This window comes from Podarcis filfolensis, assembly GCF_964270895.1.
Source record: "Podarcis filfolensis genome assembly, chromosome: 6".
Taxonomy (NCBI): Eukaryota; Metazoa; Chordata; class Lepidosauria; order Squamata; family Lacertidae; genus Podarcis; species Podarcis filfolensis.
Window position 1 is genome coordinate 60726834 of NC_139609.1, and position 67851 is coordinate 60794684.

General features: G+C 41.6%; 2 protein-coding genes and 1 long non-coding RNA gene across 4 annotated transcripts; 2 read left to right on the forward strand and 1 right to left on the reverse strand.

Annotated features, from left to right (window-relative positions):
- Positions 1–13803: 13803 nt before the first annotated feature.
- On the forward strand, positions 13804–17208 carry LOC310765253 (interleukin-20-like; the record flags this gene model as incomplete). The annotated part of the gene is made up of 5 exons (XM_083620028.1): positions 13804–13959; positions 15135–15197; positions 15564–15716; positions 16006–16080; positions 17128–17208. The coding sequence occupies 5 exons, from the start codon at positions 13804–13806 to the stop codon at positions 17206–17208; spliced, it is 528 nt and encodes a 175-aa protein (XP_083476154.1).
- Positions 17209–30475: 13267 nt separating this feature from the next.
- Positions 30476–37495, forward strand: LOC310764067. The gene is made up of 2 exons (XR_014549003.1): positions 30476–31110; positions 34382–37495. It is a non-coding gene; the product is annotated as an uncharacterized lncRNA (long non-coding RNA).
- On the reverse strand, positions 35019–60723 carry PIGR (polymeric immunoglobulin receptor). Of its 2 annotated transcripts, none has more exons than XM_083617120.1 (11): positions 60518–60723; positions 45622–45725; positions 44010–44348; positions 43228–43557; positions 41997–42320; positions 39775–40089; positions 38877–39012; positions 38132–38250; positions 37170–37298; positions 36959–37014; positions 35019–36246 (listed from the first exon to the last, which is right to left on the reverse strand). In XM_083617120.1, exons 2-11 carry the CDS (start codon positions 45677–45679, stop codon positions 36157–36159), a joined length of 1896 nt encoding a protein of 631 aa, XP_083473246.1. In that variant the 5' UTR covers positions 45680–45725; positions 60518–60723; the 3' UTR covers positions 35019–36156. The 2 variants fall into 2 exon arrangements, with proteins under 2 accessions (XP_083473246.1, XP_083473247.1); XM_083617121.1 differs by lacking the exon at positions 60518–60723 and adding an exon at positions 48649–48726.
- Positions 60724–67851: the final 7128 nt, after the last annotated feature.

Sequence of the window (67851 nt, forward strand, 5' to 3'; positions counted from 1 at the left end):
CTTGATTTGTTTACAGGAAACACATGTGATAAGGCTACATAGGAAAGTATTGATTAATAAAAGATTGGGCCAAGAGTTTATCTCATCGGACAAGGTCAAAAAGAGAGTAAATATTTATGCAAAAGAGAGCCTATCACCGAAATTTGTTTTTAAAGATGATCAAGGAAGATTTGTGCCAATCGAAATTCAGACACAAGGAGAAAAAATCTTGATAGTAGGAGTATATGCACCGAATGAGGGGAAATCTGAATTTTTTAAGAAATTGCATGAGACATTGTTAGACTATATGGATTACAACATTATCATGATGGGAGATATGAACGGAGTGGTATCTACAAACATGGACAAGTCGCAGAGACAGGTAGTTACAAAAGATGGCAGACTACCAAAAACCTTTTTTGAATTGACTGACAATATGGATTTGATTGACATTTGGAGAACTAAGAATCCCTTGGCTAGAGAGGGAACCTTCTTTTCTGAAGCCAAAATGACATGGACAAGAATTGACCAAATCTGGATAACTAGAGGACTGGCACCTAAGACTCGAAAAGTGGGAATTTGCCCTAAAACTTGCTCCGACCATAATGCTGTGAAAATGGAGATGAAATTAACACCAACCGGTTCCTTCAGATGGAGGATGAATGACACCCTGTTTAGAGATCAAGAGGTTATCAAGAAGGCCCAAAAAACCTTGAGAGACTATTTTGAGATAAATTTGAACACCACAATTGAAAAAAGAGTAATCTGGGACGCAAGTAAAGCAGTTATGAGGGGGTTTCTGATTCAACAGAATGCAATAAAGAAGAGAGCTCAAAATGAGAAAAAAGATAAAATTTTGGAAAAAATAAAAGAAGGTGAGAAGAAACTGAGAGCGAAACCAAAGTCACAAGAGATTCTGAGAGATATAAAGTTATATCAAGTGCAATATATGAAGATGATGAATCAGGAAATCGAATGGAAAATTAAACAAATGAGACAAAGGACATTTGAATCGGCTAATAAATGTGGAAAATTGTTAGCCTGGCAAATGAAAAAAAGACAAAAGCTCAACACTATTACCAATTTGGAAGTGGAAGGAAAGAACATTCAGAATCCAGTGGAAATTAGAAAATGCTTCCAGAGGTATTTTAAACAGTTATATACACAAGGGCCACAGAAAGAGTTTGATTTAGACCAATTCTTAAAAACAAATGGACTACAAAAAATCTCTCAAGAAAACAAGTTAATGTTGAACCATAAAATTACAGAACAGGAGGTAGAAGGTGCCATTCAGAATATGCAGTTGGGCAAATCTCCAGGGCCGGATGGCCTAACCTCAAAATATTATAGATCTTTGAAGGAGTGGATAATGCAACCACTAAAGGAGGTTTGTAATGAATTTTTTTTTGGGGGGGGGGAGCACCAGAGTCGTGGAAGGAAGCTTATATTACGCTTATACCGAAAACTGAGTCTGAAAAGACACAACTTAAGAACTACTGCCCCATATCCCTGCTCAATGTGGATTATAAAATATTTGCTGATATTTTGGCTAAAAGATTGAAGAAAGTATTAGTGGAAGAGATACACAAGGACCAAGCCGGCTTTCTCCCAGGTAGACATTTGTCTGACAACACGAGGAATATAATTAACATTTTGGAGAAGTTGCAAGTGAACATTAATACTAAAGCAGTTTTAATCTTTGTAGATGCGGAGAAAGCCTTTGACAATATTTCTTGGAGTTTTATGAAGAAAAATCTTCAGGGGATGGGGGTTGGTCAAGGGTTTGAAAATGGTATAAGTGCAATCTATTCAGAACAAAAGGCTAAACTAATTGTTAATAACGTGGTGACAGAGGAATTTAAGATAGAGAAAGGTACACGACAAGGCTGCCCAATTTCCCCATTGCTTTTTATTTCGGTCCTGGAGGTTTTGCTAAATATGATTAGAAGGGACCGTCTGATTAAAGGTATACAGGTCGGAGCCAAACAATACAAACTGAAAGCTTTTGCAGATGACTTTAGTATTGATGTTACAGGAGCCAGAATCTAGTACTAAAAGAGTATTAGAACTGATTCAAGAATTTGGTCATGTGGCAGGATTCAAGTTGAACAAGTTAAAAACCAAAGTTCTTGAGAAAAATTTAACACCGATTGAGAAAGAGAGGTTTCAGAAGGAGACAGGTTTAACACTGGTCAAGAAAGTAAAATACCTGGGGGTTAATATGACTGCTAAGAACTTAAACTTATTTAAAGACAATTATGAGAAATGTTGGTCAGAAGTGAAAAAGAACTTAGAAATATGGTCAAATTTGAAGCTTTCCTTGCTGGGTCGAATTGCTGTTATAAAGATGAATGTATTGCCAAGAATGTTATTTTTGTTTCAATCATTGCAAATTTTGGACAAAATGGACTGTTTCAAGAAGTGGCAGAGAGACATTTCTAGATTTGTCTGGCAGGGCAAGAAGCCCAGAATAAAATTTAAAATATTAACTGATGCAAAGGAAAGAGGTGGATTTGCCCTGCCAGACCTTAAACTTTATTATGAATCAGCAGCATTCTGCTGGTTGAAAGAATGGCTGCTTCTGAAAATGATTTATCGGTGGTACATGACCCCAGTCAAGCTTGCAAACATCTATCATACGCCCAATAATAAATGCTGGAAATGTAAGGAAACTGAAGGTACTTTCTACCACCTTTGGTGGACGTGCCCAAGGATCAAGGCCTTCTGGGAAATGATCTATAATGAAATTAAGAAGGTCCTTAAGTGTACCTTCCATAAGAAACCAGAGGCCTTTCTCCTGGGCATGGTGGGCCAATTGGTGTCAAGGAAAGATAGGACGTTCTTTATGTATGCTACAACAGCAGCAATAATTCTTTTAGCAAAGTATTGGAAGACACAAGAACTACCCACGCTGGAAGAGTGGCAGACGAAGGTGATAGACTATATGGGACTGGCTGAGATGACTGGCAGAATCCGTGACCAAGGAAAAGAGACGGTGGAAGAAGATTGGAAGAAATTTAAAGTTTATCTTAAGAACTGTTGTAAAATTAATGAGTGCTAAAATGTCATGGGTAATGTAAAACAGAATTGCAGTGACAAATAATTGGGTAAGAGAAAAAGGATTAAAGAAAGTGAATTATAAGTAATTGAAATTAGGGGTTGCTGGAAAAGTTTAAAACAGGGATGCAGAAAAGGGAGGTATGGGGAAGTCGTTGAAATAAGGTTTAAGAAAAAGAGGTTATGAAATTATATGTGTTTATATGTTTGTTTGTTTATGTATTGTCTTGTATTGTATTTTAATATATGTTGGAAAATTAATAAAAAAATTATTTAAAAAATAAAAAAATGAAAGAATGGCTGCTTCTTGAGAACACGGACATTTTGGATCTAGAAGGTTTTAATAACGTTTTTGGGTGGCATGCATATTTGTGGTACGACAAGGTTAAAGCACATAAAGCATTTAAAAACCATATTGTCAGGAAAGCATTGTTTAATGTCCGGATAAGATATAAAGATTTACTTGAAAATAAAACCCCAAGGTGGTTGTCACCGATGGAAGCAAAGGCTCAGAAAAAGCTCAATATGGAGGCCAAATGGCCGAAATATTGGGAAATTCTGGAGCAAGAAGGAGACAAATTGAAATTGGGAAATTCTGGAGCAAGAAGGAGACAAATTGAAGATGAAGGTGATGGACTATATGGAACTGGCGGAAATGACTGGCAGAATCCGAGATCAGGGAGAAGAGTTGGTGGAAGAAGATTGGAAGAAATTTAAAGACTATTTGCAGAAATATTGTAAAATTAATGAATGTTAAAATGATGTTGGATTGAAATTAAGTGGCATTAGCAAAAAGGCTATTAAGAATATGTAAAAATGGGTTGATAATGGATGAAAATACATAGTTATAACATGTTAAGATACACAGTTAAGATAAATGAAAGAGGGTAAGGATTTGCTGAACTGACTATGTGAACGGGAATACAAAAAAGGGAGGTGTGAGGAGGTCATGGAAACAAGCAAATGAGCTTAAAGATATGGAGATTGAACTTGATATGGAGAAAAAAGGATTTCTTTTTAATTTTTTCTATTTAATTTTTTCTCTTGTTTTTGTATTTTGTATTTTCTTTTTTTCTATGCATTTTTGTATTTTTTTGTATTTTTCTTCTTCTTTCTTTTTTTTCTCTTGTTTTCTTTTTACTTTGTAAATTCCTGCTTTTTGTAAAACTTTAATAAATATTTTATTTTAAAAAATGAAATAATTAATAAAGGAAGGAAGGAAACCAAGATTTAGACATTGTTCTCGACAGCAGGCTTCTATGCAAATTAACTTCTGAATCAAGACCCATGTCTCCTTTGACAGATGCCACACACTGTTTCAGTTGCTGCATGCATTCATACAGCACGTTATTTTATCTATTTTCAGTTATCCAAGAGTGCCTGGCACTGCCCAGGAATTTTTATTGTGATTTTTAAATGGATAGTGTAATTTGTGTGTTTGGATCTATCATGTAAAAAACAGGTAAAGTCACATTTTGGTCCACTATCTTGATTCAAAATGGTGCCCAGCATCCAAACATCCACAAAGACTCCCACCTCAGGAACCATCATGCCAAATTCAGAAACAATATCTCAAGAGGCAGCCAAACCTATGGCCCAAAATGGGCAAAATCACATCACAGGGACCCTTGTGCTGAGTTTTGTGACACTATCTCAAAAGGTGGCTGAACCTTTGCCAAAAAATGGGAGAAGTGATGTTTTGGTCCACCATCTTGATTCAAAATGGTAGCCAGCCAAGTTTGATGATGATATTTTGAGAGGCAGCCGAACCTACAGCAAGCAAACAAATGGAGAAACCATTTCCCAGTTTATACAGCAATCAATCAAACAGCCTTCCCATCAAATAACACAGTGCTTAAAAGAAACAAAAAATGCTGGTAAAACCAGAAAAGACAGTTTACTTCAAATGCCTCCTGAAATAGAAAGGCCTGCATCAAGTACTTGAAGTTCTACAGGGAGGGCAGGGGCTGTACTGCAACCTTCTCCACCACCTTGCCCAAGAAGGGAGAATTTGTCATTGGGCTGTCATAAATGACAGTGTTCAGGGTGGGCTTCTACAGGAGTGGACACACTATCTCCTATTTCATATCCTCCAACATTACTCTGACAAAAATCAGGACGCACGTATTTTGGTGCCACACTCTTGCGGGAGCTGGCTGACTTATGAACGAATGCAGCACCAATGCAAATGCCAGCACTGGCTGCAAGTGCCAGCTCATCCTCTTCCTGAGTGTGGTGGTGGCAGTGCTAAAGGGGGGAACAGGTCATTCTAGGATCATATCAGAGGCCGAGGTGGCTTCTGTAATTCCGGGATGTCCCAGGAAAATCGGGACAATTGAAGGGTATGCTAATTAAGGGCAGCAGGAGCCTAATACAAATGCATTCACCATCCGATCAACTCTCCCCAACAAGCTTCCACCAGCCTGAAGAACAAGAGGGCAAGAAGCTGGACACATCATTGCAAGGGTTCTTTCCATATCACCAGGCTACACAAACAGAAACTGATCCAATAAAATATACTGGACACCTTGAGTGGATTTGCAAGAACTATAGCATCCAAGGTGCAATGGGGAGCTGATCAATGTTATAAAATCATAGAATTGTAGAGTTGGAAGGGACACTGAGGGTCATCTAGTCCAATCCCCTGCAATGCAGGAATCTTAGCTAGATGATACGTGATGTAAGGCAATCTGGAGCTGTCACCACCCAACTCAGCTGAGGCCTAATTTCCCCAGAGCAGTCTGATTCACTTCAGGATTTAGCTCAATCTACTTAGAGGTTAAAGCTATGTTAAAGCTATGGTTTTCCCAGTGGTGATATATGGAAGTGAGAGCTGGACCATAAAGAAGGCTGATCGCCGAAGAATTGGTGCTTTTGAATTATGGTGCTGGAGGAGACTCTTGAGAGTCCCATGGACTGCAAGAAGATCAAACCTATCCATTCTTAAGGAAATCAGCCCTGAGTGCTCACTGGAAGGACAGATCCTGAAGCTGAGGCTCCAATACTTTGGCCACCTCATGAGAAGAGAAGACTCCCTGGAAAAGACCCTGATGTTGGGAAAGATGGAGGGCACAAGGAGAAGGGGACGGCAGAGGACGAGATGGTTGGATAGTGTTCTCGAAGCTACCACCATGAGTTTGACCAAACTGCGGGAGGCAGTGGAAGACAGTAGTGCCTGGCGTGCTCTGGTCCATGGGTCACGAAGAGTCGGACACGACTAAACGACTAAACAACAGCAACTTAGAGATTTAGCTTCTCCATTAGCTTCCTTTTATTTTCCAAGCACAATTCCAGGTACCAGTTTTAATGTATAAAAGCCTAAACCAGGGGCAGGGAACCTCACACTGGGGGCCAAATGTTGAGCCTCCAGGCCTCTTTGTTTAGCCCTTGGGACTTTTCATCTACAGACAACCCCTCTCACCAGCCCTGTTCCATCCCTACCTTGAGTCTTTTGTCTGGCAAGAACTTGTCCTTGATGTGGAGGATGGAGACACTGGTGAATGTGTAGACAGTTCTGGCTATTGCATGGCTGGGATGCAGCCTTCTGTACCAAAGGTAGGAGTCACATTCATTGCCTCTGGCCCTGCTCAGCACTGGCATGCAGACCCCGGAAACTGGCTTGTGTGGTAATGTGGCCCTGGGTTTAAAAAGATCGCCCATCCATGGTCTAAATAGTTCAGGGTCAAGATGCCCAAGCGACAACTCCTGCCCTAGTGCCATTTTACTGGCATTGCTGATTCATTATATATGGACAACAAAGGTAAACAACTGCAGAGGATGGAGCAGGGCTAGCCTACAACTATGACCAGGTCTTTTTGGATCAAGCAAATATGGGATCCAAATAAATATGGTGGTGAATTTTTTGGGAAGAAGGGGGCATGTTGCCAAATACAGTCGTACCTTGGAAGTCGAATGGAATCTGTTCCGGAAGTCTGTTCGACTTCCAAAACGTTTGCAAACCAAAGGGTGGCTTCTGATTGGCTGCAGGAAGCCCCTGCAGCCAATCAGATGCCATGGAAGCCCCGTCGGACATTGGGCTTCCAAAAATAGTTCACAGACCAGAACACTCACTTCCGGGTTTGCGGCGTTCAGGAGCCAAAACATTTGAGAACTAAGCTGTTGAAAAACCAAGGTACAACTGTAGTCTCAATTTGGGAATCCTAAAAAAAGACAGCAGTATCTAACTAGTTCTACAAGTACAAACACTTTTGACTGTGCAGTGAAACTTCCTCCCATTCTCTTTTCCCAATGAATGCCCCTCAAATATATTCCGGGGTTTCTTCCAACGTTTCAGAGCAGATTTAGTGGGTGCACCATAAGTGCAGGGAGAGGAGAGCAAGTGGAGGTTCTGTTATGCAGAAGAAAGTGATTTGTGCTAGCAGAACTCTTTAGCTAGATACCACTCAGAATTCACTGAAACTTTTCAGAAAAGTCTCTTCTGAGATATGTTGTCCCGATAAATACTAAATGAAAACTAGATTACTAGAGGATGAAATAAGCAATGGGCTAAGAGAACAGAACTGAAACAGAAAGAGTCAAGGCTATTGTTTCATTCCAAAGATCCATGGTTGTGGGTGGAGCAGGAGTTCAACTTACTACTCAATTTGGGCTGACTGCTGACATTCTCCAAAATTTCCGGGGGAGCCCCCCCAAAAGAAAATTATTATAAAAGGTATCAGAAAATTTCTGAAAAATTTCAATCAATGTTTTTTAAAATGTTTTTAACTGTTTAGTTAAATTCAAAGGTGACATGTATCTGTGTTTTCTTTGTTTATCTCAAAGTCCCTCCCTTCCTCCAGTTTTTACCGTGTCTTTAGATAAAGCAAGCTATGAATGACTATACAAAACAGGATTGAAAACAAAAAATCAGACGCAAATGAAATATGCAGGATTAGGGGGAAATAGGCTTCTTTGTATTACTGCTATTATTGAACTGTCATCCTTACTTGCTGAAATATCTCCACTAAATGTTCACCTGCCTCCTACCACCTACACATCCCACTCACCCTGACCGCTGAAATGGAAAAACATGTCTTCATCTGCTTCACTGAAACTGTTTCATCACAACTCTTTCCTAACTTTTAATGGGTCAAAGAAATGTATCTCTTTATCTCTCTCATCAACTCACAGTGAGCTAACAGAGGAAGCAGAACATTTTCCAACTCCTACTACTCAAAAGTTGCAAGGTACTCAGGTTTCCAACAGGTGCCCAGGAGCTAAGAGTTTTACTTAGATTTTTAACACATCTGTACCATCTTTTCCACATAAAATCAGCCCTTAACTCAGATTTCAAATATGACATAGTGAGTGCAAAGTGTAATGTTGGAGGTGCTGAAGTGAATCAAAGCCAAAATTGCTGACTTGTTATGGTCCATTTTGTAAGATAACTGCATAGGGTTAACCAAGGTCATCTATTTCTTTCTATTTCCTGAGATCCTGTATAACTGTATACTTCTGTTTGATTATATTGTTTAGGAGTTGTTTTATTGTTTTTAGGTATTCCCAGCCTTGAAACTTCGGGATTGAGGTGGGTTAAAAAAATATAATTCTCTTGGTCATCTACCTATCTCATTTGTATCCTGCTTTTTAAAATAATTTCTTGCCAAAGCAGCTCACATCAGAAAGAATAATGAATATTTGAAATGATCTGTATCAAAAAGAATAAACAAACAAGCCTAAAAATTCAATGACATTTTTAAAGCCATTTAGAACAGAACAGTCTTCAGAGTCCAACCAAAAATGAGAAAAGAAGGTATTTGGTACATCTGTACACATTTCATTCACCCACCACATAAAAAAAGAAACAGCTTGTATCCCGAAAATTCTGTGACTATAGAACAAATGAAATGCACTGCTTGGGCACACCCCTTTCATAAATACACCCTTCTAACCCTGAACCTCTAGAGCAGGGGTCAGCAAACTTTTTCTGCAGAGGGCCGGTCCCCTGCACTGTCCCTCAGACCTTGCAGGGGGCCGGACTATATCTATCTATCTATCATCTATCTATCTATCTATCTATCTATCTATCTATCCATCCATCCATCCATCTATCATCTATCTATCTGAATTCCTATGCACACTGTGAGAAGGAGGCCAAGCAGCAGCAGCTCTGCCAGTCAAACACCTGATTTATCTCAGTGCGGCGCGGGGACGTCTCTGCCAATCAAACGCCGTTCCTCTTCCTCCTGTCGCCATCGCTGGGAATCTCGGCTGTGCGGCGGGTTCCAGCTTCATGGTGCAGGCCAGATTCAGAACCCAGGTGGGCCTGATCCAGCCCAGGGGGGGGCGTAGTTTGCCGACCCCTGCTCTAGCGACTAGCATCTTTCCATGTATTGTTCAGAGGCATGGTGAGAGAATAGGGCTTTCAGCAACACCCTCAAAAAACCCAGATGAAGTTAGTTGAATTGAGGTTCCACTTAAATCAATGGGACAAGTTATGGTTAACTTACCTCTTTGATTTTTATTATTATAATGAATATTATGTTGTGACAATATGTGGCAAAAACCATTATACAGCAAACATCCTTGTTTCTCATGTAACAACAAGCAAACAAACAAATAAGTGAAATAAAAAGGGGGTTAAAAAAAATCAAGGAAATGACATATGAAGAGGGGAGACGGTCAACATAACAAAAACACTATAATATAATGAATAAATCCTAATGGCAGGATTTAAATAAACATTCACATTATGGTGTATTTACTTTTATTTTTATGTTTTTTGGATTGATGTTATGTTATTAATAACTTTTTCTGTTAGGAGATAGCAAAGTGGGTGAAAAGAGAAACAAACCAGAAGCGGAGGTTGGGGGAAGCCCTGGAGGGGAGGGAGGGAGGAATATATGTAAATGTTAAGAATTTTGAGATGTATGTAATGAATGAAAAAGAAAAATGAATAATTAAAAAAAAATATAATGCAATGAATAAAATAAAAGGGAAAATATCATCATTCCCTTGCCCCACCAATTTCAGTGGAACCCAAAGTCAACCAATTTACAGCACACTCCTAACCATTTCTACTCAGAAATAAGTCCTGTTTAATTCAATAGGGCTTACTCTCAGGTATTCTGGATACAGCCCCATATCTCTTCTGTAAATGGGCATGACATAATGAGGAAATGATGGATCCAAGTATCCTGGAGACAAAAGCACATCCTGCAGCTGAGTTAGATGATGTCAGAATGTCACAACATACTCTCAGGGAGGGAAGCTGTATTCTAATTGTGTCTAATAGATGCAACAAGTTGGAAATTGCCTGGCATCTGAAACACAGGAAATTATGAAGGCTCAGGGGCATTTCTTGAAACCTAGCTTGCTCTAAAGTGGGAATGAGGGACAGAAGCCCAACAGGCACACAAATCAAATGTATTGATCTCATTGGTATCAATCCCAGCATAGTTGAAACAAATGACTGTTCAACAGGTGACTATCTTAAACATGCATAAACAGTTTTAAAAGCTACACTTAAGTTTTCTTCTTCAAATGAACACACAGAGTACAAATGCTTCATTCAAATAAGTACACAATTATAAACAATAGTGAATACCTGTCATATTCGCTGGATTGATTTCTGTTCCAAATAGGGGACAAATAAGTGAACACTGGCAATTTATGCTCCTGTTTTCATCAAAATTCTCCAACATCCTTACTCAGGAACATGTACACCTCTGGTTATTGTGAAATATAAAAAGTAATTGCATTTGGGAAAATTGCAATCGCTTGAGAAGCTTTTCAAAATGCTGTTTTTATTCCAAGATGTGCTTGCACTTTCACCATTTTTAGGCACACAGCTAAAAGAATGTCATGCATATGAGACAACATTTGGTGCCTCCAGCCTGCCAGTATTTTTGTGGGAGAGATTCAGGAATATAGCCAAACTGTCAACCGCCCTGAGATCTGCAGGTAAAGGGTGGTATACAATGGAGAAGGAGGAGGAGGAGGAGGAGGAGGAGGAGGAGGAGGAGGAGGAGGAGGAGGAGGAGGAGGAGGAGAAGAAGAAGAAGAAGAAGAAGAAGAAGAAGAAGAAGAAGAAGAAGAAGAAGAAGAAGAAGAAGAAGAAGAACTACTTTAGGTTTGTACATCTGAAGTGGATTAAAGCTCTCTTCTACTCCAGCACAATGAACCTTTTCTGTCTGAAAAGTAGTGGGGAAATGCATTGAAATGTGTTTGATGAACAAATGATTAATGTGAAGACATGTAAACACCATGCAAGCAAATCAGGGTGATGGCTTATTCTCAGAATCCTCTTCCCCAGAACTGCCCCCTGTGCTAGCCTCCTTGCCTTCTGGAGCTGGCATGCCAGGTGGACCTAACCCCCCCCCCTGCCCGCCCGCAAGTTCTGCTCAGTGCACAAGCTCTGGGATAATGCTGTGACAGCTCAAAGGGCTGTCCAAGTGTCCACGAGACCTCACAAGAGCATCTCAGTGCCTGCGCACTGAGTGGGACTTGTCCGGTAAGCAAAGCAGAGAGCTCAAGAGTTCTTTCCACTCCAGGAAAACCTGGTACAAAACAGCTTTTAAGCTCCCCTTCTTGCATGCGTTTAATTTGCACGACTTCAGCCGGACGGCTTTCAAACACGCAAGGTTGAGATTGAACAAGTTAATTGTGCATAAGATGCTATTACACTGTACAAACCAAACGTTATTCTTTAGCAGCTGCAGCAGTTCATCAATTAGGCTGCCAGTGATGTCAGAAAAGCCACACACACTATCATTTCGAATGATATCATCCATGACACTCTATTTCTTTTCTTTGCCTGGGCATACATATCAGGAAGCTCCTCAAGATTTTCCTTTTCCAATATGTGTACCAACATGAATTTTTCACTGCAGTACACACCTTGGATAATTCGTTTATTGTAAAGCACCCTTTTTTCCAGAGAAGAAATGTCTGAGGATATAAAAGTTTTACAAGTAAAGCTCTATTTGTTGAGATCTTTTTTCACCCAGCTAAATATCAGTGTTTGATATTAATTACTGTGAAATGTCAGAGAAATATATTGGGAAAGTTCTGTTTTGTTTGTTTGTAAATTTGACAGGTATACTCTGAGAACTCCAGGGCATAGAGAGCTATTTTAAGACATCTTCATGACATCACTTGCTACTTACTCATGACTCTTCATTTTTCTTTTGGGAACTTTTTAAAAATATGCAAATGAAGCACCAGAGAGAAATTGAGAGTAAAGACTAGTCCCCACCCACAGGTATGTCAAAGGAAATTTCCTGTAAAGTCCTTCATATATATAAAGGGCCAGAACCAGGTAGTGACAATTATCCATCACTGCAAATCACAGCATCTAGGTAACTAAGGTAAGCACTGTGTACTTATGTGTCAGATGTGGCTTATATTAGCTTGAAATCTGAAGGCTGATATTTTACAAATTAAAAACAATATATTTCACTGTTTACAGGATGAACAAGTCTTACTCTTTTTCTTTTTCTATTAACATGAGTTTTATTAATCTATACCAAATTCTAAGTTAATTTTCAGGTGTTTTTTTTACTATTATCAAAAATTAAATATAGGTTTAGATTTAGATTTAACTAGAAGATAATTCTATTCATGTCAACACAACAACCTTGCAAGTTAATGTTTTAGGAGTGTAATAGTAAGTCATATGAATTGTGCCTCTCTGAGTTGTGCACTAGGATGTTTTGTTGTTTTTTTAAAAGAATCATTTTATTCAAAATATGTGATTGTAGTAGTAACTCTGATGTCTAGACCAACTTTTTCTAATGTACTGATACTGAAGGCTTTATATGGAATTGATATGGGAGATTACATACACATAATATACTCGGTTCAGAAAAGGTCAGACACAACTAGGTCCCATTGAAATCAATGGGATAAAGCACTTCATTAACTGAGCTTACCTGTGAACCAATTTACATTTTATGCCATGTTGATGCAAATTCCTCCCACCGCAACAAAAACCCACTAGGAAGCATACACTTTTAAAAAAACAAACTCTCAAGATGTAAAGGTGCCTAATAAACAGTAAAGGTTAAGTCCAGTCAAAGGCGACAAAGGGGTTGCGGCAGTCATCTCGCTTTCAGGCCAAGGGAACCGGCATTTGTCCACACAGCTTTTTGGGTCATGTGGCCAGCATGACTAAACCGCTTCTGGCACAATGGAACACTGTGACGGAAACCAGAGCGCATGGAAATGCCGTTTACCTTCCTGCCGCAGCGGTACCTATTTATCTATTTGCACTGGTGTGCTTTCAAACTCCTAGGTTGGCAGGAGCTGGGACAGAGCAACGGGAGCTCACCCCATCATGGGGATTCAAACCGCCAACCTTCTGACTGGCAAGCCCAAGAGGCTCAGTGGTTTAGACCGCAATGCCTAAAACCACAACTGCCCTGCATTTATCTCTTTGAAATTTAACAGGCTCCGCTCCTTAGATGGGCATTAATTATGCCTGCAAATGTCACCCAATTCTTCCCCAAAATTAAAATGATCTAGGCATTTGTTTTTTCATCCACTGTAATCAATGGAGAAGACATCTGAAGTAGCAGAAAGTGAGGCATAATGATCTTCTGCCTTAGATCCAAGGTGACATGTAGGGCAGGTTCAATGAATAAAATAAAATAACCTGTACAACCCTAGCAGTTTCAGTTTAACGCATTGTTGGCATCAGTGATGCAAATAATATTTTCCTCTTTAAAACCTGATTTTGAGAAATGTTTAGCAGTTTGACTACACTTCTTCATCAGCAGACCACTAAACCATCTGTGCCTTTTTACAGGAGTGGATTATCAAACAAAGATGGATATACGTTTTTTCTCTTGCCTTGTTCTTTCGTTTCTCTTTGGCAAAACTGTGACCACAGAAGCCCAACGATTCAGCTTTGGCCAATGTGAATTGAGTGGTGTATCTCTGCGGGAACTAAAGGACTATTTTGGTGCCATCAGAGAAACGGTGGTAAGTATCACAGGGCAACCCACATTTGACTTTTGGTCATTGATCTGAAATTTGGTGTGTATAGCAGATTCATTGTCCTGATCAATGAAACCAAGATGAAAATAGCATTGATGTCTGAAACACATCATGTTTTGACATTGATTACTCAGAATTCCTAGTATAATACTTAACCAAATCATTTAAATGAAAATGCCAATGGAAATATATAATTATTTAGATGGTCCCTGGTTAATTCCCTGGGTTAATTCCCCAGCTCCTCCAGTTAACATGGCACCATTGCAATTTCAGGAAACTGAAGATGTGTCCCAGGCAGCTGTCTCACATCCATTTTTTCTTCAACTACATAGCACTTTCTACCAGCCTGATGAGGCAACAAACTGACATGTCCAGTTGAGTGGAGGTTGCTAAGGAACATCACCATCCTGATCTCCTTTCTTGCACTATTTGCAATAATAAGAGAACCGAAAGAGCCAGTTTAAAAGTTAGTATTTTCACTGGAAGGTCAAAAGTCAACTTGCATCTATATGCTGACAATTTTCTGTCTCTGCTTCTCAATAAAATGGTTTTTAAAAGTACTCTAAATAGATGTAGCTCACCAAGTTCAATAATCTCCTCAGACACATACCATATACCTAGATAGCCAAGTAACATTAGTGGTGGTCAGAAGAGAAGAAGGTACTAGGTAAAGTTGAGACCACACAAAGTTGGGTCATAGACCTCCCTCTTGACTATAAATTCTGGAACAATTTAGCCCATGGGCAATCCCTACCTTGAATAACCTAGACGGATCTGGTGGTATTCAATAAACTTTATTCTAAAGCACAGAGGAAGAGATTTTAGTCAGAATTTGAATATGAAGACACTGTGTAAAGGAGTAGTTCCTTTAGGTTAAAGAGTTCATGTTCCTTTAGGTCAGGCTTCCTCAACCTCAGCCCTCCAGATGTTTTGAGACTACAATTCCCAGCATCCCTGACCACTTGTCCTGCTAGCTAGGGATCATGGGAGTTGTAGGCCAAAAACATCTGGAGGGCCGAGGTTGAGGAAGCCTGCTTTAGGTGAACATGACAGCTACTCATTTGTGGCATCTGTAATACCTGCCTTTCACACTACCTCCCCCCCCCACCTTCCAGTTTTGTCTTCTACTCAAATGATTTCTCTTCTTTTTGTAATTGCAGCAAACACAAGATAACAGGACTGATGTGATACTGCTGAAGGAAGGTGTCTTACAAGATGTTCCGGTAAATATTGCTTTTTTAGCATACAAGAGTGCTCTGAGTGGCTAATTTGTGAAGGTCAAGAATGTATATTTAGTTCATGAATATTTAGTTCATATTTAGTTCATATTTAGTCCTATTAAGACAAATTACATCCAGAAATCTAAAATCATTCCAGGTTGTTCTAGATCTGTATTTGCCCTCCTGAATTTTGTCATGTCATGTCTTGAGAGCGCACACATTTGTCTTAGAGGATTCAGTGCTCAGGAATCAAATATTTACACATATATGTGTGAACTAGACCCTTGAGAGCCTTCTTAGTAATTATCAACAACTGAAGGAAATCTGAATTTGACCATGCAAACCACATATTTTTTTCCCATGTTTTAGACATCTGAAAGCTGTTGTTTACTCCGCCACCTGCTGAGGTTTTATGTTGAAAGTGTTTTCAGACACTATGAACCAACAAGCAACTTGCTTAGAAGGAAAACCAGCACTCTGGCCAATGCCTTCCTCAGCATCAAGACAATTCTGAGAAAGTGTGTAAGTATGATTCATGACCCTGACTCTTGTCATTGAAAAGTGGGCCCATTATGCACCCCAATTCCAGAAATCCTAAATGGTCACAAGAATAGAAATGCATTTTTACAAAGTAAGCAATACGGCTGTACTGGTAGTTAAGAGAGGTGGGCACCTGCACCCAGGGTTCTTTCTAAATCCAAATGTTAGTGCAGAGTTCAAAGATGAAAGTAAGATAAGTAGTTTTCAGCCTTGTGATTATACATGTAATTATCCTAATCATTTTTCCTCTTGTGCTTTTTTGGGAAATCAGCATGATCAAAACAAATGTTCCTGTGGAGAAGAGACCCATAGAAGATTTAAACTTTTACTGGAAGAATACAAAACGGTAACTTGTCTTCCTTGTTTTTTCCTCTCTGCTATTTAAGACTGAGTCGTTGCATTAATAAATACACATAGCCAGATCTGTCAGGAAGCTTTTGGACTTTGGCAGGGTCTCAGATATATTGTCTATCTTATACTACTTTGAGCTAGACCGAAAGTCAATTCTGCATCTCCCATTTATCTACATATCGGAGAAACATGCAAGTGAGGCCACCATGGAATGGGGTTGTCGTACCACAGTCACAAGGTACAATGCCGGTTTCCCCCCTAGCATATTGAGACGACTTTTCAGATCACTTACTGTGATCTGAACCACAAAGATATGTATTTTTTTCATGAGGCAGGAGGAAAGGGGGGGGATAATTCCTGTTTAAAATTCCATTATTAGGAAGGCAATCACCCCATTATACTACTCCTTGGTGCTTCGGACAGAATTAACACCTCACTGAACTATAACTGTAGGGTCTATGAATATGAACTGAATAATAAGATGAATAGCATGTTCAGCCATTTGCCCTACATCCACCGATCTCGTCTCACATTTCCTGCTTCCACATATTACCATGACCTGCAACAACAATAAATCTGGGACCAATTTCATGACATGAAGACCACAACTTAATAATGTCTCATGATGAGAGAAATAGCCAACATTCAATATTTAAATGCATGTAGTTAATAATAGTGTGAAAACAGTATTGAGAGTGATCCAGTGAATACTTTATACTGAATATACCGCATTATCAATGATTTTTACCAAAATATGTAAAATGTGTTGTTAACACTGTACTTAAATATTGAACGGTTGTCAATGTCTTTGTTCAGTTGTGCAACCTTTCTAATGGATGATCATATGTTCTTATCAAGGGTATCTCTATTACCTTTTAATATAGATTACAAATTAAAAATTTGGAAATAACAGACTCTATAAACAACGTTAAAGGGAAATCAAGTTGGAAGCCAACAAATAATCCATTTACAGCCATTCCCCTCCTGTTTGCTTATATATTCTTCAGTAATGAACGTATGAAATTGCTTTTCTCTTCTGCAGCTTGATAATAATGTAGCAGCAAACAAAGCTCTGGGAGAGATGGACCTTCTTTTTGCCTGGATGGAAGGATTCAAGAGCTAACCACACGTAACACAAGCTTTAGAACATCAAGAAATGCAGCAGTTGTTTTTCATTTCAATAACGTAAAAATATTGATATTTATGTATATTTATTTGGTACTTCTCAAAATGAAAGATAGTCTATATATATATTAAGATAACAATAATATTTATTTATTTATTTTGGCATCTTTTTTTAAAAAAAACATTCTGTAACAAAGTTGTCCAAATCCTTGGTAAGATGTAGCTTCAAGGCTGCTAGACCAAAATCAATCAAACAAATTTAAGGCAAATGAAGATTTGGACTGCTTACCGTGCAATCCTAGCTCCTGATCTGTGCCACTGGAAAGAGGATTAAGGGGGAGAAGATCCTCCACTAGACTTTGTTTGCCTTCATTAATAGCCTTCACCATATCCTAACCAACTCCAGTATCAAAGATCCAGAAGGGTTAGAATTGCCATCCTTGTAATTTTGAAAATTCATAAAGCATTAATATTTCAGAATGAGGAGGCGCTAATAAGCCTCCATCTGCCTTACCCAAAGAGTTACCATTAACCAATTACTTGACCCTGTAACAAAATTTGTCCTTGTGCATTTCACTGTTATTATAACTACTGGTAATTGTTCATGTGGTTATTTTTCTTACTTTGTTATTTAAAATGTATTTATACAAAAGCATATTTAATTATTTCATTTTTAAAACATGCAAGAGTTATAATGTATTTATTAATTATTAACAAAGTCTGGTACCAACCTATTTTTATCTTATCTAAATTGTTTGGAACTCTGAATTTATTTTTAGATACAGTGTAAATGTTTTTATCTTGCCTAAATAAAGACGTGATATTATTTTTATAATGATCTAGATGTATTGCTTTTTTAGTCTCTGAATAGACACCTGTTTATTCATTTATTAAAATTACACCACACTTTTCCTCCAAGGAGCTCTGAGCGTTGTACATGGTTTACTGTCTCCCCATTTTATCATCACAACAAGCCTGAGAAACTTGAAAAATGCCCGCCCTACAATGAAGCTGGATCAACCGCAGGCCATTGCATTTTATATCAAACACTTGCAAACAGAACTGAACATAAGCAGCTTTTGCCAAATTACAAATTACGTAAATTACACATTTACAAATACTCGCCCTTATTTTAATGGTAGCCACTAGAAATTTTTCAAACTTCACAATTACCTGTAACAGATTATCTCAGTCCACAAAGAGAAAAGTCACTTAGAAATCAAATGACTGCCCTTTATAAGATAATAATAATGGAGCAATTGGCTCTTTATGCAAATTTCTGTGAAAAGAGTAACATAGCAATACATGAGCCAGTGTTTCAATACAGTGGTACCTTGAGTTACAGATGCTTCAGGTTACGGACGCTTCAGGTTACAGACTCCGCTAACCCAGAAATAGTACTTCGGGTTAAGAACTTTGCTTCAAGATGAGAACAGAAATCACGCGGTGGCACCGGGAGGCCTCATTAGCTAAAGTAGTACCTCAGGTTAAGAATAGTTTCAGGTTAAGAACGGACCTCCAGAACGAATTAAGTTCTTAACCTGAGGTACCACTGTATTGCCATCTCCCTATTAACATACATGTTAAGGACTGGACTGAAGGGGAAGACTGAGAATCGTCCCCTCCTTCTCCTTTGCTTCCCTCGGAGGAGGAGGGGGAGTTGAGGGATCGGGGCTCCCTTCTCCAGCAGTTTCAAGAGAAAAGGAAGACAGGATTGAATTGCAGCAGAACTCAGAGTTGCCAAGTTATGAGGTGTTAGGAGAAGGAGGGGGAGAATTGCCAGCAGAGACATCCTTGGAAAGTATAGAAGCACCACTATCCCCACATACGTGTCGCTCGCTTAGATTTCAAGAGCAAAGGGCTCAAAGAATTTGACTCCTGAGGCCACCCGTAGCGCCACAGGCTGTTGCTGGGGAAAGAAGGAGAGGAGCTCTGAGTGAGCAATGTCACTATGGAGTTAAGGATTGGATTCTTTGTCTTGCACCACGAGAACTGAATAAAACTATAAATACGGACTTTCTTGCTTCTGCCTTGATCCTTGATGCTGCCGGCAGAGGATAGAATCCTCCAAGCCTGACAATACATGATTTTAGGATGTACTTCTCTTAAAAGAGCACTCAAGTAGGGTAGTGAGAAGGCATCATTTTCCATTTTGCCCTCTATTTGTCACTTGCAGCACTGTTTTCGTTTTCCTGCAGTTCGTCCAAAAATGATACTGTTTTTCTCCCTGTCCACTGTGGTATGCAAAATTGCAGAATTACAGTAGGAAGCTATTGGGTATCTACCAACTGGAAACAAAGCAAGATGTCCACCCCAAAACCTTTGCAGGTGCCAAGAATGCTACAAGCAGCTTCGTCCTGGTAAAATGATACCACTTGGAATAATAGCACTACAATTCAATCTAAGATCTTCCCCAGCACTATTTTTCTAGAAAAAGAGGTTCCAGAATTCACCATGAATGCCCCCCTTGTTCTCTTTCCTTTTTTGAAATAATTTTTATTTGATTTTACAAGTGCCAACTTATAACAATACAAAATACATGTCCTTATTTAGAGATTTCTCTGAATCTCCAGACTTCCCACCATCCATGGGTCCTATTGTCAAACTTTTCGACTGCATATTATTTCATAATCCATATTTTATGTCTCTCCACATTGTCCATGCCTCCCTTGTTCTCTTATAATGACAATGAGAGGTGCCAGAACTGAGTTCCAAGTTGAAAAAAGCCCTCATCTTCCCTTTACATTTGGCCTTTAGGCAATTCAACACTAATGCCACACTGCAGCAGACTAGAGCCAGGTGAATAGACAGCAATTTTGCAAGGGTTATCCTGAATGGCCTGATCCTATCAGCTACTCTTAACAATTCATAATGACTGACATTAACAGCCTCACTTTCCATATGAGGACACTTGCCATCAGTCCCTGGCCCAGTGAACTGCTGTCACGGCAGATGTTTGACCACTGCTTTGCCACTTTGCATTGCCACTAACACACACACAGTAACTGTGAAAGACCTTTTCTTAGTTCCTTCCCTTCGGAGTATCAGAATTCGCTTCAAAGAGTCAATTTGACAGCAGTAAAATCATTTTTTATTGTGTCATGACAAAATAAGGTACAGACAAGGTAAAGTTCATTGCCTGCCCGCCCTCTCTGGGCTTGCCAGCCCTTTTTATACCCCCTGTGACGGTCTATCATCTGATTTCTTGTGAACCACCTGATTTCTTGTAAACCGAAAGTTATGGCAACTTCCTATGTCCTTACATGGGCTTGACCCCCGCTTTCCTTCCTGCACTAGCCTTTCCATGCCATGAACCTCGACACGTGTTCACATGCAGTGGCGTAGCGTGGGTTGTCAGCACCCGGGGCAAGGCAAGTAATTTGCGCCCCCTAACCCGTGGATTTGCGCCCCCTAACCCTAACCCCCAGATGTTGTGCCCGGTGCGGCCGGCCCCCCCTGCACCCCCCACGCTACGCCACTGTTCACATGTAAACATGTGATTTATACTAACAGCAATAAAATGGGGCTTTGTCTCCTGCATTACCCTCCTCCCTTTCAACTCGCCTCCTTGTCTTCAGTCTCCCCCCCCGTCTGGGGCCAGAATAACATTCATTTAGCCTTGCTCTAATCTTTCACCCGCTTAAGCCTAGACATTCCAAAGAGAGGCCCATTTGCACTGTAACATTTAAGCAAGAAAAAGCCTTGTTCTTCTGGCTGGTGAAAAACCTCCCCCCTTTGGGATAACATATGAGAGAGGAGAAAATGCCTTAAACAGTTTTTGGGATCATATAGAGAACAACATTCTAATGGCCCCTTCAACTGCATTGCATAAAACTGTTTAAGCAAAGAGAATGCAAGACATCCTCTGTATTCTATGTTTGCGGTGTTTCTGGTTGTGGAATGTGATGTAGTTCTCTCTCACATACAGATTCAGTATGCAAGTGGGGAAGGTAGATAGGTGTTGTCTGGCAATTAATGCAAAGCTGATTTGACTGAAGTGGTATGTTATTGTGTGAGGAAGATAAAGCCAGTAGGTGGCATCAGGCTCCCAACACTACATTGAGGGATAATTCTTGCAATCTCTGCAATCAGAGTTTTGCTTGTCAACATGGTGCCCCATGCACAAGGGCCCAATGGACACAACAGTAACATCTATGGATAAGAATAGATTTTGGTACAGGTATTCTTTGGAGATATTGCAGGTTTGGTTTCAGACCACTGCAATAAAGCAAATACCACTATAAAGTGAGTCACACAATTGTTATTGTTTCCCAGTGCATATGAAAGTTATGTTTACACTATTAAGCCAGGCCCCCTTGGCTGCAGGGGCAGGAATGGCTCAAGCCCTAGCCAGCTTCATTCCTATGGACAGAAGAGGGGCAGTGGCAGTGGGCTTCCTTTTCCTATTTCCTAGAAGCGGCCAGGCTTTCTGCAGCTTCACCCACATCCTGGTAAGGAGCAATATCTGTGAAGCACAATAAGTCAAAGTGCAATAAAAACAAGGTATGCCTTTGTCAGGAGCAAGCCAGCAGTCAACTTTAAATTGCTGTAAAACAGCCCCGCTGAAGATGCATAGAATACGATATATTAAACAGGAGCACCTGTTTTTGTCCCTTTGTCAACACAACTGTCAGGAAACCCTGATGATGACAATATGGCATAACTGTGATGATGCAAACTTGGACAAATCCACTAACAGTATGAAGAAGTCTGAAGGAAGAAAAAATAAACCAGCAACCTCTCTTTCCTGCCAGGAACTCAGCTTGCTATATATTACATAAAACATGCCAGGAGGCAAAACCAGCATTTCTTGGGTTTGCATCACTCTCTAGCTAAAGACATGTCTCTGCTAGGAGGATTTATAATTCCAGCAATCACTAGCCTCTGATAATCTGATCAGCTGGTAGCATTATAAAGTAATATCAGGAAAAAATGAATTGCTGACTCAGGTGCACTAAGCATGCTGCGTGTATTTTCCAAGGAGACAGCTTTCCTGGTCTTCCTGTTGACATCGCTATCAGGCTCGGCACCTGCAGGAGCCAGAGGGGGTAGAATAAAAGCATAACAGCATGAAAGGAAATCAAGGTATATGATGTGACTTGCCAATATCACTTTGTAAAGTGGGGGCTATTATGCATAATAGAAAATCATTTCCAGTAAACCCGTGTTGGAAATTCCTACAGAGTCTGTGCTCATTCCAAAATATTTTTCCATGTTTTATCATTGTATTGGTCTTCTTTGTTTTTATAACAAGGTAAAGGTAAAGGTACCCCTGCCCATACAGGCCAGTCGTGTCCGACTCTGGGGTTGCGTGCTCATCTCGCTTAAGAGGCCGGGAGCCAGCGCTGTCCGAAGACACTTCCGGGTCACGTGGCCAGCATGACGAAGCTGCTCTGGCGAGCCAGCACCAGCGCAGCGCACAAAAACGCCGTTTACCTTCCCGCTATAAAGTGGTACCTATTTATCTACTTGCACTTGGGGGTGCTTTCGAACTGCTAGGTGGGCAGGAGCTGGGACCGAACGATGGGAGCTCACCCCGCCGCAGGGATTCGAACCGCCGACCATGCAATCGGCAAGTCCTAGGCACTGAGGTTTTACCCACTGCGCCACCCGTGGTCCCTTCTTTGTTTTTATAGTTGTATATTTTATTGTGAAGGTTGGATAAGAAATCAAATAAATAAATAAATAAATAAATAAATAAAGCCATGCAGTTACTAGTTAGGTTGACCACCTTTGATTCTGAGGTGCTTCCATGCTTCTGCAACATACACAAAGTGCCCCCATCTCCACATTGGCTTACTTGACAGCAGTGGGCAGGTTTAGTATTCCAATCCATGTTGAACAGTGAGCTGCTGTTTAAATTTCCCACAGTGTCCCAGTCATGGCATTGTTCCAGGGCACTGTGGAAATTAAGATGTCCCCCAGTGGAGGACTGGAAGCTGCCTTCTAAATTTCCTTCAAAGCCCCAGAATACTGCTATGGCCAGCACTGTTCAGAGGCCCCATTAGCTTTGGGTTCTGCTGAGACAATGGGGCCCCAGCCACACACTAAGGATGCTACATATTGACAAGGGATCTTGTTCAGTTACTGTATAGATTTTGGGCAAGTATGGATGCTTAAATCACCTGTTTTGCATGCAGAAATCCCTTGTTCAGTTTCTGGCATTCCCAGGTAGGGCTGGAAAAAGAGTAATCTGGGTCCAGAAATATATTCAACCACTGCACCACAAAAAATTGTAGGTATGGCCAGGCCTGCCATCACAGATCAGCACCATCAGACAGTTGTTGGTGACCAGAGCCTTCAGGAGAACTCACCTCGAACCCTGCCACTGAGCCAAAATGTTGATTGCAATAACCCAGGCCCTACCATCAGGCATAGTGAGGCAGTCACCTTAGGTGGCAGATGCTGCAGGTCTGACAGCAATAGCTGTAGGAAGACCAAGCTGTGTGTGTTACCTGCCCTAAGCCAGCCTCCTGCCCCCAGGTGCCCCATCAGATGGTGTCTCATCTGATGAAGTAAGATTCAGCTGCCATTCCAGTCAGCTTTTGTACACAGATTGGGAAGAGGCACAATCTTATCCTTTGCCTCAGGCAACAAAAAAGTTATTGGGCTGGGCCATGCACAACTGGAAATGACTGTGGCTAGTAAGTCATATTATGTTGAAATCCCAGAGGCACAGTGTGGGGATTTGCCAGTTAGACCAGCATTTTTAAATAATAATAATAATAATAATAATAATAATAACAACAACAACAACAACAACTACTACTACTACTACTACTACTACTACTACTACTAAATTATTATTATTATTTTGCTTGCTGCTGTAATGGCTTACTATGAGGCTGGGTGCTGCTTCCACTGGGCCCACTTGAAGGAGGGTGCACTGCCACTAAAGAGGGGCCAACTTGAGGGGGGAACCTTCCAAAGTTGACAAAAATCCCAAGTATCTCCTCTCCAAGAGATGCCAGGGTCTATGATGAAACTAGTGCCATCAGGCAGGAAGTTACGCCCTCCTGTCCTATATAGCTGGAGCGCATTGAAGATTGATTGGTTGGTTGGTTGGTTGGTTGATGTTAAAAGGGATGTAGTGTTAAAGTTTGGATGAGCTCCACCTCTTACACCTCACAGGTAAATTGCGTGTGCATTTAACTTGTGTGTATTCAGCTTTACATGCTTGGCTATTCAAAAGGGGAGGAAACTGGGGCAGGAACCGGGGGGGGTCTTTGGCAATCCCCCCACCATTGTGTTTTCACTATATGCAATTTTGGCTTTAGGCACTATCCCCGGGACAAAACCCCTGTGTACCTTGAGAGTCACCTATTTTTCCCTTTTGCTTTCATGTGAAACTGAGAGGCATCTTTTGGCCTCGCCTTGATGTTATTGTAAGGAGGACACAGTAGAAAAAGCTTGGACACAAACAAGCTGTTTCTTCAGTCTCATACCTGTTCCCACAGCTTTGGTTTCTTTTCCCCTTCTTCTTTCCCTTCCATTTCCCTTTCTCCTTCTTTCAGCTAGGGCCTCTGAGAGCCAGTGTGGTGTAGTGGTTAAGAGTGGTAGACTCGTAATCTGGTGAACCCGGTTCACATCTCCACTCCTCCACATGCAGCTGCTGGGTGACCTTGGGTTAGTCATACTTCTTGAAGTCTTGAAGTCTTGAAGTTACTGAGACTAAAGAGGAGGAAGCTGTCAGGCAGACCTACCCGCTGGACTGGTTGTAAAGAAGAAGGTGGTCAGGTGAGGACTGGCTGAGGAAGGCTGAGGTTGGTAGGGCAGTCCGCCTTTATCCTAATGGATCAGCCACCATTGCTTAGCAGGCCAGGACTTTTGAAACACAAGTTGATAATTGATTGGAACTAGTGAAAAACATTTCAATTATTTTCAGATCACCATGGAAATCGTGCCCTAAGGGCAAAATTGACATTTTAAATAGGCCAGTCTGGTCAACATAAGTTAATGAATATTGTGCAATGGTAAATGTATTAAAAATAAGGCAATGTGGGGGTAGCTCATTGTTATGTTGATAACATCTATAACCCCTTGTGTTTGTAGACTTATACACCTATACCCGTGTGATGACTTTAGGGGTTGCTCGTGCGTGAGTTACCGCCGCTCTGGGCTTGGTTGCCTGGTTAAACCGTTTCTGTCTGGACAGCCATCCACTCCGTGGCTGTTCAGTCACTGGCAGAATCCGTCAGTGGGCGTTTCTTGAACCTCTTCCAGCAAAGAAGTTCTTTGACGCCAAGTTGCTGCCTACTCTCCCTGCGCGGAAGTCTTCTGCGCAGGGTGGGTGTGGGCAGCGGAGGACCTGTGCTCTCCTCGCTGGTCTCCTGCGAAGAGTCCTGGAGCCTCCCCTCTGCTTCCCCCATCAACCCCCCTCTATCCCTGGTGTTGCACTGATTTTCTTCCCCCGCCGGAGACCTGCCTCTCTCCCTGCTTGGCCCCTCTCCAGCATCGCTGTGGAGCCTCGCCTCCTCCTCTAGCTCCGATGGCAGTTCCCTGACAACCCATATCAAGGGAAACTGTTCACGATGACTTTATACTTCCTCTAAAATCAGAGGCAGTAAATTTCCAAATGCCAGGTGCTGGGGAACCACCGTAGGAAAGGGAATCTGGCTGGCCACAGTGGCTAATAGGATACCAGACTAGGCAGGCCTTTGGTGTGAACCAGCAGAGCACTTCCAACATTCTTGTGTTCTTAGTTTCATGTAAGTCTGGAAATCCCTTGTACTAGAAGAGTTAAATTGATTGCACAACCATAAACTTTTGTTCCTATGGGAAGGTCCCAAGCAAGTTGTATTCTGTCATAATTGGCTCTTGCCCTGAGGCTGCCACATTTTGTGCCTAGCAATCTCTTCTTATACTTTTAAAAAACCATGCATGAGTGATCTTTACCCCAGAAGAATTGAAGGGGGTTGGAAGCTTTTCCTTCTGTTGCGGCATAAACAGGAACTTTTCTGGGTGTCATATGATGAGGGTTTGGTGTCTCAAAGCTATTGCTTAAACGAAAAAGCACGTGGCATTTATAATAGGTAAATATCAGTATACTATGGCTTTTTTGTGGGGGAGACAACTTTATTTTGTATTTGTCCTTTTGCTTCTCTTTCCCCTTTCACTTATTTGATGTCAAATTCTGGTCATTCTAACCCCCTCAGAGTTCACTTCTGATGCAAAACTACTTAAATCAGTAAAAATTAGGGCTGCACTGAATGGGCACAATCCAACATTGTGCCAGAAGATGCAACAGGGCTTCCCCTTCTCTCCTCCTGTTACAACCCCCATGTCCTCCCAATGTGCTCCAAGGGTGCCCCAAACCTTTGGAGCACATAAGGAACAAGAGGGTGAAGTTGTTTGCATTGAGCCATTTACTTCATTCACTGTCCCTCAACTCAGATTTTGATGCATCCTTGGGAAGGAATTGTCCAAGTAGCCCAACACAATCACACAGTGTAGTTTAGCACACCTTTTGCAAGCATAATCCTATGCAATTTTATTCAGATGTCCTATTGTAAGTTTGGAAAACTCAGCAGTGGCCAGAGGATTGGAGAAGATAAGTACATCCCAATCCCAAAGAGGGGCAGTGCCAAAGAATGCTCCAACTACTGCACAATTGCACTCATTTCACACGCTAGCAAGGTTATGCTTAAAATTCTACAAGGCAGGCTTAAGCAGTATGTGGACCAAGAACTCCCAGAAGTGCAAGATGGATTTCGAAGGGGCAGAGGAACCAGAGACCAAATTGCAAACATGCGATGGATTATGGAGAAAGCTAGAGAGTTCCAGAAAAACATCTGCTTCATTGACTACGCAAAAGCCTTTGACTGTGTCAACCACAGAAAACTATGGCAAGTTCTTAAAGAAATGGGAGTGCCTGATCACCTCATCTGTCTCCTGAGAAATCTATATGTGGGACAAGAAGCTACAGTTAGAACTGGATATGGAACAACTGATTGGTTCAAAATTGGGAAAGGAGTACGACAAGGCTGTATATTGTCTCCCTGCTTATTTAACTTATATACAGAATTCATCACGCGAAACGCTGGACTGGATGAATCCCAAGCTGGAATTAAGATGGCCGGAAGAAACATCAACAACCTCAGATATGCAGATGAGACAACTTTGATGGCAGAAAGTGAGCAGGAATTAAAGAACCTCTTAATGAGGGTGAAAGAGGAGAGCGCAAAATATGGTCTGAAGCTCAACATCAAAAAAACTAAGATCATGGCCACTGGTCCCATCACCTCCTGGCAAATAGAAGGGGAAGAAATGGAGGCAGTGAGAGATTTTACTTTCTTGGGCTCCGTGATCACTGCAGATGGTGACAGCAGTCATGAAATTAAAAGACGCCTGCTTCTTGGGGGGAAAACGATGACAAACCTAGACAGCATCTTAAAAAGCAGAGACATCACCTTGCCAACAAAGGTCCGTATAGTTAAAGTTATGATTTTCCCAGTAGTGATGTATGGAAGTGAGAGCTGGTCCATAAAGAAGGCTGATCGCCAAAGAATTGATGCTTTTGAATTATGGTGTTGGAGGAGACTCTTGAGAGTCCCATGGACTGCAAGAAGATCAAACCTATCCATTCTTAAGTAAATCAGCCCTGAGTGCTCACTGGAAGGACAGATCGTGAAGGACAGATCGTGAAGGCTCCAATACTTTGGCCACCTCATGAGAAGAGAAGATTCCCTGGAAAAGACCCTGATGTTGGGAAAGATTGAGGGCACAAGGAGAAGGCGACAACAGAGGACGAGATGATTGGACAGTGTTCTCGAAAATACAAACATGAGTTTGACCAAACTGCAGGAGGCAGTGGAAGACAGGAGTGCCTGGCATCCTCTGGTCCATGGGGTCACAAATAGTCAGACACGACTAAATGACTAAACAACAAGAAGAATCCAAGGTAAGTGTGGTTCCTGTTGGCAAACAACTGATGCGAAATAGGTTTTTGGGCTCTGAGCTTCATCTTCTCAGATGCAACTGTTGAAACACCACTATCGTCAAAGCTGGTTGTGGTATTCTCTGTATTGCAATAGCACACTTTGTAACCACCAAGTCAAATTCAGGTCACCAGCTATGTATAGCAGTCTCCTGGTTTGCCACCTGCCTTAACAGAAAGTGATGCAACACCGGAGGTGAGCAGAGAGATGTTGGGAAACAGGCCACACGAGGAGAAGAACCAGGAACTATCTGGAAAACATCAGGCCTCTGACAACGTACATGAAGATGAGGCAATTATACTCGAGAGATAACTTCTGAGTGAAAGGAAAATACAAGGAAATGTGGAAGTACCTTAAAATACTCCTGTTCTATTTATAAACCCAATGGAATGTACACCCACACTACTTTTCTTAAGCCTAGGTGGATCTCAGGAAGTAATTTAGAATTGCTGATCTTTCTGGCACCCTGAATCACCTTTTATTGATAGAAGAAGAAGAAGAAGAAGAAGAAGAAGAAGAAGAAGAAGAAGAAGAAGGGTAGTTTGGATTTGATATCCCGCTTTATCACTACCCTAAGGAGTCTCAAAGCAGCTAACAATCTCTTTTTCCCTTCCTCCCCCACAGCAAACACTCTGTGAGGTGAGTGAGGCTGAGAAACTTCAGAGAAGTGTGACTAGCCCAAGGTCACCCAGCAGCTGCATGTGGAGGAGCGGGGAATCAAACCCCATTCACCAGATTATGAGTCCACCACTCTTAACCACTACACAACACTGGCTCTCACACCACACTGGCTCTCTGTTCAGGTTCCATTTCAAGCCAGCTCTACACAAATTGTCTCTGCAGACTGTTTTTTTTTTAAAAAAAATAATATTTATTACTTTTAAAAGTTACAAAAAAGAAGAAGAAAGAAAAAGACAGAAAAGAAAAAAAATGAAAGAAAAAAAAAGCAAAAACAATACAATACAATATATAAAATACAAAACCCAACCTGAACCCATTAAACTAAACACATAACTGAAGCAAAACAAAAACAATTTAAAAACATCCCTCCTTTTCCATACTCTATCCTTCATTCCCTTGTTTCCTCGACTTCCTCACACCTCCCTTTTTGTATCCCACTTCTAGTACTTGTTTCAGCAAATCCTTTCCATCTTTCTCTATTTTCTATCATATCATAAATAACATATTTTTTAACATTATTTCCCTTAAGACTAAATTACTTATATATACTTAACTTCTTATAGCATTTCTGCTAAATCCATAAAATATCATTCCACCATTTTTCTAACAGTCATTACTTTTACAATATTTCTAAATGTACACTTTAAATTTTCCAGTCTTCTTCCACCATCTCCTTTCCCTGGTTTTGGATTCTGCCAGTCCTTTCCGTCAGATCCATATAGTCCATCAACCTGGAGATCTTATGTCCGAGGCTCTTAAATCTTTTCCAAGTCCCTTCTGCAGATCTTCTTCATATTCTTAAATGCTCAGGAGCAAATCTCGGGAAAACTCCAACCTAACAGTACTTTTATTCCTTCTGGACAGTTCAGCCAAATTTCCATGATTAAAACTAAAGTCCATAAAGTGTTTCAGGACGTATTTCAGGATTCCTCCAAATCTAAAGGCCCCCAAAACTTCAGGCTCCTCCAAACCCAAACCCATGTCCCAAAAGTCATTCAATCCCTGGATAGAAGGATCTTTCCAACGTTCCTTCTTCAGTCCAAGCCGGGATCCAATCCTCAAAATCTGACTTTTGCTAGATTCAATCATGGAAGACCTCAATTTATAATCCTCAATTTGCTTCTGAAAAACTAAGGATCCCGCTTGTACTACTTTAGGTTTCACAACAACAGCTTTCTCCTTTTCCTCCACCATTTGTCCTGCCAGGGTGTATTCCTGTGCCGAGTCCTGAATTGTTTCTGTGTTAGTACTCGCTTTTTGACTCAAATTAGTCACTTTCTGTTCCAAGTTATCAATTTTAAAGATCGTGTCATCTGTCTTTTTATGAAGCTGTTCCAGCGAGTAGTTTATCTTATATAATACAGTCACAATAGCTTCTCCTATCAACATTTTGAATAGTCCAAGGTCAAGCTCTGGTTCTCAGAATCCTTATCTTGCAGCTGGAGATCTCCCTGTTACACTCCTGTAACAGTTTCACATGCTCCCTCTAGAGGGAAACAGTCTCCACTTGTATCAATTCTTTCAAGCACAACTCAAGCAAATAAAAATAGTTTCGATTTTCAGTTACTTTTTCCTCCTTTTTTGAACGCAGAAGAGGACAATGGAAACAGTATCTTTCTTATTTTAGCTAGCTGTCAAATCCGTTCTGTCAATGAACATTCCCCAAACGTCATCTAGCAGCCCGTTCCCAGGTTCAGAGCAGTGGTAATTTAATTTTCACTCTCTCCTGCAGGCTCACTAGGTCCAAAACTTCCCCCCTCTTCTCCTGCTTCCAAGGGGGGTTTTGTATTTTTGACCGATGGAAATTTAATCCTTTGTCAAAAGCTTTCAGAGACTTTAGCTTGTAGCGTCTTTGCTTCAATCTATTTACAAAAGCGGAAGGCAGACTTCCTGTTTAGAACCTTCCCGCTTCGGTGCCAAATTAAAGTATTTCAAGATCCAATTTTCCGTTCTACTCACGGGTAGTTGTTTAAAATCCAATTGTCCACAGGAAAAAGTCAGCGCTCTCCGGCAGCAGCAATGCGGCTTCACTCCGTGAAAGAAGCAGTCGATTCAAAGCACCGCGCCACTCACCCCATGTCGCTCCAGATCCCCAAAATAGGGTTTCCCCGCGAGTAGGGGAGGCGCAAAGGGTGCCAGCCGAATCCCAAGTTCACAGGCTTCTCCCGCCTGTGATTTCAATGGGTCTCTGCCTTCGCCGTGGCGGTCAGACCCTGCTTTTCACAGAGCAAGTTCCTCCCGATCAGAGGAGCTCCGCCATTGCCGGAGGCGCCAACCCGGAAGTTCAACGTCTCTGCAGACTGTTTTAAGAGGCTATGATCAATGTACAACATGCCTGCTGAAATATCAAAAATGCACCTCCACTTTACTGCCTTTCTCTAGCATATTGTTTTAATTATTCAGAACAAATCTAATGCAATAATCCTTTGTGTGAACTGCACAGTGCACAGAATTTGGCTTGCTGGGTTGAGGAAGTTTTGCTTTTGACTTGGAACATAGTGCTACAGTTGCTACACTTCTCTGAGCAGGGAGAAGTTTCCAGGCATAGTGCTTACCCATGTTTGAGGAGGTCACTCGGGGCTGGTAAATTACAAATACTCAGGCTAATTAGTGCTGGACGAACAGCTTAACACTCCAATAGTCACCATGAAATGAAATACAGTGGTACCTCTGGTTACGTACTTAATTCGTTCTGGAGGTCCGTTCTTAACCTGAAACTGTTCTTAACCTGAAGCACCACTTTAGCTAATGGGGCCTCCTGCTGCCGCCGCGCGATTTCTGTTCTCATCCTGAAGCAAAGTTCTTAACCCGAGGTACTATTTCTGGGTTAGTGGAGTCTGTAACCTGAAGCGTCCGTAACCTGAGGTACCACTGTATAGGCTTTCAAAAACAGTCCCACCCAGTAGCCAAAGCCCATCTCTATCTCACCACAGCTCTCCAGAAAGAGACAGTGACCATGCCAGAATATTAGTTTACAGAACCCAAAAGCACTTCTCTCGGTGTCTCTCTTTGTCCATTCTTACCTCTGCCTCAAATTGCAGAATTAACACTTCTTATCAGGTCCAAGACTTTGGCCAATTATTGCCTGAGGGCAATTTGTAGTAATAGTCCTATTCACCCAGATTTGTTTGAAAACCCAATGTTATTGTTTAGTCGTTTAGTCATGTCCGGCTCTTCATGACCCCATGGACCAGAGCACGCCAATAATAGTCTATAAATAGTGACACTCTGTCAAAGAATGTTCCTGGACTTTCACACGTTTTTGATCCAGATACAAGGTGGGGGGGGGGGGGTTCTGTGTAGGATGCTGCCGGCTTGTTACTGCTATACTATAAGGAGACTTAGCAGCTGGGAACATTCTACAGCTCTCAGTGGTGAGTGGTGGAATTTATAGCCTGTGCTAATCTGAGATCTAAAATCTATCCTTTAAGTAGTCTCTGTCTGTGGCAGATATTTGCCTAAGGGGCTTAGGAGGAAACATACTGGCATGCAACCTCTCTTGAGAAGCACTGTTTAAAGGCGGTGTATCGATACTGTAAACACATACATAAAACACAAGCAGAAATCCATCTGGGTCAACAATCTGGATTAAGACTGAAGCACTTCTAGGACTGGGATATTATGTCTTCAAATGAGCAGACAGAGCAAGTGTGCACTTCATAAATGATGTGTAAATTGACTCAATTTTTATTTTGAAACTAATAGTTTGGAAGGAATTATATGTCTTGAAACATCAAAATATTGTAATAAGAAGACATTTATATAGGACTTTCTGGCCCCCATCTGTTATTGTATGTATCTAGCCTGAGTTAGATGATCAATTTACTACTCCCCACCACCACCTGTGAAGCAGCGAGGGGAGGCTTGGGAAGATGGATAAATCTAGCTTTTGTCTTCTAGTCCTAAGCATCTGGCTGGTGATATGCAGTATAGCAGGATATTCTTCCCTCACCAGATTACTCTTTTTCCTCAGAATAGCTTGCCAAGGAGGATCTGGGGATCCCAGAAACTTAGGAACAGCCCATAACAACAACTCTGTAGTAGCCGGGACCTTGGGATCTGCCAGGAGACAGGCAGGGATCCCACCCTGCAGAAAGGGACCTTGGCCTCTGAAGAAGAGGCAGAACAGCTCCCAGGAACAACAGTGCCTCCAAAGACCAAGCAGTGGTTCCAAGGGTTTGTGCATACATGTTTTTGTGTATACGTGCCACTCCCAGAATGCCACCCCAGTGCAAGACGCAATTGTATTGTACTGTCCGGGCCAATCTGGTGCTCCTGCCAGTGTATCCACACAGCCCCAACCTTATTGCCACCTTCTTCCCCAGCACTGCCTGCAAACGCTACAGCAACTGTGGTGTCAGATTGGCTGCTATTTATACAGAGTACCTAACAGAGGTTCCCTGCCTCAGTTTCCCTCCCTTGACAGGACCACAATATACTTCCTCTTCCTGTCTCAGTTTCCCTCATGACCACACTGCCTCCCCTCTCCTTGCATCGGTTTCCCTCAGCAAGTTCACAAGGTGTACTTTTCTCCTCAGCCTCTAACCCTACAAAAAGGTCACAATATCCCCACCCCCTTGCAGACCACTTTCGCTTCCACCTGCAGCTTCCCACCAAAAGCCCCCCCCCCCCCTCCTATCAGAAAAACATCCCCAGTGCCAGGAAGAGAGAGAGGGATGAGAACACCTCTAACCATTCTTAGTCTGTGTGCCTCTTGCACCCTCTCCTGGCTTAAACTGTCATTACCCTATTACAACTGACAAGTGCAAATATTAGAGATGCTGTCTGAATCTTTTATAGCAACTTTGGTTGTTAGTTCTGTTAGACAACCTTATGTTGTCTGTGAGTCAGCTAAATCACATTCCATCATTATAATAAGAAACTGAAGCAGTAGGTTCATGGCTTATAGGTAGAAAATTATTCAACGGGATGACTGGAAACTTGGCGGTGTAAGAGAGGGGCAGGTTTGAGAATTGTCCATTGATGTATTTGAGGTAGAAAAGGGGCTTATATTGAAAAAGTTTTATGAGAGACTTTGGCATAGACTCTGTTGTGGTTTTCCAGAAAGATTTCATAAGAACAGCCAATAACCAATCTAGTCTAGTGTCCTTTTCTCACAGCAGCCAACCACCGAAGTGCTTCTGCAAGCATCTGCTTTGATCTAAAATTGATAAAATGAGGAAAGGGGGGAATCGAACTCACGGAATATACATTCACCAAATGTCAGTAAAAATAACTTGAGAATTCCCCCCACTTCTTTTCAGTTCTAATGCATAGAAACTGAAATTCTGTACAAATGAATACAACTGGAGGAACTGTAGCATCATATCAACTGATTATATCAGATGATATGATGTGATATAATTAGCAGACTTGGCAATTCAGATCGTCCAAAAGTTAATATTTAAATGATTACGTATTTTGATTTATTTGCTGGCTTTTCTAGAAACAAACCGTTGGTGTGATATTTGAGAAAAAGTGTGCTGGTCTCCTATAGCTACCTTGCAGCAATAAAAATTCTGGTCAATAGATGCATTAGCGCCAACCACATAGGAATATTTCTGCTGGGATTTGCATCCTTTGCCCAGATGGGATGATGAACCAATCTAGTCAGATGCTCTATTCATTATGTTTACATGTAGCTTGTAGATCTAGTTGTGCAACTTGACTCCTTTGTGTAAACAAACCAAGTAGAAGGAAGGTAAACAAGACCAATTTCACAAAATAGATATACTGTAGTACTATAGGCTTGCAGTGTGACCAAAGGTTTCAACTCTATCACTATATAATATATGAGGCACAGTAAAGGAGCCATTCTGTATCTGTAACTATCATGCTACTGGCATGTCCATGAAACAAAGGTGCTTGTCTGCACCCCCAACCCCTTTTATTCTTACCAAAGCAAATTTTATTTCCCCCACCCCCCAGTGATTTGGTTCCTATTGAAATGGCCACAGATCAAAAATGATGAACGAAAGAGTGGTTACCAGATGCTCAACATTTGATTCCAGTTTGCTCTATCAAGTGTGTAACAGAACTATGTTGCATTTGCTATTCAGGGATGTCTCCTTGTTGTAAAATGTAAACACCTCATCTAGTAATGGATACATATATCCAGATCTTGATAACGTGGTTCTCTCTCAAAATCATGAGTTCTCTCTCAAAATCAGCAACAAACTCAACTTCCAAATTCACATTCAGGATATTTTTATGTCAGAAAACACGCTGCTCAAAAACATTGCATACAAATAACTATAAAGTCACTGATTCCAGATGATTATAGATTACAGAGTCATGCTCACAAACAAAAAAATAATCTTTTTATGTTTTGCGTTTACTGAATTAATTTTTAAACGGTTATTTTTCTCATTATCCAGAGTCCATCAACAGCAAAATCCAGCTGTTGTTTTCGTATACAGATGGGCACAACATTTGTATAAAGTTTCCAAATCAATACCTATTAGTTTAAAATGTTTCAGCGTTTCACAAAAATAATCAGGTACAGAATCATAGTCCCCCCCCAACCTACCCATCCCTTTCCTTCTATTCATGATTGCATGATTATGTGATCCTAGTTTCATTGCTTTTCTGATTATTGCTTCATTTTGTTTTGTTTTACATTTTCTCAATAAAATTGCATGAAATGAAAATCTCTAAAATGTGGTGGAGTGGAAAGAGGGTGGGGGGCTTCAACACCATACATTTAAAGCACCATTGTACTATTTGAACAGTCGTGAAGACTCATGGGAAATGTTGAGGGTGCTGGGAAATGCAGCTCTGCAAGGTCAGCACCCATAACAAAATACAGTTTCCATGACTTTTAAAGTGGTATAATAGTGCTTTAAATGTTTTGTGTGGATGTGGTGAGAGAAAGAAGATCAATCAATCAGGCACAGATTTGTAGGGGACTGAATTCAACACCAGGCTTCATCCAGGAAATCCAGAGCTACAGCACTTCCAACAGTTGACTGTCCAGCCTGTGCTTGAGGACTTCCAGTGAGGGAAGAGTCCCACCACCCCTCTAGGCAATTGCTTCCATTGTTTAACTGCTCTTACCATCATTACATTACTCCTAAATCACAAAACTTTATTAATTTGATTTATATAATTTTGATATGAAACTATTGACCCTTAAAGGAGTATATGTTGATCAAGAAATATTGTATAGTATGTGGCAGAACTGAGACAATTTGGGGAAATCTTAGCATCTCAGCATAGCTCGCTATTCACTTATTCTAATCATAGGCTGTCTTTAGTCATTATTGCATAATTGGCTTCCACCAGTCTTCCAGCATTTGCAATCAAACTCTTCAGCCATCTGCAAAGCTCTATTGTTCCTGGTCTCTTCTTGCAGGGGTCTTGTTGCCTTCATTCAGCAGGACTGTGGTATAAGCCATCTCAATTTCCTCCGTGGAGCCCTAAAAGAACAAACAGAAACCCCAGTACTATTTTAACTTGGTCCATGTGACAAAATGGCCGCTTTCTCAGAGAGAGCTCCAGTTTGTGAAGCACTCAGAGATATCTTAGATGTCTGCATCAAAGAAGCAGCTGCTCATGCATAGGTTTTCATATGATTTGCACCCCTGCATGATCAGTAATGTGGAAGCCCGCATGCACACAGATTCTCACACGCTTTGCTCCTTTAGTGCAGGCATCCATACCATCCAGGGGTGAAACCAGCAGCATTCCCAGCATTCCCTGGGGCACCCTTTCATGTGCTGCACACATGAAGGCAGCTAGTTTGATCTAACTAGTTTACTGCCTGCAACAGTCTATACCATTTTTCATCCATGATGGTTCACAAAGGGGCTAGCAAACTGAAACATAAATTTAAACAGCAGTTAATCTGAAACTACCATCAACAGACAACAAAAGAAAAGAAAATAGACTTTTTTTTAAAAAATGGAAGAGAAATAACAAATTAAACTAAAAGGAGGTTTGTGCATCCTTCTGAAAGGAAGAGAATGACTGTAACAGTTTAGGGGGGGGGACTGCCACCAAAGTCCTTGCTTAATACAGTAACATGCAAAGAACACTAGAAGCTTTTAAAATGAGTCGTCGTCGTCCCCCGCTTCGTAACTGGGATTACCAAGGGACTATTATAGTCCTGTTAATCTATCTCGCTCTTACCCTCTTTGTCTTCTTTGGTTTACCAGTCTCCTTAGGACTGCCACTGGTTATATTCTCTGTAAAGAATGAGAGATGTTAAGGGGCTGAACATGAAAGTAATAGAAAGCTCTTCCATGAATATACAACTTTCTTAAATGAATCACTATATTGCATTGTCTCTCCCCATTAACACCTAGTTGTAGCTAGAGTAAATGCTATAAAAGGGTCTTACCATCCATGGTCCCTAATTGGGTCTCATTAGCATCTTCCATGCATACATTGTCCTTTGCTCCGTACTGTCTCACATTCTCAAAATCTGTCATGCTGATGTTTGTCCTGTAGCTTCCAACTGAGACCAAATCTGTAGAAAGGAGAGGGGAAATGCAATGCAGTTCTTCAGCACATAATGTGAACAAAAATCCATAATACTCTGGTAAATTGTGCATATAAATACATATACTGGTGAAAATAATGCATTATATCAGAAAAAATGGTTTACAAAAAATGTGTACTTTATGCAAAATTGCATATAAAAACATACATAGTAGGAGAAATTTGCATTAAAATGTTGATGGATTTTCGTGAGGACTTTAAAAAAAAATGCAAACTGATGTAGAAATGTGGATAACTGAACTTAAGACTGTGGGGGGGGGGGAATGAGACATGGAGAGAAGCCAAAATACTGAGACATATCCACCAATCTCAAATTCTGAAGCAAGGTCCTCTTCATTCATTGCAGCTACAAAGAAAGCAAGCATAGGATTGGAGCCAGAGAAAATATTTGTGGGTCTCTCATCAGGCTAACAGGTAGAATTAGTGCTTGTGCTGCTGTGCCACCCATGTGAATACTTCATACCAGGACCATTACACTCTTATTCTTAACCATGATCCAGAAGACAAAAGGACACCAGTATAGCTTCATAGAGTATATGAGCCTTCAAGGGCATCTGGGCATTCATGGCCTGTGAGTTGTTTCTAACAGGAGTTAAGAGACAAAGACAGATCCCAAGGCAACATGAACCCAAGGAAAACGTTTCTGAAGTTCACCTTGCTAATGTTCACAATATATTGTTTGGGAAGTGATAATTCAAGTGCTCAAATTATAACAAAATTAAAATTATAACTCAAATTATAACAAAAAGTACATAAATTTACAATTATATTCCACACAGCCTAGAACTTGTATAGATTCACCTGAATGCTTGAAAACCTTGCGCTTCACAACAATACCAATTGCGACAAGAAGCAGAAACACAACTCCAAGGGGGACTAAAGTGGAGACCAGAACTGAGGAATTTTTGCTATCTTCATGGCTGAAAGAGAAGTTGAATTGGAACTGTAGTAACTTTAGAATGAATAACCAGTGCATACAAATTTTAGGAAACAGATAAACTTGCCTAAATATTCTGTTGACATGGCGTTACTTATATTCTTACGATATTTTAAAGACTACAGGTACATTCCCAGAATCTATTAGTATTAGGAGCAAACTTTACATGCTTATGGTAGCTCCATGAGTTTTTCAACATGGAAGAGGGAGGTAGGTCTAATTTTGAAAGCAAAGGGACATGCAGGTGAGAAATAGAGGATCCTTCTACCCTTCTGCTTCTCATTCCTCAGCTGAAGCCCTTTTCTCCGACAAGGAGAAAAATGTCTGGGGAGAAAAGCTGCAGGGAGGTAGATCACAGGAAGAGGGTAACAACTGGCTCTGCACTCTTCCCCTGTGTGTTCTCTTTGTATTTCAAATTGGACTCTATTTTTACACAAAGGGGAGCAGGCCTGGCCCTCAGCAAGTGCCAACTGTGAGTTTATCTGATTGCTCAAAATGTATCTGATAAATTCAGTAACAAAATGTGACTTGCTTCTTCTTTTAGATCCTCTTGCTTCTTCTTATACAATGCACTCACATATCATCCTTAAGGCTTTTACAGTGGCTCACCTGTCTACGGGGCTCTCAACTCCAGTTGCCTCCTTAGCTTCATTTAAAGGAAGGCCCCTGCTTCTAGGGTTGACTTCAGGAATTATATCACTGGGTTCTTTGTCGGCACTGGAATCTTCTTTAGGGTTTTGAAACACTATTTAGGCATGTTTGGGAAATTGGTATCAAGCAACATATAAGAAAACAAAAAGCAGGAAAGAAATAAAATAGTCAGTACCTTCTGATAATGGTTGTATCATGGCTTATTGCTTGCACACAGACCCCCTTCATACCTGCCCTATTATTCACAATAAAACCAAGGAGGCTTTAATTAACTACAGTTTCTCATTTTGTCCAAACAAAAGGTTTACTATCATAGAAACGGATATTAAACCAGGATATTAAACCAAGCCATGGTTTAAGATCCTGGGTGATAGATTCCTGCTTTAGACAAAATGAGAAGCTGTTGTAAAGTAACATTAATTATTGGCAAAGGAAGGGCAAAGGGCTCTATGCAGAGGCTAAAAGAGCATGCATGCCTCAGTAATCCACAATAATCTGTTGTGTGGAAGTGCCTTTAAATGCTCCTGTGTTTAATTGTTGCCAATCTGTGTTACTCGCAGAATCAAATTATAGAAAAAGTATCTTCTGAATTGTTTAACTGAGTGGTTTAAATATGAATTATGGCACTCTAGGAAACCAGGAGCATAGCTAAATCATGTCATCCATGAAAGGCAAAGACCCACAAGCATAAATCTGCTCCATAACTTGAGAGTGGACATCTTTAGATGCTCTTGAAGTGCTCACTAATTATAATGTGTCAAAATTTGGAAGCAACCCATAATAGGCCTGGTAAAATGTAGACACTACAGGATATGAAACCTACTGTGTTGTCCCTCTGATCAGAACTGAAGCTCACCTTCTTGCACTTCCAGATGCATTGCAGTTGTTTCTGCATAGTGACCTCCACGTCTGACTCCACACCAATACCACCCTTGATCTGTTCGTGACACTTGGTCAAAATTCAGCGACAAAATTCTGTTGGTTGCATCACAGTTAACCACCAAGCCGTTTTCATTTTGGGTGGATAAGACGAGAGGTTCACATCCAGTATTCTTCCACTTGCACCAATACTTCTCATAATCAGCATATTCACATGAGTAAGAGCATGATAGTTTCAGTGGGGCACCGACAACAGCGTTGATCTCATTATCTATTACTAAATTGGGTTTCCCTGTTTCAAAAGCGGGGGGAAATTAGAAGTAAATAGGCAATCAGTAAATCACTTTAAATCAAAGACAGAGAGCCTAATTTTAGCATTATTAAATGAAATAGCTGGTATACAATATATCACATCAAACGCCCCTAACTGGACCAGACCAGACCTTCCTAAGCAGATGAATATGTCATGTGACAAATAGAATGCATGAACTAGGCAATTATAGATAGTATTTGCTGCAGAAAACCCAAGTAGAATGTACTTTGGGTTTTTCCCTTTCAACGGAAAGATAAAAGGCATAGTAAGAATTGAAATGAAACCTCCAACCCTAGGTTTATAGGCCTATGAAGTGGCAGGGCCTGCTGGCTGATTATTAGGCTCAAAGGTAATGTATATGCCATACCTTTAAAGTTCCTTCAAAGCATGCACACTCCCCAAATAGGATCGTGGGAATGGGAATTGTAGCTCTATAAGGGGTAAACTACTGCCCCAATGATTCTGCACAGGGGTAAATGTGTTTTTAAGGTGCTTCAAATATATGATGTATAGACAGTGGCGGAGCAAGCTGATCGAGCACCATGGGGCAGGGCTAGCCGACCGTGGGATGGGGCCAGCCGACCGCGGGATGGGGCAAGCTGAGGCAGGACACTCCGTGGGGCCTCAGAGGAGTCTGTCTGCCTCCTCCCACTCAGCTGCCCTACAGCTGAGGGGGAGGTGGCGGGCAGACCATTTGGGGCAGCACAGAGTCTGCGGGCGCCCAAGCCACCGCGTCACTCCCAGGAGAGATGTGTAGCTCAGGCACACTGCAGGCCCCATGGAGAGTGCAGCCTGGCATTTTGTCGCACACACCCCTTAGTAGTGACACCCGGGGCACCCCACCCCCACTGCACCCCCTTCCTCCGCCCCTTTGTGTAGACAGACTATTTTAGCTTCTTAAGAAATTAGCAGATGGAATTAACAAGCTATCTAGTGGAATGGCTGCACTGGATACACATTTCCTGTAAAGGAAAGAAGTGGCGGAGGAGAACAACAATGGCAGCTCTGGACAAGCAGTTATCAGAGCAGTCCTATCTCTTCAAGGAGGTAAACAGCAACAATAAAACCAGGAAGCAGAGTTGGTGATTAAATTTCAAAATTGGATAGCATATCCTTGCCTTATTTTCTTTAGCAGAATCTGCAAAGAATTGCTATTCTGAATGTACCCTAATAAGGACATGTAGACAGCCAGATCCACAAATGAGATTGTCTGAAACTATTTGCTGTGATTTTAAAGAACTGGCTATTATCTAGCAGGAGTAAATCTCTTTTCGTTCCCATTCATCTCAATGATAGAATTAAGTTGGTCTCTCTTACTGAAATTAATGGGAATTAAATGAGACATTTAATATGCACTTCTTCTTAGTGTAAACTACCATTGTGAGAATAATCCTACAAGGATCAAAACCCCAGTGGGTTGGGAAGGGCAGTCTAACCCATCCCACCCACCTACCCACTGCAATTTATCCATCTACCCACCTCCCACACTCTATGTAGGATTTCCACTGAAAGAAAGTTCCCATTATCACTAATGCAAATGGGGGAGGGGTGTTTTCACTCAGGAAATAAGTTACATTCTTCTTCCCAAACCCTACCTATCATTGAACCAATCCTGCTCTCTCCCCCAGAGAATATTGCCCCTTTTTTACAAACCAAAAACAAGACTGGGTGTTTTATGCGATAATGCATTTCATGTCATATCCAGCTTGCTCCTGTCTGGATTATTCTCATTATCTGCAACAAAGTCCCTTTGAAAAACAAGTATAATATTTAGGACTGATTCCATTTGATCCTGCTGTGCTGTATCAGCTTAGGCTCTGCAACACTGAACAAAAGAGGCATATAGTTCTGCTGAGAAGCACATTAGAAGAAACATGGTCTGTTACCTTCTACAATCTTCAGCTCTGTTGCTGACCTTTTTTCCTCTTTTCCATCTACTACACACCAGTAGAACCCTGCATCCTTCTCATTCAGTTGGTTCAACAGGATGGTGAATGTTCCATTACTTGGGTTATCATGCATCACTATTCTTCCCTCATAGGAATCCATCACATACCCAAAGTCATTTATTAATGGAAGGCACCTGTTTTTTTCTAACTTGCACCACTGTTTGCGTGTATAATTCTCTTTTGGATCATAATGGCATTCAACAGACACTGATCCACCTTGGACTCCTCTTGCTACAGGTTGTCCTTTGGGCACCAAAGACCCTGGAGAAAGAGAAGGCATGAAATTATATTGTTGCTGTTGTTGTTAATTTCATTTCTATACCCCTTTATGTATTTAAGAAAAAAAAATCTTCAAGAAGTTTACATTAAAATATCAGATAAAACAATATAGAATAAAACATTATGGGATAAAGTCAAGTGTATATTCAAAGCAACATCATTAACGGAAAACTGAAATATTATCTTAAAGATTTCAAAATAAAACATTACAAAAGTGGTCAACTACAGAAGCCACGTTTAATGACATTTAGCATACTAATAACACCATGCTCCAAATCCCCAGATGACAGCTCTGAATGGTTTCATAGAGATGTTGTAATATAGTAGACAGAATGGACCCTTGTAGGATCCCACAGCCCAAAAGCCATGGAGCCAAGAAACATTCTCCTAGTACTGTACTACTACTGCAGATAGGAGTAGAACCACTGTAATACAATTCTCACTTCCTTGAGTTGCTCCAGATGAACACCATAGACAGTGGTATCAAAAGCCACGGAGATGTCAAGGAAACCAACAGGATCGCATTTCCCACTGTTTCGGTGCTGAAACTGGGTTTGAAACCGGACTGAAATGTATCTAAATAATCTGCTTCTTCCAGACATACCCGTAGCTAGCTGGCAACTACCTTCTCAATCACCTTGCCCAGTAAAAGGAATATTAGAGACTGGATCGTAATTTTGTAAAACCTCTGGATCCAGAGAGGACCTCTTCAAGAGGGGCCTCCTTCAAGGCAGTGGGCATAACGTCCTCCCATAGTGAGACATTGTCCACTCCCTAGAGCCATCCAGTCAATTCCCGCCTACTAGATTTTATCAGACATGATAGGCAAGGATTAAGAGGGCACATTGTTTGCATTTAGGACTGCAAAATCTCCCAGCCCATTACCCACCTTCATAGACATGTATATCCAGTTCCTTGGATTCTCCCCCTGCCCCATAGATTCCAGCTCCACAGAGATATGACCCTGAATCTTTCTTCTTTAACTGGGTCATAAAGATACTGAATGATCCAGGAGTCCCAAGAAAGGTCAGCATAACTCTTCCTTCGTAGGCTTCGTCAATTTTTCCATACGAGTCAATAACAGTGTAGCAATCATTCTTTGACATCTTGCACAGGTACTTCCGAGCACTTGCATATTGCGCACCCAAGTCACAGTTCATAGTCACTGATCCATGCTGCTCAACATAAATGAGTTGAGCTTCATCCGGAACTGTTGAATCTATAGTAAGGAGACATAGCTTTACCAATTCTCCATCTTCCATTCTACAATCTCATGTTGTTCTGCATTGCACTATGTATTGCTCCATGGTTCTACATGTTATGACTTCCTACATTTCTTCCATTAGCTCCCCCCGCCAAAAAAAGTAATTAAACAGTTGGAGACTTCAAGGACTTTCTCACTCCCCATCTACAACTGTTCGTGTCAAGAAATGACACAGTTACCACTATGTTACCCCCCTTCCCACTCACTTACATTCCCATCCACAGCTCATATGTATTCAGAATTTGTTTGTCCCAGAATAAAACAATAAAACAATAAGATGATTTAGTTATGCAGAGGATGAAGCAGGAAAAAGTGGAAACTAAAAATCTCATCTTCCAATAAGCCATAGATAAATGGATATTTGTAGCCTGCTTCTGACAGAAAATAAAGTAGCATTATATATTTACCTTCGGAAACATCCAGCTTCACTCTGAAAGACAGTCCATTGTCATTTAGTGAAACACCACATTTGTACATCCCCATGTCTCCTCTTCTAAGCTCTGATATTAATATAGTGAATATGCCATTCTCTGGAAAGTCTGTTATTAAGGCTCTGCCTTTGAACGCTCCAGCAACATAGCCATTGCTAGAAATGATGGTTGAACATTGCCGTGTTGATTCCTTGCACCAGTACTTCCTGCTGTGTCTATTCACACTAGTGGGAGGGTAAAAGCATTTCACAGTCACTGAGCCTCCAAGCAACCCAGTCACCTGCCGTGGTCCAAATATGGGACTTGAAGTTAAAACTGAAAAGGGAAACGAACAGTGCACATCACTAGCTGCCACGGCATCACTAAAATAAAAGCTGAAATTATGGAGAGTGTCAACTACAAGCCTTACATAAGATTAAGCCCCTGCCATATGCAGTTTGTGTGATCTGCTGACCAATGAAACTTAAATCCCGTTCTGCCCTGCCCCGACACCTTACATGTTGCATATCTGTAGCTTCACCCCAAACAGGTTGAGGATCCTGCATTTTTGTAAATAATAATAAATGACATAAGCATACTAAAAACTGTTTTAATGCTACAGTACCATATCAGTGCGTCCCAAATGCTTGGGAAAGCAAGCATGTCATACCCGCCAACATTTTTCCCATGAAAATAGGGACATCCTAAGGAAAAGCAGGGCATTCTGGGATCAAATCAGAAACCGGGATGACTTCTGTAAATCCAGAACTGTCCCTGGAAAATAGGGACCCTTGGAGAGTCTGGCATGTCTTTGTCTGGTGCTGAAGTTGGTGCCATGCAGGCCTTCGTAGGGAGAGCCTTCTGTAAACAGGGAGCCACTACAGAGAAGGCTCTCCTCACCATCCTCTAGACCTTTCTGAGAGGTGACATGCACAGAAGGGTCTATGATCTCAGGATCTCTGCAGATCTGTATGGGGGAAAGCAGCCCTTTAGGGAAAATGGTTAAATTGAATGCTAGGGGTATAATCCCATTTATACAGATTTCTTATTTTGGATTTGATTAAACACCTTGCATTCTAAAAGTTCTTCCAACATTACAGGTTTGCTGTGTTGCAAACAGAAAGGGCAGCTGGACAGTATCAAATGCCTTTATAGCACCTCATTTTCATCTATATAATAACCATCTATAAAGCCTGCCTCTGCTTTTTAGGCTGAGCAACATATCACTGAGGAAGGCCACTTCTTCGCAGTTTACACTTTAGAAACATCAACATATGATTAGAAAAGCCAGGGCATCACCCAAGTTATCAGAATTTTTTTAAAAATAAGCAGAATTAATTTTAGTACCATCTGGAACAAACACTAAAATATACAGGTACATATCCCAATCAAAGTTAGGCATATTTACGTTCCATGAATTTAAATCCATCCATTAAGATTCATGGGACTTATATGTACTGGGATTTGCAAGATCATTCCTTAAGTATTTGTTTCTTCATAAGTGCCTTTTGGTTAAACTATATCAAGGGGTACAAATGTTTTGGGCTACTGCCCTATGAAGATGTATAAATTGTGTTCTTAATATCCTGGTAGTTGGTTAAATACTCACGGCTTGCAGATTCAGCTTGGACAAAGGCCAACAAAAAGATGAAGGCCAGGACGGCCATTTTACTCAAGGGTCCTAAACCTGAGATCCCAGGCTTCTCATACAAACTGAAATTCAAAAAGAAATTATTACATCTGTAAATAGGCAACATCTAAGATAGGGATATTGTGTGTGTGTGTGTGTGTGTGTGTGTGTGTGTGTGTGTGTGTGTTAAACAGGCTTCAATTGTACATCAACTAAATAATCCTGCATAGAATCTTAAGTGAAAACATAAAAAATAAGAATCCTTAGCAATGTTCAGGCTGGCATTGTGAATATCGCTTGATCTGGGTAATGTATTTGAGATAATTTCCCCATAACATTGTGTTATTTAGCTAAGAGAAATTGTGAGCTCGAAGAAACATCCTCAAAATTCATTGCATGCAGTAATATTTATACTAATTGACTAACCAGTTCATTTATTAAAAGTTAGAGAGGTTTAAAGGATTTATGAACTACATAGATTTGACTGCGTGATAAAATTCTAAAATGATGCACTAGAGGGCAGTCGCAATGTACAGATGTGTCTGGCAACATACACCAAAGACCAGAAAACACTCTTGCCACAGTTTAATAGGACCTAATCTATTTCTATTAAAATCTATGGCAGTTTTGCTATTGATTCCAGTAGGATGTGTGGAGAGATCCCCTAGGCAAGGAGGGATTGTTATATCTCAGTATATCTAGAGGCCCCATTATCATCTTCGTCAACATTGAAACTTTTCTAGGGGACAATGTTCTTGCTTACATATGTCATCAGAACAGAAGCAATGCTCACATCATGCCATGGAGCGGCAGTTTTTTGGGTGGTCTGCCCCACTGTTTGCTGGGTCACCTCTCCAAGCCTTATCTCTATACCCTTTTGTCCCTGCAAGTCTTTGCTCTTTGTTTGCTCTATTCAAACTCTCATGATTCGAAACTGCATTTCAAGTAAACATATATAAAAGTCAGGAAGCATTATATAGTTATAGTGCCCTGAGACTCCTAGCAGCTGTTCATAATAAGAAAAACAAGAGACTGAGCTCATTCACACAACATGCTAAGCCAAACCTGGGTTTAGTGAGACTGTGTGAATGTGCAGGCTCCCAAAGAGCAGCTCACTTTGCTTCCCCCCACCCCCTTCTCTGCCATGTCACACTGAGCTAGGCCATGTTTTGGCTTAGTATGTCATCCAAACTGGGACTTAAAATTAAGCTCTTTCATCCCCTGTCTTGAGCTGTAGCCTTGACCCAGTTCAAGAAAACACCGAAAAGCCAAAATTTGGTTTAGCATAGTGCAGCAGCAAAAAAAGAGCAAAATGTGTGCAAGTTCCACGCCACGGTTTGTCCTGGTGTGTTGTGCAAACTGGGTTACTGGGTTCTAGTATGTATAACTGAGCTAGAAAAGGATGCTTCCAGCCTGATGCTGTTGAATGCCAGGGACTCTTTCAGAGCTAAGCCAAAGCCGATGCTTTTATTTCATTGGGCTTTTAAAAAATATAATAATGCTTGTTCCTAACTGGCGTTATGAATAAGAGGATATATCAATGCTTTTAAAAGTGTGTTGTTAATTATTTATTTAGTTGTTATTTTCACGCCACATCTTCCTTTCCAAAAGGGAGCACAAGGCAGATAACACAATGTCAAAGAACACATTAAAAGCATTCACCAGCCCCCCCAGCAATAAAACAGCAACAGGCAATACCTCCCAAACTCGAATCATAGCTGCATAAACAGGTGCGTTTTCAAAGTGAGGAGACAGCTTGATTTCACCCAGGAGGAAGTTCCATAGGTGCGGTGCTGCCATGGGGAATGCCATATTGTGTGACTGTCCTCCACACTGCCTCCGTTTCCTAAACAATGAACAGGGTCTCTTCCACTGCTGGCAAAGTCTGGTTTGGGAGGTGCTCCTTCAAGCACTTGAGATCCAAGCTGCTCAGGAACTACTGACCCACATCATCTCCATTTTGTCAGGATTAGGAACATAAGGAGCTGCCTTACATTGAGTCAGACCATGGATTCATGTATTGTCTACATTGCCTGGCAGCAGCTCTCCAGAGATATGGTAAATAGTCCTCCCAGCCCAACCTGGAGATGCTGAAGATTGAACCTGGGACCTTCTGCAAACAAGGCAAATGTTCTATTACTGTGCTACGACCCTTCCCCAAATTCAGCTTCAGATTATTGGCCATAATCCTGCCCATCACCACTCCTGATGCAGATGGTGTAAAGACTGGAAACTGAGAAGACAACATTCAAATTCTCATGATGTTGAAGTTTTTGGAGCCTCCAAACTTAGCAGCTCTGTCATCTGTTGATAGAGATTTCTGCTCAGAATTACGTTGTATGTTCCATCTTGAGTCACCTTCTATGTTTGCTTCCTTATACCCCCTGCCGTTCTATCCTGTTGCACTCGAGCAGAGGATTGTGATGGTGGAAATTGGTGTGTGTGTGTGTGTGTGGCAGCGTTTAACCAGTACCGCTCTCTTAGCCCTCATTCACTCACAATATTCCTGCAGAGTTTTTCTAACACAGCGTGTTTGTTCAATATTTCTAATGCCTACATTTAGTAGAGCTTACAACCAAGGCAGCTTGCAGAGAAGCATTCTGTCCTGTCTCTATCTTCTTGCCCATCACATTGTCTTAAATTTCCTGCAAATATTTATTCAGAAATAAAAAGGGCTGAACAACATAGGAACACGCAGCCAAGGCAGTCTAAATAGAAACTGGTCAATCAAGTAGATACGATAAAGTTTGGCAACGGACTGAACCAAAACGTGGGACCCAGTTCCCTTTTTCAAAAGGTTCCAACTTTTGATTGCTAGAAATCTGAATCAATGCTAAATTAGACCCCAATTCGGGAACAATCCCTCCAGTAGGCATTTGCTGTCTCTTCCTTTCAGGGATCAGACCAAAAGGGTGACGATTTCTTCCACCCACATCCAATTTTAATAGGGTGATACATACATTTACAAACACAGTACTCTCCCAAAGACTGGTCTTTGCCACCTACCTCTCGCTTCCCTAAATAGTGTTTCTGGCACTCTCCTTGCTGCCCTGTTACGTGCTGACTTAAGAAGAAAGAAGGCTACATGTTAGGCAACTCAAGAGCTGCCAAAAACCACTCCTTAAAATCCCGAGAGTTTACATTCTAAGTTTACAGCTGATCTGACCTTTACACCTCTTCTCCTTTAGTCAGAAACACAAAGGTTAGAGGGCAGCGTTTGCCTTGAATTTTCTCCTTTGCCCCAGGGGCAAGGTGACAGCTAATGATCTTCAGTTAGGGGGAGGTAGATTTTGGTTGAACATGAGGAGAATCTTATTGATGGTAAGAGGTGTTTGACAATGGAATCTATTACCTACAGAGCTGGCTGGCTATTCCGCGCTAGAGCTTATCAAGCACAGAATGGACAGCCATTCATGGGATCATCACCAGCATTTTAGGGGGCTAAATTTCAGCAGCGGTGGTGTTGCTTCTCTCTGAAATAAGGATGGGGTGAGGTGGCCACAAAGTCGGGAAAGTTCTGGGTTGATGGCAGCAGCTTCCCACAGTCAGGAAGCTGCCACCAATTCAGAGTTCCCCCAACCTGCACTCCCCCCCCATCCTGGCAAATGTAACACTGCCATCGGGAGAGTATGCCATTGGGAGAGTATGCCTGCAGTCTTCATGTAGCTCTGAATGTTCTGCATCAAGCAATGGTTTGGACTAGCTGTTCTGCAAGATCCCTCCCACCTCTATAATTCCTCCATAGCTACTGGGGCCCATGTGAGTCCTTGGCACCTTCGTACCTTGGCACCCATAATGGCCTTGGGTGGGTGGATGGGTTCACACAGCTCTTCTACTGCTGCACAATATATGCATTCAGGAGCAAAATCAGTGGCAACACCAAAGGCTCAGAAGGCTAAGGGTATGGGTATCAGCTGTTTATCTTGGAACCTGTACCTGAACATATGACTTCATTCCAAGTCTTGACCCCAATTCCAGTTCAACTTCATGTTCAGTTTGCAAGTAAGTTAGTTCTTGTAAGGTACTAACCCTCCTGCAAAGTCTCCCATCATGGAATGTACATCCAAAATCTTTGCTTTTTCCTCTTCCACCATAAGGCTTTTAACAAACCAAGAAAACCCACTAATTTCTGCTTGCCCCTCCTTTCCCTGAGAGCAGACATGTAGAGGATTGCACAGCAAGTGTTTCACACTGAATTTGAGGCATGGCCTGAGGCAGCCTGAAGCTTCACTCTGATCTACTGTATTTCCTCAAGGCTTGAAAGCAATCGCATGGGAAGAGGCATAGGTTGTGTTTGTGTGAGTGCAATTGTGCAGGGGCACGCGTGTAGTCATGGCAGCCAAGTCATCTTACCAACCAGGAAGGGGTGTTTTGCAGCACTCATGCAGGCAGAGACTATAGCGAATGCCAAGTAAGCAGTGTGCAAATAGCCTGAAGAATGTATTCTCTGGGCATCAGGTGATGGACTTTGTTATAAGGGGTAATTCCCAGCAGTGAAAATATTTTATTTCCTCCTTTGCATAAAAGATGCCTTGTTGTTCTTTCTTCCTCTTGCTGTGGTGTTGCTCAATGGCTACTTGTCTTAGGCTATTTATTAACTCCTGGACAATGAAAAAAATGCCCTTTCAGATTCTGAGTCTCTGTCTTCTATAACACTTCCCAGCTAGAGGCTGGTATAAAACCAACAAGATGGCCTTGGCTTTAGAATATTTTAAACCAAGGTCCTCTCGTTCTCTGGAAGCTTGAAATATTTTCTCAGTTGATTAAATAGGTTTTCTCACAAAAGCCCTCGTACTTGAACATATCATTCTCTGTTTCCTGCATAATATCCAAAGGTAAGCAGGGTCTGGTATGGTTTCTAATTGGATTGGGGATTCCCTCATTGTCCCTCATTGGATTGAGATTCCCACATTGCAGGGAGTTGGACTAGGGGGCACTTCCGACTCTACAATTTTATGGTTCTATGATGCTATATCCAATTACATCTTGGCCCTCATTGCTACAGAGGGATTTCTTCAGATACACCATTCTCATTAGTCCATCTTGCCTCAAGGTCCTCTCCCCTCTGCCCTTGTCCTCAAGCCTCATCCTCCCACACCTACCATTCCCTTGGTTTCCGGTTTCCATCATGAGTGTTGGCTCCAGATTGGGGCGTGTGTGGGCTTGTGCAAGATGCTTCAATGGCACCTCATATCTGAGTGGGCCTGCCTCCTTGTCACTGTCACCACTGCCCTTTTGCTCATCCTCCCATTCAGCACCAGAAGCAGAGGCAAGTAGAGGCTGTTGCTCATTCTTCTTAACCTTCTTGCTGTCTGCATGGTTGGAGAGGACATGTGAGAGGACAGGCAACAAAGAGGAAAAGGAAGAGCAAGACCAGGGAGCTCTGGGAATCGGCAGTGAGGGCCCTAATGTAGGCATTGGCGGGTGCCAGACATTGCCAACCCCTGATGCTGGCCCCAACCTAGAGGTTATGTCAGGTTTTAAATCCTGATCAAACCAACAATGTTCCTTTTCCTCACAAAAATTGAACTGCAGTCATTGGTGACTTGGTTCTTTGAGTAGCTGTACTGTTCAGAATTTTCTGCACTGTCACACTAGCCCAGACAATCAGTACAGAAGGACAAGCAAAACACAGTCTAAATCACCGAAATGTGAATAAAATTGGGTTATTTACTGAAGGGAAATGAAGTTGTTTTCTTTAATGTACAGAAATGTTTGTGTCACAATGCTTATGCAGACTGCTGTCCAGCATACCATGGTAAACTGAAAAGGCAATGAAATTTAGTAAAAGTCATTTGCTTGGCCTTGAGGTTTACCAGTAAATGCGAGAATTCTCACACACATGTAGGCAGTGCTTTTTTCTTTAAAAAAAAGTTTAGGGGTACTCTCGTTTTCCTACTCATATTGAAATACTGAGCCTCAATGAGGCCAAACGTAGATTTACAAAATGTTTAGGGGTATGCGTACCCCCAGAAAGAAAAGCACTGCGTGTAGGAATAAAAATAGCAGAATATGGTGCATTTTGTAATTCTGCTTTAAATTTCTAGGATTTGGGATTGCAAAGAATGGTTTATTGTGACAGGACTTCAAACATCAAAAGAAACATATAAATCAAAGTAACACAAGATCCATCATCATTTCTGGCAGCAGGAAAAAATGAGGCTGCCAGTACAAACAAAATTTGACTAGCAGATTTAAATCACTGGTGCATATCAGGAAGCGGGAAGTTGTGGTACAAGCTTTATCCTGAACAGACAGACAGCTATATTTGCATTTCTCTTCTCTCACAGATTGACTGCATAGTGGTTTAGAGTATTTTTAAAACACTTATTACTGTCACTTCATTAGTGACTCATTTCCTTCAAAGGGGGAGTCTAAGTCATATTAAATGTATCAACAATTATTCATTTTATATAAAATTTTGTATTCTATACTATCTAATCTATCTATTTCTATGAAGGTGCTGTGAACTATGATTTGCTGGAGATCTTAGAACAGAGCTTTCCAGACTTTTAATGTTGGTGACACACTTTTTAGATATGCACCATTTCGCGACACAGAAATTCAGTTTGACCAGCAAACTGGAGCTTAAACTAACCCCTTTCCAGCCCCGGGAGAAGTGCAGGGAGTGTTTGCACAACACACCTACACACTGCAGCTGACACACTAACATGCCACGACACACAGTTTGGAAAGCTCTGTCTTAGAGTAATCCCACACCACAATGTGTGCTTTATGATAGAAGATAGTATCATCTTATCCAGGGGTCGGCAACCTGCAGCCCATGGGCCACAAGCAGCCCACAGGGGTCATTTAACTGGCCCATGAGACACCCCCGAAATGAGCCTCCTGCTTGGCGAGTCCCCACGCGCTGCGCTAAACCGGCGCAGCACAGAGCAAGGACTTGCTTCCGCGGCACGGGAAATCACGTCTGCTCAGACACCGGGAATAGTGTCTGCGCAGATGCAGATGCCAGAAATCGCATCTGCGCAGATGCAATCCGGCCCACGGAGCAATCTCCTCAGGAGTGAACCAGCCCAGGCAAGGTAAACCTTGCAGACCCCTGATCTTATCAGTCCCAACTATATATGAAGAATAGAGTCTAGTCTTGCCCTCCTCATTTGCTGTGGAAATCTAGCGTGTGGGTCAAAGAAATAGCATCATTCCTGGGACAAACATTCTAGAACTTTCTTGTTTAATGCCCATAAGAGTGGTTATGATCAGTCACAATATGTCCTTTTATGCTTTGTTTGCCTTGGGCAAGATTGAAGTTGATTCCCCCCCCCCCCGTTCCCTTTGCCAGGGACTCTGTAATCGAAACAGCTGACTGCCACTTCCTGGTAGTATGTGTGTTTTATTGAAAAGGTTTCTGTGCTGCCTTGTAGAGAAAAGCCCTCTTCAGGCAGCTTGTGCAAAAGGGATGAAACAGATGCAACGTAAGTTCAGTAAAATATCATCGAAGTTTAAAAGATTAGTTCAAATATTTTTTTTAAAAAAACACATCCCTTTCTCATCATTTAAACAGCTAATATGATTGTATTTGCAGGTGGACAGCTCAGTTGGTTAGAACATGGTCTGATAACACCAAAGTTGCAGGTTTGATCCCCGTACAGGCCAGCTGCATATTCCTGCTTTGCAGGGGGCTGGATCAAGGCCCCTTCCAAGTCTACAATTCTGTGATCTCAACAGGGTCTGTGAAGTACGTCTTAAGGCAGGGACCAGTTGATACAGGGGCAGCCAGTCCCTAAGATAACCTGGAGTTATCTAGTGACACAACTGTATACTGCACTTTACAACACATTCAAAATGTTTTCTTTGCAGCTGTATAGCTGAGGAGTCTGAGATTCACTAATGCTTGGATAACTGTGGTAAGGTCTGATTGCTCTAGATAGGGCCATGGCTGGTAGAATGCATTCCTGACTGCTGCTTCTACCTGAAATTCCCAAGAATCCAGGAACACACCCAAGCCACAGTCTCAGGAACATTGGTGTGTAGGTGGGTGTGTAACTTTTATAATTTGCACGTTGAAAGTCAGCCAAAATTTGCCTCTCATAATTTACATTCACATATGCAATGTTTTGAGAAAATCACTTATGGGCCTGTGTCCTAAATTGTTTAAAGACCTAGTAAGGCTCCTGGATTAGATTCTCAGACTTATGTTTGATTCTAAGACTCTATGTAAACTGTCCTTCTCCTGGTATGTAGCTCTGCTAAAGCCACATCTAGGGAATGCAATCTCCATGTTTGCTGTGGTGACAAAGGTTGCAGTCGTATTCACACTTCCGATGTGTCATGTGTATATATGTCTCTCTCTATATATATTATTTATACATACATACATACATACCCTGCCCATCTGGCTGGGTTTCCCCAGCCACTCTGGGCAGCTCACATTGAAACAGACTAAAACATCAAACATTAAAAACTTCCTGATACAGGGCTGCCTTCAGATGTCTTTTAAAAGTCAGTTGTTTATTTCCTTGATATCTGAAAGGAGGATGTTCCACAGGGAGGCCGCCACAACCAAGAAGGCCCTTCATTTCTTGCAGTGAGGGAACCAGCAGAAGACCCCCAGAAGAGGACCTCAGGGCTGACCAATGGCGGTGGAGATGCTCCTTCAGATATGTATGTATATTATAGACAGAGGGACCCCTTAAACCCTAGAAATTATTAAATGCTAGGATTTTGATTATTTCGGATGTGAAGGGAGAAATATAAGCTGCAGAGGGATTCCTGGGCAACCTGGCTAAGCTAGGGCCATTAAGGAACAACAGAGGGTCATTGGCATGCAAGAGAACTATCCTTCCCCCCATTCCCTGAGATGCAAGCAGACGGGGTATGGAAGGTTGCCTGGGTAACTGTGTGTTTGAGGTGACAGGAAAAGAGAAGTTTTGAGCAAGGGTTGCTGGGAGGAGGAAGGAGGAAGAAGGATCCATCTTTAGCAGGCTGACTGCAGAGCTGGCTGGGAGAGATGCCTTGGACAAGCCCCTCTTGAAAGGACCATGCTGTAAGATCTGGACTCTCTCCATGCAGACTGAAGGTGTAAATAGGTGAATAAATCATTTTTCTCAAAGCTATGACAGTCTCCGTGGTGTCTCAATTCTCCAAATGACCACAGACCCTGGGAACCCCATAGGCTCTTGCCACTGCTCAGCGGGGAAAGGGGGAAACACTCAACTTTTGTAACAATATATATGTTTGTACTAGAAGCCAGGAAAGAGATAAGGTAACATTCTTTACCACAACCACCTTATGGCTATTTCCTGTCTTTTCCACTGTGGGTTGCAAAATAATAATAATCATAATCAACCTGATAACAGAACTATAACAGCTTGTTGATTATTGAAACCCAGCTGCAAAGATCAAAATCCAGCACTAAACCCAGACTTGTATTATATGGTGATTCACCCATTATGGCCACCGCATGGAAGGGCTTCCATCAGCCTTTCCATGGCAGTTCTTAATCATTGCCTCCACTATACCCTAACCATTCACAGTCGGAGCTAAGCAGTTTCTATAATCTCTTATTTCCCGGCACACAATTAGTTAATATTCACCAGGCAGTTTAGGGGGAAATGAAATACAAATATCATCTGGCTATTATTTTATTGAGTTATTGATTTAATATGCTGTAAACCGCTTTGAGTTTTTTATTAAAAATATAAAGCAGTATAGAAATTTTTAAAAAATACAAAGTCACAAAAAAACCACAAAAAGTCTTGACTATAAAAAAAGAAGCCGTGAACTAGCAAGAGACACCCTCAAACCACAATTCACAAAAGCATAGGAGAAAATAATTGTTTTGACCGGGCAACCACTTTCACTCTGAACAATATGACCTCACAATGGGGAATTGCTTGGAAAATGGCCCTGATTTCTGTTATTGAAACTGACTGTGAAAATGGATGATTTCAAAAGGCTTGGCTGTTGCAAAATTAAACCCCTGTAAGATACGCTTTAGAACAAAGGTGGACCAAAGGCCATTGCTAATTCATTACTGAAAGTATCACAGACTAATAAAGTAGAACGTTACAAAGTACTTCTCATTTACAGTCGTGACCCTGAGAATCTGGGCTGATCATAAAGCCTTCTAAAAACAGAATCATATTTTTTTAGACACCTTTTCTTTAAAAAATGAAACAACTACAGTATTTACTCGAGTCTAATGCACCATCGAATCTAATGCACACCTCAATTTTCAGAACCTTGAAACCAAAAAAAGTATTTGCTGGTGAAATGTACCATTCAATCTAATGTGCACCTTAATTTTCGCCACGTAGTTTGGCCAAAAAAAAGTAAGCATTAGAATTGAGTAAATACGGCACATAAGTTATGCCACAAATTTGAAGATTAATTCATCAATTAATTATGGTTCCATTGCCAATCTTACAATCAAACTAAATATCTCAAGAGTTCATCAAGCACAAACCCAATACGTTCCTATGATTTAAAATCCATGTACCATCCCTTATGAAACTACAGTTCATTTGATCTCTGTCAAAATTGTCCTGGCTGTTAAGGATATCCATTCTACCCCAGATGAGTTATTCTGATAATGTGTTTGATCAAGGGAAAATACAGAGAAAACCTGAATTTCATAGGAGTGAAGCAATACAGTTAACTATCCTTTTCAAAGTTGTTTAGGTACATTGTACAAGCTGAACAGGAATCAAAATTACAATTCTAAGTTTATGGGAAGCTTCGTGAATTATGCAAGCAGCAAGCATTACTGAATATGCTTAAACTCTCCACACTTCTCCCTTGTGAAAGGGAAACTCACGCATCTCCTCTGCATGCTTGGGGAATGCATAACTTCCTGTTCACATGTTCTTCACATGTTATCCACAAGCACACATTTCCAGTTTCAGTACTTCTGCAAAGTCACCCAGTTTTCTACCTCCTATCTGCACTATTATCTACCTCTGTATATACATATAAGATTAATAGTGTCAAGTTGAAGTAATGTGAAAGATATTGTTAACATATAACCAAATGCCAATTACATGTACACCTGAACGTGCTTCACTGTATATATATAACTAGCACATTGAGCTATAACTGTTAAATCTTCATTTGATAACAGTAGCTTTAATCATATTATGAAATGGTTATTCTGCAAAATTCTGATGCATACAAAGTGTTTAAAAGAATGAGGTGGGCCCATACCATTGTGAGCCTTTTTAATATGCACATGTGCTGGTAAGAGACTAACTGTTCAAATGCTGGTTTGCTGGGTGCACTATTCTGTATTACCACCTCTTCCTCCCTCCCTCCCTCCCTCCCCTCCCCCTCAGTTACTGTTGTTAGAAAGTTAAAATTGGAGGGTGGAGCTGGGATGAGAAAACTTGCCATTTCCCTAACCCTCCCTTCTTTTTCTTCAGAATTTGAGCATTGTGGGGAATGAAGTGGCCCACAGCCAGTCTTGAGATTGGAAAACCAATGTTAGGCAATGTACCACAATATACCACTTTAAAACAGTCACTGCTTCCACAAAAGAATTCTGGGAGCTGTAGCTTCTTAAGTGTGCTGAGTGCTGTTAGAAGACCCCTATTCCCCTTCCAGAGCTATACTTCACAGAGTGGTTTGACAGTCAAGCCTTCTTTTCAGGGATTGTAGCTCTAGGAGGGGAGAAATGGAATTTCTGTATGCTGTCCTCACTGCTGAACTCTACACATTCAACAGTTATGTCTGCATATAATTTATACACATACAGCTCATAGGGCCTTCTTGCCATGCAGATCTGAACCTACAATTTCCAATAAAATAGCTTTCAAATAAAAATGCCTGGGGCAGGAGCTGCTGCTCATATTCTGCCCCTCCTCATGTGTGCCCAATAAACACAGATTAAAGGTCTGAAAGGGGCTAAGGTAAATGCTGCCGCTCCATTTGCTTGCATCACTGCTACTTACCAGGAGGCAGCTGGGAAGGGTTGAGGAGGTGGGGAGGTTGGCATGGAATGAATCCCATGATCTTGAGATTAAGAGTCTCATGCTCTAACAACTGAGCTATCGCCATTCAGGAAGTATACTGCATTTATTGAATGCAAGTGTCATAAAGCTTTGCAAAAATGAACTAAAAATCTCAAGTCGCAAACGAGACTCATTACCACTTTTTAGAATAATCATAAGGTGCCCTCTGCTCATCATTTGCATACAGTCATGGTTTTTGCTTCTGAATCATGATAGGAGTCAAAAGTGAGCGTAGAATTGCTTAAGAGTTATTTAAAAAATAATACAGTGACCATCATACAGTGGGCTTTGTTCTTGAGTTAATAATACAGCTGCAATGACCTACTTATGGGCAAGTTATCTGATTTAAGAACTAATCTAGAAGAATTGGAAGTGTGCTTGAAAGTTCTTAAGGTAGAAGTGAAGTTAATTTCACAAGAAAAGGAATAAAGATGATTCAGAGAACTGCACACCTGCATCTTAACTTCACTTCTATTTCGAGACCTTTCTTAGGCCTTAAAAAGAAACATTAATGAAATATGAAATATGGTTTATAAAGGGGGATAGACCTTATGAACGCTCCTTTATAATAGTCTCATTTATTTATATCTAATTTGATATATATGTTAGGTATGATTTAAGCTGGCTGGTGAATGTACGCAGTTGCGGCCTGGTGAATGTGCACAATGGCTGGTTATTATGCACATTAACCACTCAACTTACATTTTTAAAAACCTGGAGCACAAACATTAAAACACTGATTGCCTGCTGTCACACCACAAGATGTAAAAGGAAGTAGTTCAAACTTTAGAAGAGAGGAGAAAACTAGGAATGGTTCCACAGGAAAACATAGCTTCTCTCCTTGCTCTGAGATGTAACACCCTGCCTTCCACAAGGACCCTCCAACCCCTCATTCCAAACTTCTGAAAAAGTACGGTAAATCTGGAGGCAGATTAATTTGGTATCCCACTTTTTAAATAAATAAATAAATATGTGGTTTGGGGGCAAAAAGAACTGCAGCAGACCTAGTCTATTTAAAGGTTAACAAAGTTAGTAATACACTATACCTTCCAGATATTGTCCCCAAAGCACTAAAACTCAACTTGTCAGGGCAGCTCTCTGAATGAAATTTGTGGACCTCAATTGCAATCCAGTGATAGGAAAGTTTCCCCCTTCTTCTGTCAGGACATCAGTCCTGCCATACATTACTACAGCATGTTGGGGAAATTGTGTCTAACAAAAACTCCTTTATGATGACTTGGTGGGTAGGTCTACCTTATGCTAAGGGATTAAATGATTCACTTGTTTTGGGTCCAGTTGATTCCCCCCCCCCTCCAAGTTACATTGGCTGTCAGTAAAGCATGAGACACTTAATCCCAGGGTCATGGGTTCAAGCCCCAAGTAGGGCAAAATATTCCTGCATTGCGGGGGTTGGATTCTATGATTCTATGACTGTGGCCCTGATCTATGTTTTGATTTGACTTACTGAATGGTGCACCAACCCAGCAGTTTGAAAGCACGTCAAAGAGCAAGTAGATAAATAGGTACTGCTCCGGCGGGAAGTTAAACGGCGTTTCCGTGCGCTGCTCTGGTTTGCCAGAAGCTGCTTAGTCATGCTGGCCACATGACCCGGAAGCTGTATGCCGGCTCCCTCGGCCAATAAAGCGAGATGAGCGCCGCAACCCCAGAGTCGGTCACGACTGGACCTAATGGTCAGGGGTCCCTTTACCCTTTACCTTTACTGAATGGTGCACCTTCAGCCAAGCACCTTTCTGCAACACACTTATGTTCAGATTAGATGGAGATGATCTTGCTTCACAACAAAGAGGAGAACCAGATGCTCCTTTGGTTGCTTATCTCACCCAGAGTTGTTACTGAATTTCAATTTGAGCAACATTTTGAGGTGAATTTGAAGATTCCTGAATTGGCAAAGTATCTCAGAAATTTCAAGGGTAGCAAAAATAATGTTGATGACTAGTGCAAGTCCTCAGGCGAATTTCACACATCCTTTGACTGTCGTTGAACTCCATCTATGGCAGAATTTGAGGTGAATTTGGAGGTTTCTACTGAGCAGGGGAAGGAATTTCTGATGGATTCCAAAGGCACTGTAGTGCTCAGCTGGGCTTTCACCCTAAGACAGCCCATCACATCAGCCTTGTGTTGGGTGAGATGGTACATACGGACTTTGTGTAAGTGGGCAGCTCCTACGAGCAGCACAGACCTGATTGGTTTGATGTGCAGGTGCTTTTGTGCCTTGTGCCTCATCCTGGTAGCTCTACCAGCTACTCTTTAGGAACAATGTCTGCATAATGCAGCCTCATGCATTGCCTGCTCCCTTCCTGCCACAATCACCAACTGATGTTCTAAGCGGTAGACTTTGGGGCAACAGCAGAGCCCCCTTCAAGTGTCACTCAGTGGCAGCTTCTGAGTGGTGTTTTCAGCCCCTTCACACACACACAATGCCAAAATAATTAACAAAAAATGGATCCATATGGTTTCCATAAATATCTCTATCTACCAAACAAGGCCTCCTCCATTCTTTAGTACCCATTTAAGAATATACAGCTAGCCTGAATTCATAAGCAGGCTATCAAGGGGACTTACCACAGGTAAAAATGGTTCAGACTCATCAAAGTGTTTATATAAAATGTGTCTGCTGCCTAGTGATTAAAATAGCCTCCACATAAATTGATAAATTGCATGATTTGGAATGACTCCTGAACAAAATGTTCAAAGTAACTGTAGTAAGCATCTCTGGAGCAGTCCTAAATTTCCTTGGTACCTCTACAGATTGACCCTCTAAATATGAAGGCTAATGTCTCAGAGCCTGGGAATCAACATTTTCATTTTTAAAATTCGTTGTTGTTGTTACAAATGCAGCAATATAATTTTACACTTCTAGAGAATAGTAAAGAAGCATTACTCACATTCTGGATTAGTTGTGCAGAGCAGACCACTGGTGCAAAAAGCGCCTTTTCTCTTCTGTTCTATCCTCCTACTATGTCAAAAATCTGACCCTTGAGTCACTTCACTCTTTATGGTTGTTTGTCCCTGGGCTTCCTAAGTACAGCTGGCACAACACACTGGATTTTACAAAAGTGAAAGTGTCATAAGACCTCCTCTTAACTCCAGCCCTGTACATCCATCCACCTATTGAAACTTCTTAAAGGAATACCATCCCACAAATGTACCGTGCCAGTGATTCCCAACTGATGGTCTGTGGACCCCCTGGGGTCCACATAACCTACCCAGGGGGTCCATGACACCATTCATGTAACAAAAACTACCACAGAGGTATAAAAAATTTCAAAAATAGGGAGTCTGTGACTTGGCATTTGAAAAACGGGGGGTCCGCCATATGTAGCTAATTGAGAACCAGTGTACTGTTCAATCTTTGTTTATGACACACTCTGTTTTGGAAGCGTATGTGTTTTGGAGGCTGCACAATTTTAATGTTCAAAGAGTGTACTGATGATTACATTTATTGAGGCACACAAGTGCACTAGTAAATATACTTCATAAGTATACAAATGATACTCAGCTCTACCTCTTGTTTAAACCAGAACCAGTAAGGGCAATGAATGTCCTGTATCTGGGAGAGGTTGGAGGTTAATGGATTGAAATTGAATTCTGACAAGAGAGAAGTATTTTTTCTAGGAGACAGGGGGCAGGCAAGTGTGGGGGACTCCCTGGTCCTGAATGGGGCAACTTTGCTCCTAAAGGACCAGGTGCACAGCCTGGGGGTCAAGTACAATACCAAATGCTATGTGGAATGTGATTATATAGCTCAGTCAGTAAAGCATGATAATAATAATAATAATAATAATAATAATAATAATAATAATAATTTATTATTTATACCCCGCCCATCTGGCTGGGCCTCCCCAGCCACTCTGGGCGGCTTCCATAGAAACCAAAAATACACTAAAATATCACATGTTAAAAACTTCCCTGAACAGGGCTGCCTTAAGTTGTCTTCTGAATGTCAGGTAGTTGTTTATCGCTTTGACATCTGCTGGAAGGGCATTCCACAGGGCGGGCGCCACTACCGAGAAGGCCCTCTGCCTGGTTCCCTGTAGCTTTGCTTCTCGCAATGAGGGAACCGCCAGAAGGCCCTCAGCGCTGGACCTCAGCGTCCGGGCAGAACGATGGGGGTGGAGACGCTCCTTCAGGTATACTGGACCGAGGCCGATTAGGGCTTTAAAGGTCAGCACCAACACTTTGAATTGTGCTCGGAAACGTACTGGGAGCCAATGTAGGTCTTTCAAGACCAGTGTTATATGGTGTTGGCGGCCGCCCCCAGTCACCAGTCTAGCTGCCGCATTCTGGATTAGTTGTAGTTTCCGAGTCACCTTCAAAGGTAGCCCCACGTAGAGCGCATTGCAGTAGTCCAAGCGGGAGATAACCAGAGCATGCACCACTCTGGCGAGACAGTCTGCAGGCAGATAGGGTCTCAGCCTACATACCAGATGGAGCTGGTAAACAGCTGCCCTAGACACAGATTTGACCTGTGCCTCCATGGACAGCTGTGAGTCCAAAATGACTCCCAGGCTGCGCACCTGGTCCTTCAGGGGCACAGTTACCCCATTCAGGACCAGGGAATCCTCGACACCTGCCCACCTCCTGTCCCCCAAAAACAGTACTTCTGTCTTGTCAGGATTCAACCTCAATCTGTTGGCCGCCATCCATCCTCCAACCGCCTCCAGACACTCACACAGGACCTTCACTGCCTTCACTGGTTCTGATTTAAAAGAGAGGTAGAGCTGGGTATCATCCGCATACTGATGAACGCCCAGCCCAAACCTCCTGATGATCTCTCCCAGCGGCTGCATGTAAATGTTGAAAAGCATGGGGGAGAGGACAGAACCCTGAGGCACCCCACAAGTGAGAGCCCAGGGGTCTGAACACTCATCCCCCACCACCACTTTCTGAACACGGCCCAGGAGGAAGGAGCGGAACCACTGTATGACAGTGCCCCCAGCTCCCAGCCCCTCAAGACGGTCCAGAAGGATGTTATGGTCGATGGTATCAAACGCCGCTGAGAGATCCAGCAGAACTAGGAAACAGCTCTCAACCAGTGCGACCAAGGCAGTTTCAGTCCCATGATGAGGCCTGAATCCCGACTGGAAGGGATCCAAATGGTCCGCTTCTTCCAGGCGTGCCTGGAGTTGTTCAGCAACCATGCGCTCAATCACCTTGCCCAAGAATGGAAGATTTGAGACTGGGCATGAAACTCTTAATCTCAGGGTTGTGGCCCTTGTGGTCCCTTCCAACTCTTCAATGCTGTGATTCTATGATACAACTGTCATGGGCAAATATTGGACAGTGGCACCATAAATAAGGACTTCTCATGACATTCTGCACATTTTTAACAGTTTGATTGTTTGGTTTAGCAAATTATTTGAGAGTCCAAATGCTCTTTCCTTGATTTAAAAAAAAGTTAAACACAAGCAATGTTGCCCCTTTCTCCTACAAGAATCAGTTCCTTTGCATTGAGATGGGCAGGTGGAGGTGGCCAGGCGAAGTATAACTTTTCCAAGTTCTGGTAAGGATCATTATAAAATGATATTTCCCATGTTTGCACATTTGGTAATGCTCTGACCCAGTTTAGATAAATAACATGCAGTTCAGAGTGTACCCTTCCATGGCTGCATTACGGAACTTCTCCTTTCTCTTTTCTCAAGAAGGCAAGTAAGGGTTCGTCTGAAGTGTTTCAACTATGGCAATACACACTAGTAAAAGGACCCCTCCCTTAATATGTGTGTATGCAATGGTGCACAGGAATGCAAAATTAAGAACAGGGAAAGCTATCTGTGGTGACACAGAGAGTGAGCAGGGGGGGGGGGGAGCACAACACAAATTGCTGAAATTTCAGGGTTTCCAAAAGGAACAGTAAGGAGCAGCAGCAACAAAACTAAAGGCAATTCCAGATGACCCTAAATATTATCCAGGTTGAAGAACGAAGTGGTTAGAGATGTGTAAATATGTCAATTTCAGTTTCTTCTTTTTCCAGTCTGAAGATTAGGGACCCCTGACCGTTAGGTCCAGTAGCGGACGACTCTGGGGATGCGGCACTCATCTCGCTTTACTGGCTGAGGGAGCCGGCGTACAGCTTCCAGGTCATGTGGCCAGGATGACTAAGCCGCTTCTGGCAAACCAGAGCAGCGCACGGAAATGCCATTTACCTTCCCGCTGGAGCGGTACCTATTTATCTACTTTGACGTGCTTTCAAACTGCTAAGTTGGCAGGAGCAGGGACTGAACAACGGGAGCTCACCCCGTCGCGGGGATTCGAACCACCAACTTTCTGATTGGCAAGCCCTAGGCTCTGTGATTTAGTCCACAGTGCTACCCACATCCCAGTCTGAAGGTTAGTTCTCCATATTCCACATTGGTTTGCGGTTATTATTTTTTAAAGAAAATTCATGGGAAGGACTCACTCTGAAGTTGATGGATCCTCCTTAAGAAGATGTTGGGTGGCAATCTGCCATGGATGTTTCACTTGAGCTTCCTGCATTGCAGGGGGTTGGACTAGATGACCCTCAGGGTCCCTTCCAACTCTAGAATTCTATAATTTTATGATTCTTGAAAATACATGAAAATGTCATGAAAATTAATCAGCATTTTAGTACACATTTCTCTTAATATACACACGTTTATGCAATTTTGCCTAAAGTATGTAAATTTGAAAAGCTAAATTTCCCCTACTATAATGCATTTTATAGGTTATTTTCTCTAATATATGCATTTAAATGCACAGTTTACAATAGTATATGTATTTTTGTACATATTCCATGGCTGGAGAACTGCACTGAAAAATTTGGGACAGTGTGAAGGATGGTTGTAGATTTGTTTTAGAAAGTGTGAATTAGGTAAATTCATATTTAAATGTGAAATAATTCAACTTTGTTCCCCTTTGTTCCCCTACACTAGAAGTGGTGGACCTATTCTTCAGGGTTATGCATTACAATGGGTGGATTCAAAATAAAAAAAATTGCCATTTACAGCAGGACTGGGCAGAAGGTAGAATTTAGCAGTAGATCTTAGTATTATTAAGTAGATTAGAAAGAATTTTTTGATCCCAGTTGAAGGAAGGAGGGATAGGGGGGACCAGAACTGTGAGTAGGGGGAGTGCTAGTTTGGAAGAATTGTGAGCTCAAAAGAAATTTCTGGGCTCAGAAGCCTTAACTTCGAAGATTATGTCATTTGCACCAGGCTCTGCTTGATGGTTGTTGGAGTTCTAGCAAAAGCGAAGCAGATCCTAGAAGCCTGAAATATCCTTACTGCCAGATTTACAGCCATCTGACTAAAGTGGCTCTGGAAACTTGAAGCCTGAACTTCAGCCTCTCTCATTGTTTGATTTTACATACAAAAGCACAAAACCTGATGGACAAGGATTTTCAGTTTGTACTCATCCCCAGAATAAATAAAACAATGTTTCAGCTTACAATAAAAACAATCTTCTCTTTTCTGAAGATGGAAGAGGTGCCAACACAGGGAATATGTAGGTTCCTTTTTGATTGTTAAGAGTCGCTTCCTATTAATTAGATCTTGTCATTATTAAGGATGCAAAATATTTGCATCATCCATCCAGTGTTGAATGAAAAATACTGTGGTACCTCGGGTTAAAAACTTAATTTGTTCTGGAGGTCTGTTCTTAACCTGAAACTGTTCTTAACCTAAAGCACCACTTTAGCTAATGGGGCCTCCCGCTGCCGCCGCGCGATTTCTGTTCTCATCCTGAAGCAAAGTTCTTAACCCGGGGTACTATTTCTGGGTTAGTGGAATCTGTAACCTGGAGCGTCTGTAACCTGAGGCGTCTGTAACCCGAGGTACCGCTGTATACAGTATCAGGTCCAAAGTTACTTTATTCTCCCTTGTTTGCATACAGCTTATCTAACTATTGCTTCTCATCTGCGGTTCCATCATGGTTATTGCTGTACAAAACTTCAACATCACAGAAACAAGGAAATGCACTCAAAGGCACCGGCTATTATCTATGTAATAAGTTTGAACCATTACAATGATTTATACATGGTGCTAATTGCTTAATCATCATGAATGAAGCTCAATTGCTGACTGCATTTATTGACAATCATAGCCAAAGTTTTGTAAATAACTCAGATTTTATTATTTGTACAGAAAGGGGGGGGGGGGCAAACAAATATCTGAAAAATATATGTGCAATGAATATTATTTTTCTCCCCAGCACACTCTGATTACAATGAAATTAATACAACATGGGTTTGATCTAAATGTTCCCTTCATCCAACAGAAGGAGTGACTACAATCCAATACTGGTTATTTATTTACATTGTTACTTACCCCCTCACACATAAGCTGGCGAACAACAATTTTTGTATTTTAAACACTGGAAGATTTTTTTAAAACAAAAATTAAAACATTTCTTTAAAAGAAAAAAAAAAGCATGTAGCATCAAAAAAACCAGTAGCATCAAAATCCAGCACAAGTTTTTTAAAACAAAAACAAATCCACATTATAACAACAGGAACAGTGTAAAAACAGTTTGCCACGATATTATTCTGGGTCACTGCCTTATTTATTATAGAGTAGGAATAAGTACATGTGAAATTGTTGCAACCTATCAAACAATTGCAATATTTTTAGCAATTTCAGAGAGCACTTGCTGCAAGGGAGGGGATGCTGGCCTGTTTGTGGTCTGTTTAATTCTGAAATATGCACTTTGGATGGTCAAATGTTTTAAAATCAGCAAACTTTGGAAAATTGTGACATTCTAGAAAAACACGCTGGTCCATTGCCTAGTCATATGTTACTTTTAGATATATTGAAGTTGTCAGAAGGTGATTTCACCACATTCATTTCATATGCTGCCTGCTAGTATTTAGTTGCCATCCTGGAGCTAATCCATCTCCATTGTTTTTATCCATATAAGAACATAGGAAGCTGCCTTATCCTCTGGAGCATGGGTAGGCAAACTAAGGCCCGGGAGCCGGAGCCGGCCCAATCGCCTTCTAAATCCGGCCCATAGGCAGTCCGGGAATCAGCGTGGTTTTACATGAGTAGAATGTGTCCTTTTATTTAACATGCATCTCTGGGTTATTTGTGGGGCATAGGAATTCGTTCATTCCCCCTCCCCCCCAAAAATATAGTCCGGCCCCCCACAAGGTCTGAGGGACGGTGGACCAGCCCTCTGCTGAAAAAGTTTGCTGACCCCTGCTGGAGTAAGATCACTGGAGTAAACTCATCTACCGGTAACTCATTATTGTCCACTGGAAAGCACTGGCTCCCGGGAGTTTTATTTATTTATTTCATAAAAATTATATACTTATATATAAAAGCATATTTTATATTATTATAAAAACAAAACCTCAAAGCGGTTTTAGACCGGGAGTCTCTCCCAATCATATCTGGAAATGCCAGGGAAATGGCTTGAAATCTGTTTCATGCCACTGAACCACAGCTCTTCTACATCAGCTCTCACTATTTGCATTTGAGCAACAAAGCCACCACATGAAACTCAGTTAACCAAATAATTTTGTGGTCACTTGTGATGGACTGACTGGATGCAAAAGGGGGGGCACCAGCTGTGGGAAAGCCAAAGGAAACCCTCAGGTGAAGAAGGCTCAGAGCAAGGGGAGTGGGGGTAGGATGACAATGGGTGCCGGAGGCAGAAGAAAGAGCAGAATCAGAGGAGGAGGAAGTGTCAGAAGCAGAAGAGGTAACTGGATTTAATGAGCAGGAAGAAGCTGTGGCAGAGAGTGGTTCAGACTCCAAGGCTGAAGCAGAAGCTGGAGAGGAGGTTGGCCAAAGAGGCAGAGTTGAGACAGGCTGCTGAAGAATCCAGGGAGTCTCCTTTTCCTGCTGTAACCAGCTTTCCTCTGCCCTGGTCTCCTAGAACACACAGAGAAATGAAAAGAGCAGAGATTGGTTGTGTACAGGTGTCATTTGTGACTGCTTGGGAAACACCCTGGAAAGGAGGTGTCTTTGAGAGCAGTGGGAAGGCGGGGGCCTTCAATCCTCACAACTGCCTCATCGGAGCAAGACCTACTGGGAAGAGTTGCTGGGGTCACTAGGCCTGCACTGTTTTGGTTTCTTTGAACAAAGAAACACTGACACCATGTTTTTTAATGCTGACCTATGTTTGACTCCGGCTCCTGACATCACCTCTCTCAATACAAAACTCATACAGTGGTACCTCGGGTTAAGTACAGTGGTACCTCGGGTTACATACGCTTCAGGTTACATACGCTTCAGGTTACAGACTTTGCTAACCCAGAAAT

Excerpts from the sequence above, each read along its gene's own strand:
- PIGR (XM_083617120.1), bottom strand. The coding sequence starts at position 45,679 with ATGGCCGTCCTGGCCTTCATCTTTTTGTTGGCCTTTGTCCAAGCTGAA. Across the intron at positions 43,558-44,009 it reads GAAGCTGGATGTTTCCGAAG|ATTCAACAGTTCCGGATGAA; the intron begins GTAAATATATAA and ends TCCTTACTATAG. Across the intron at positions 37,299-38,131 it reads CAAGGTTTTCAAGCATTCAG|ATTTGGTCTCAGTTGGAAGC; the intron begins GTGAATCTATAC and ends TCCTTTCTACAG.